The sequence below is a fragment of the Fulmarus glacialis genome, unplaced genomic scaffold, assembly GCF_000690835.1.
Source record: "Fulmarus glacialis isolate BGI_N327 unplaced genomic scaffold, ASM69083v1 scaffold17086, whole genome shotgun sequence".
Classification (NCBI taxonomy): domain Eukaryota; kingdom Metazoa; phylum Chordata; class Aves; order Procellariiformes; family Procellariidae; genus Fulmarus; species Fulmarus glacialis.
The window spans coordinates 35,461-98,801 of NW_009217675.1; the positions used below are offsets into that span (position 1 = coordinate 35,461).

Here is a 63,341-nt window from a genome sequence, read left to right on the forward strand (position 1 = left end):
AAAGATTGAATAAACTGGAGTTGTTTAGAGAAAAGGATTGAGAGGAGACTTGATAACAATCTTCAGCATGTAAGGCTGCAAAAAGAAAAGGAAAGGAACAAACTGTTTTCCAGGTCCAGTATCGACAGGATGAGAAGTAATATGCTTGATTTGCAGTACGAGAAATTCAGGGAAAAGAGTCCTCTAACAAAGAGGAAAATAAAACACTGGGTAGTTTGTCTGGAGAGGTCATTATGGGTGGTATTTAAGAACCGATCAGACAAATCTCTATGACAACTGATGTTGGTTTAACTGATCCTTCCTTAGGACAGGCAGTGGACTTCATAACCTTCCTGAGATCATAGCTTGAGAAAATTCTAAATTAGATAAACTGTGTGTCATGGTCACACTACAGACCCCGAGACATCACATGTGAATGAAGGTCAGCAAGGACTGCACCATACTGACAGGCCAAATGGATTCCTTGGCACTTCAGAGGAGGATCTTAGGTACTTATTTCAGGCCATATTGTGTGTGAAACATCATTACCTACTGACACTCACTCCCCTTTGCCATTTCCAAGTAATTTCGGCTTATCTGGGAGTTGATTCAGAGAATAGTTTTCCAGTCACTGATAGGGCCTCACTTGGCCTCCTTTCACACGAGGGAGGAAGGGGTCTGGGAGAAGAAGTCGTATCCTCTGACCAGTTGTTAGAAATCACAACTATTTCTTAGGTCAACAGAATTCTCTTATATCTGCTTCCAAATTTGGATTAGCAAGGAACCTGAGCATCTCTACAGCAAGCAGAGCCCTGGGGTGGGAAAGAGATAAAAAAGAGGACTAAAGAGACAGAGCCACATCCTACATACCTGGAATGTGCAAAAGGGCCAAGAGCCTTCTGGCCACCCCCAGCTCAGGTGAATCCTCTCCTCCAACCAGCCCAAAGACAGCAAAAAAACATTCCAGGAAGGGCCACCATCCTTTTCTTCCTGCTGGCCAGACAATGTCCTCACCCTCATTCAGCTCTGCAGGAAACACATTCTGGTGAGCGCTGCAGTTTAAGGAATGCAGGCATGTTAATTATTAGAGTTTCAAAAGATACAAGTTCCAGTGGGCTGGATTCCAAAGCTCTGAATGAAATGAAAACCTCATCTTGATCTCCCTTGGCCCGCAGTGCGGGTTGTTAGTGGAAAAAAGAAAAAAAAAAAAGAATTGAGTACACACAGAAGATGGTTTACCAGCACAAAACATTAGTACACAGTTTAGGAATATGGGATCATTTTAAAGCAAAAGCTGTTGTTGGGCAGCGTTCCTTACACAGGCTTACTCTTCACTGCTGTTAAGAAAATTCAACAGAAAGATTTCAGTGTAATGTTTACACTGCTCTCCTTTAAAACAGATGTAAGAACATCTCCCCCTTCACTACTGTTTGTTTGGAGTTCACATTTCAGTTCCTGTGACCATGGGTAATGGGTGCCACCGAGATTCTGAAGGGCATAAGCAAAAAAGGGTAATTTCAAAATATTTCAGAGCTGAGTTCCTCTATCTGTAGTTTCCCATCTTTCCCCACCGCAGTTTCTTGCTGTTTCTCCCCTTTCGCAGGAGAGTATGTAAAGCTATTATTCTGCTGCTTGCCTCCCTCTCTGACTTAGGAAGCCTGTGAGAGAAGCAAGAAAAATATCAGATGTGTTCATCCTCTGGCTGCTGAAAAGCTGTGATTCTAGGTGTTGGAGGCAGGAAGGGTAGCACAAGTATTTCTCCACTTCTAGCTACTCAGGTAAGACAGGACAATCCAGGACAGAAGTTCAGAATTTAGTCTGTCCTCCCCAGGTTCCTACTGTGATACACATGGACAAAATAAGCTTGTTTAGATCATGATTAAGCATCAGATGGCTCATGTAGTTAAACATTAGATCAGATAATACTAAAGAAATATGAGGTGTCTGCACAGAAGGAAAGGAAGGATAATTCTCTCATGAGAGCTTGAGAGGCCAGCCACCATCACAGCTGAATGCTGTAGAAAATAGTAGAATCTCATGCTATACCTGAAAAAGTATTTTTCCATTGAGTGAGAGAGAAAATCATGTGAATATTGACTCAGCCACGGAGGCATGCCTCCTCTCTAGTCCAGGCAGAGACACAAACTTCTTGCTAGCCCACTAGTGCAAGCTGTCTGAATGTCAGAAGGTGCAAATCTCCAGCTCTTTCTATTCTTTAGACACTCAGTTTGTTTTGTGAACCACAGAGGTTAAATAATTGCTATTTCTAAAGGTTAAAATCTCTACTATTCACTGCTAGCATGTGACATTTCTCCTCCTCTCATGATGGCTGCAGCATGTGTCTGAATGGATTTGGCACAATTTAAAAGTCAGAGCTCCTAACTCTAGTTCTGTTTCTTACTTGCTGGATGGTCTAGGGCAAGTCACTTCAATCCTCCATGCCTCAGTTTCCCCACATGTGAAATGGAGCTAATGATACCTCTCTAAAACCTCTGGAAATGGATGACTGAAAAGTTCTAGATACTATTATTAGCTTATTTCCCCAGCAGTTCTTCAAATTGCATGGGACCCTCTCACAAAAATACAGGTAGTTTTTAAAAAGTCAGGAAATTTCCCGCAGTTCAGACTCTAAGCAGAAGAAATAAGGTCCAAACCTAAGAATCTGTCTAGTGAGAATCTGGAGTTTCTCATTTAATTAAAATACAGACAGCTAACTCAAACTCCACTTCTTATCTCGCTGATGTGACTGATTCACAAGAGTTCCCCAGCACACAAAAAAGGCAGGGTTTGCTGTGAGAGGGCAAAAAAAAAGTTAGAGGGAGGTCTCTCTGGATATTATGCTCTCAACATGTTCTAAAAACATCAAGGATGAAAAATTGCATTTCAATATAGCCAAGAGTTCAAGTACTATAAAAGCACCATTAAAATGTACATTTGTATTGCATCACTGAGGCAGAGCATCAAAGGATACACACTAGAGTTTTACTTTGCTGACTTTAATATAGGCATTGCTATATCCTGGCTGCGCTAGGACTATCTCTTTATGGCTTTGCCTTTACTGTCCAAATATATACATGAAGTGCTAGAAGTTGTTTCAGTGGACTGCACTGAAGAACAGCATAATTATAAAAATAGTAGTGGATACTTTTTATTTGACGGGATAATTACCTACACAATTATGAATGAGTGTGCAATTGTGAAAACTAAAAAATTAGGCTTAACATTTACCAGTGCAGGGTTTATAGTAGGGCCAAAATGGAAATCCTCTGTTCCAAAGTGCAAATCTGTGCAGTCTGGATTAAACAGCATAGGTAATCAACAGCTGATGGTGATAGTTGTGTGGACTCGCCAAAAGAAAAGGACAAAAGCACCATTTTGGAAACATATTACACATCTGCTGTTGTGCACATAACATTGAAAATCAGGAAGTAAACCAAATCAAATCTGCCTTCTCTTATGGAAAAAAGTTTGAACCAGGGTTTTCAAGCACACAAAATATCTCTGATATTCACTGCAGTACTGCATCCTGAAATGCCCAAGTTATTTTCAGTAGAATTTCCTACAAAATTGCAGCCTGTATGATCGTTCTTTTTGTGTTCACCTGTGTATTCATTCCAACAATTTCTTCACGGTATTTCCAACCAGCTTCTAACACTCGTAGAATTGTGAAAGATAGCTGAATTCTTCCTCCTTTTTTTCCTGAAAACAGACAGATGGGTAGAGATGCTATCAGAATCCTGGCTCTGAGAAAACTTGCAGTTGTGAGTTCAAGATATGAGACAAGCCTCATGGGAGAAAACCCTTATATAAACACCCCAATGATGGGAAAAGCTTTGCCTGGGGCTCACATCCTCTTAGATAGCGAAAGTCAATCACCCATGAGACAAAAAACCATAGGAAACCAGGCTTCATTAGTTCTGCTGCCACAAAACTACTTGTTTAACAAAATGGCTATTCCAGGATTTTTTGAAGAAAATCACTGAAGTGTAGGCATGTGCAAGTCTGGATTTTTTTTTTTTCCTTTTTGGCTAAGTGCTTCTTTTTATTAAACTATAAATTGTGTACCCAACTCACCAAGAAACACAGTCTTACTGCCGTAAATAAGAAGACAAATAAAATAGTGACCTATGAAGCACACAACATGAGAGTTGAGCAAATGTTTGTACAACCAAACCATGACACAAATCTACTGAAAACAACAAGGAATGACAAATTTAAGCTACTTGCCTACTTTGCCAACAAGTGATTTTTAACAAGTAAATCTTTAGCAGAACATGGAGGAAAAAAAAAGCCCCAAATCAAGCTATTCAGAATTTTCTTTTCAGCAGTATATTTTGTTCTAAATTTTTAGCAGTGGTCTTGCATGCCAAAACATCTGAAACAAGATTTATTATCAGCGAGTGAATTTTGAAAACGCAGCTAAAAAAACCAAGCCTATTTTGACATCTCATAGCTGGTCAACTCAGAAATGAGGCATACAAGATCTTTAGTGATTTTATTTTAAATCATGGATTGTGTGTATACTTTTTGCTTCTTGGAGTTCTCACTCGGTTTGGGGAGGAAATTTAGTCACAAAAGTCCCTCTGTATTCTTGACAGTAGGCACTCTTCAAACACTAAAGCAAGTTACAAAACCGTCATAATCTGCCCATCAAATTCTGGATTTCACACATACACACAAAATACCCTCAGCACCCTGGACATCTTTTGCTATTGTGATTGCACCAGCATTCACAAAAACAACCTAGAGACTTTGGCTAGGGTCAAGGAATTGAATATTTTGGGTTCCCCAGTATTATCAGGCTGAAAAAGTAAGGCTCAGCAGCTTTCTTCCCTGGTGGTCTGTTAGTGTGGATTTATACTGGTTTACATTTTTCAGGTCTGCTTCAGGAAGCAGGCTACAGACTTTAAAAAAAACAACCACCCAAGTTCACCTCAAACCAAGTGGCCAACAACCATAAGCCTCACCGGGCTCTGGCTCAAAAGCCTCAGAAAACAGGGAGGGTGAAGGTGGCAGCAGTCCCATATGTGAAATATACACATTGGTACGGACAGAGATCCATCCACTGCTCTGGAGAGCAATTGCTTGAAGGATTTATTCATTCTCTCACGCCTCTCATGATTGCACTTACTCCTTTCTTACTTTTTCATCCCGTCTTTGCAAAGAAAGTATAGTTTGTAAAGGGCTGCAGTCATGCAGATATGGATCAAAACAAGTTCCTTAGTTTAGTCCCTTGTCTTTATTGCTCCCAGTTAGTAGGATGACAGGAAAACACTTCTTAGCTGTAGCCAGATTAAAACTTCTGTAGAACAATATTTTCTTTACTATTCTTAAGTCCCACTTAAATCAACTTTTTCCCTTTACTGTTTTGTTTAAATCCTCCTTTTTTACCCTGTCCCTTTCATACGTGAAGTTCCCATAACCCTTCTCTTTACACCCTAAAAGTTGATTCAGTTTGCCACCTCCTTCCTTCAATTTCTGTGACATTGGAACCATTTCCAGCTTATTCCCCTACCATGGGACCTGCTTTGTATGTCTTGTCACAACTTTTTCATATTTAATTTTCAGTTCTCTCCACCCAGTTTTATGTGACTGGAGCAACAACAGAATGCAGGAGGTAACCGAGCATCACACTGGAACGAGGAGAAACACTGATCTTGGGAAGACAATGAACATCCTCTAAAGAAAGAAATACCTGCTTATTTTTTCTAGCTTAGCATGCCATAACTATTCTCTGCCTCTCATAATGCTCTGCCCCGAGAGCAAGTTTCCATGTCCCGGGCAGAGCTGACTGGTATCACTCCAATTAAATGCAATTTTGCATTTAATTGAGATGTTTAGATAGGGGATTTTAACCTGGGCCTTTTGAATCCCAGACAATTACTGATTCTTAGATGATACATAAAGACCTGTCTTCAGTGTTTATGGATCATTCATCAAGCCATTTTGTAATTATTTTACATTCTTTCTTTTAGTATCTTTGGTGAACTTCACTGCTATGTTCCCTAATCAATTTATCTGTAACTCAGTGGTTGAGTCACCATCCCTGGAGGTATTTAAAAGACGTTCAGACGTGGCGCTTAGGGACATGGTTTAGTGGTGGACTTGGTAGTGTTAGGTTAACGATTGGGCTTGATGATCTTAAGGGTCTTTCCCAACCTAAACGATTCTGTGATTCTATGATTCTAACTGGCTAATTAACACCAGAACCCTCACCAGCTAAACTCTGTGGCACCTAAACATCATTACTGTAAGTCCCTCTGCTATTTTTTAAACCATGTTGATGCATACATTTAAGCTGATTTCAAAATTTGTATACTGCATATTCCATGGTCCCCCACTGATTTAGTCATTATGTAAAAATAACACAGTCAAATGTGATGAGGTCTGTTAATGACATATACAAGGGCTATGACTGGAATGGAAATAGCTATATGTAGGCACATGTTCATTGAGAAGAGAAATGATCTGTAAGAGTCAGGCACCCTGGGAAACACAAATTAAGGGGGTAAGTGCTCCAGTGCAGATATCTGATACTGCACATTCCAGGCTATCTGGGACCTTGATCCTCTGATTCCTGCCTCCCTGCCCCCCGCCTTGTATCTCTGTAAATAACATTTCTGAATATGAACCACCCTGCATCTGGCACAGTATTGCTCATGCCAAGCTGACTACACCCTTCCCCTGGGGCGTAAGGTCATGAATCATGATAAACACAGCAGTATAGGAATTTCACACCTTCTAAAATGATTGTTTACAAGTAATAGCAGTGATTATTCCAAAAACATTTCAGGAAAAAAAGGGGGGAAAAGTTAATTAGATACACAGACACAGTAATTAGCTTGTAGCCACTACCAGTTATCTCTTTACCCAGCAGTCTAAGTCTTCCTTTATTCTTCTTCTGCTTTTTCTCCAAGGAAGCTTAACCCCCTGCAATGCTACCGAGGGGAGAAACATAATTTAAATATCCTGACCCTGCAGCACAAAACCCTAATTCAGTTCCTTTCCTTGCTCCCCAGGGAGAAACAAGCCAAGAGGGTAACTTGTGGGGTATATTCATTTTGCTTACTAGCTTGAGACTAGTCAGACTTGGAGACTACCCAAACTATTCAGTCTCGTAGCCCTCCTTTATGCAATAGCTCCAAGCACAATCCCACAGGGAGCGGGCTGTTGGAAGACATCCAGCACTCGAGAGCCTGTGTGTCCTTTCGATGTGTGGCTTGGATGGCCAGCCATTACCCAGAGACACCATCCGGGAAGAGGAGAAGAGCAACTTCCCCAGCTTCCCTGTTCCAGCCGAGTAGAGATCAAGGGCAGATGACCTGCGGCACATGCAGCTAGCGTAGAGAAGCAGTTGCTCAGTCACACTTCCAAGAAGCTGCCACTTCTCAGCTGAGATGCAGGGACGCTGATCTAACCAAAAACCTGCTGTAGCATCCCCACACTACAGTTTGTGTTTCTTTCCACTCCAGTTTAGTTGCAAGTACCACCATACTTAAAGTCGGAAGCTTACCGTTTTCTATCCCCCCATACAGCTGTTCACCCCTGATGTGGGGTTGCAAATAACACACGCAAACTCCTTGTAGCCCTGCAAGTGTGTGTGCACCACACAGTGAAGTACAGCGATTCTCACCGTCGTCTCACCCCTCTGTACAATCAGCTGTACAACACTGAACAGGGTAGGGTCTACATGCCACAAACAAATCTCTTTACCCTCACTCTTAGTCTTTTGGCAACAAAGATTACTTATGGGCTCAGGCTTTCTACATTTAGAAGATTCTCTTTAAAGCTGAAAACTCCACACAGGGACTTTCCAGACCCTTCAGAGCTATTGGAAACAGCAACAGCATGTGTCCTCCTCCACTCTCACCAGTGAGATATTTAGGAGTTCCTTTGGGCTCATCTTAAAAAAACCCAAAGCACAAAAATAAGTCATGCCTGAAGGTCAGTTAAAATGAAATCTTCCAAATGGTGTTGAAAGTGCCCCACTAGATGCAGCTGAGAGTAGGGGCTGGGATTTATTTCCCAACACCTTTCACATAGCTCAGTCAGTACTTAAGCCGATGGCAAGGGGGAGCCAGGGAAAGATTCCAGAGGGTCAAATATTGCAGATCTCTTCCTTTCTGTGTAGGGATGTGGACAGACTGACTGAAATGGTGGCAGCGTGCCTAGCACAACAAGGTCCAACTCCACGACCAGAGATCCATAAAACACGGTTACAGAAAACAACAGCTACCCCTTCCCTTGCCATTCAGTCATAGGATGGGTCCAGCTGCTGTTGAATTTACAGGTTCTCTGCAAAGAAGGATGCTATGGCCTGGCTGCCCCACTGGTGCTGTCATCTATAACTGGAATATAGCAGATGGGGTACTGCAGGCACGCGTAAATTTCAGATTTCTATTTCTTCCTATAAATTAAACCTTTTTACAGCTATATTTCTCTAAAGATATTCTGGGCACTAGTATTTGTTCTGCGCAGCTGTGAGAGGCTTCTTTGACTTCATATAGAAGTTACATCTGCTATATTCACCATCTGCTATATTCATAGGAAAGTGTAATATATAAAAATAACATTAAGGTGGAGATAGGAGCTGCCTAAATGAAAACAGAAGATTAAAATCCTTGTTCTGGGGCAGAAGAAAGTAATTAATTTTAGTGGTTGCTGCTCACTAGCAAGTTTGATTATTTTATGGTTCCTATCTCTTTACCCTTTCCTGTTTAATTATTCTCCCTTATCAGTCATTCAGAGACTAAGAACCTTCAAGACTGGCTTAATTCAGTCTTGTCCTCTTTTATGTTTTCTTGTCAAGACTGCTGTTATCTACTTGTTCGTCCATCTATGGCTTATTTGTTCTGCCAAGGCTTCTCTTTGTCCGCTCCCCAAGATCATCTCTGGGACATCTTCCATATGTGTAACTACATCCAAAACTAATGGCTCTCAGGTCACCTGCAAAGCCCTTTGCCTTTTACAGGGCCTTACCTCACATCTCTACCTGCTCACAGAAAATCACAGTAACTTATACATAAACTGAATGTGCTAAAAACTGATGTTCTTATTTCTCTGCCTATTTGGCAGTCCTTGAGCTGTGGTTTTCCTGGAGGAGGAACTGTATTCTTCAGCTATGTCTAGACTGGTCAAACTAACAGTGTCTGAGCACAGGCCCACCACAGTCACCCATCTTGCTGAATTGGTAGCATGGCCTCTGGCATGATTTTAGCTTAGGCCAGCTAACTCTCTTCCAAGCATTACATGGGCACAGTTCAAGTTTGGACATTAGATTGGGCCAGGGACCGTTCCCAATAAACAGTTAACAGGTCCGGTGTTGTTTGGGAGAGAAGAGTGTTTAGATGTACGGACATGAACTCTGCCATGTCAGCATGGAGCCAGCTGACATCCTACATTTACTTGACTGTAAATGTCAATCCTTGCAATAGGGACTGCTTGAGACCTGTGTAGTGCCCATCCCTCTGGGGATCTCAGCCATGACTGAGATCTCAGCTTGCTGCCTGAAACTCGAGAACTAAACAACGGCTGTATTTTGCCATTTCTAAGATTTTATGAGCGCATGAGAAGATTTTTGCCTCCCCCCTGCCAATTATTTGAGTATTGCTTTCTTAAGGCACAGGGACACCTCACTTAACACTGTTAGGAGAAAAACCAGTCCCAATGTCCCTTTCATATGAGAGAAGCCAAGAGGAAGGATCAAAAGTCTCTGCACTCCCACTGACCTCCTTGAGCCATCTGAATTATCTTTGCTGACTCAAAGGTTAACAGGGAGTAGCCAAGTCCGCCAGGGTCTTCATCTCCAAACCCTGCCTGTGAACACTGGGGGTTCCTCTTTCCTCTTAAGGGACCATGCTGGGACAGTGGGAGCTGGAGAGAGCCTGACTCCAGAAGAGCTGTGCTGCAGCAGAAAGGAGGGTCCTGGGGAGGTACAGAGCCTCTCAAAGAGCATCCTGAAGACAAGGCAGCTGGAAACAAGTTGCAACAGGGAAGGGTAATGTGTGAGGTAGAGACTTAAGGCAAGGAAGAAGCAATAGAACTGGCAGCTGCAGAACTTGCACAGTTCACAGAAGGCCTTCCCCATGTTCCCTTCTCATGACTCTGGAGGGAGCAGGGTGTCAAAGACCCCCTTGGTGTGATTGCAGATAAAGCTGTTATTCCCTCCTATAAGGCCCCTCTCTGAGTCCAGAGAGAAGGAGAGATCAAGAGGAACCCGGGAGGTTGTCTTCTCTCTCTTATGGGGCATTAGAAAGGAGAATTTGGTGGCAAAAGCCACAAGTGAGAAAGCAAGAACATTTGTGCATGTCCTCTGCTGTCAACAACAGACACTTATAGCTTGATGCCATTCTCAGGCCAAGCATCAGGTGCTGGAAGGCAAAGACTGAAGCCTGGTAGAGTGGTCATCTTGTTCCTTGCATGCCTCTGACAATAGCACATGGAGGTTTTGCTGTTACTTTGTTTTAGGGGCAAGAAAAACAAATAGGGACAAGGAGAGTGCGTGCATATTCTTAACTAGATTTTGCTTTTAAATGAGGAAAAATCAGCAGAGTAATTCAAATCTCTGTTAACTGGGATTCCTAGTCAAAGCATTGCTACATCATCCTTTCCAACCCCTGGCACAGAGCTGAACTCTGAGATCTTCCAAACACCGTTTCTTAAACCCTTCCATCCCACGACTGCAATACAGTCAATATTTACCCATGCCCTCATTCTGCCACAATTAAACATCATTTCCAGAGTTGTGCTGAGATCACTGATGGTATCAAGTGCAAACAGGGCAGTAAATTATAAAGCCATGTTAGCATCATTCGCCTTTAAAAGGCACAAAAACGCACACATACATGCACTCACACATATGCAATTTTGCCAAACATTGAAGACAAAGTTATTTTTAATCTTCTGTCAAATAGATGCATGACTGCTGTGAGGATGTTTATATATTTAAAATGTCTAATATTATTTCAGATATCTTCCTCTTAAATCTCTACTTTTTATTTTTAATTATTTTTCCAAATAACTTTTTAAATATTCACAAAGGCTAAACACATTTAAGGTCTGATAACGTTATGCTCAGGTAAGTTTGAAAAGTCACTGCTCTTACTAGTGTGCTGGGATCCACCCTGATAAATCCGCACACGCATGAGTAGCTTTCCTTCACTGCATCCAACAAGAATATGCAAACAAGTCAGGCTCGCATGCAGAACAAGTTGTGAGGGCTACTGTAGGGGCCCCAAGTTTAGGAAGTATTCTTTACACTACCAGTCCTGAAGTGAGTAGAAAGGCTGTTTCACTGGGTTTCTCTGGGGAAGTTCATGGCCTCTGCATTTGACAGATCAGAATAATACTGCTGCTCCATTCCTGAAGTGCTGAGGCAATATTTTCACTAGAACTCTCGCAGAGAAAGTCCAAAGGAAAAAAATCCCTAGATTAAATTTCAGTGACAATAAATCAAAACATGAATGCTTAAAACCAGTCAAATGCAATTGCTTTTCTACATAGATACTACCTTGCCATCCCATAATACGAAACCCATTTGTTTTCACTGATGCAGAACCTTGTTGTAGAAATGTCATTACAGCAAGAAGCAGCATCAGGGGGGATATCAGGTTTTCCTTTGGATTTATGTCTTGGAAGGTGGACATATCTGCAGTGATCCAAAACACGTGCAGGCAGTGTATGACAACATATCCTAGTTGTGTTCACTGTTGTCACAGCAAGCTACCTTCGCTGCCTTTCCAATACTTTCACAAGGAAGTAGACCCATACGAAAAAAAAACATTTGCAATGTGCAAAATAATTTATAGCATGAATGTATGAGAAAATGTCCAGAAAAGATCTAAACACGCAAAGGAATAATATATATATATATATATAGTTTTAAGAAACGAACTTGTCATCTCCTTCCAAGGTTCTTTGGCCCAGCTCCCTAAGCTTCCATGTTCAGCATCAAACCGACCATTCAGCTGAAGGCACTGCCAGTGAAACAACATAGGGTTCAAATGCATTTAGAAAAAAATTGTAAACCCTCTCTTAAAAACCAACCAACCAACCAAACCAACCCACCCCACCATGGTAAGAGTGACATTCACAAAACTGGTATCTCCTTCAGTCAGTTAAACCTCATGGAAATAATAAAACCTTAAGCAGAAACTGAAATTTTGCCTCAAGCAGAATGTTCGAAAGAGCAGAAATCCAGAGATCTCATGATATCCACAAGAGACTTGATTACAGTCAGTGATGTTATGCAGCAGGTGCTCAAACACTGCAGTAACGGGTGGGAGCATTCACATGCAGGATGGATAAACCACTGAGAAACAGAGTCCCAGACATGTCACCTTGTGCAGCAGAACATCCCAGATTGCTTTGCTTTGAGGTGGAGAGAGCGCTGCTACATGCAAGAGAAGTGCGTGTGTGTATTTGTGTGTGCTTGCACACATACATGTTAGGGTGGTCTGCAACATCTGTGGTTAAGTTAGGTAGTTGGTGTCACCCAATCAAAGCACAAAACTCAGTATTATCCAAGAGAGTGAGGCACTCATAAGAATATAATAGACACAGCATGCCAGGGAACAGGATAAGCAAAGGCTTAACCTCAAGAGATTGAATCTTTCTCCAAGATGTTCAGGAAACTTGGAAAAATCCTACTGACCTCAGTGTCAATCCTCCTGATTAACAGTTTGCCAAAAGTTTGCTATAGTTCTGATTAGGAACATCTCAGAACCTGAATCGTATCTGACAACTGTTTCTGCAGTAAAACAGCACGTGCAGAGAGAAGCGAGTATCTCGCTGCCTATGCCATCTCTGAATGGTGTCACAACGCTGCGCGTTCTCAGTACGACCAGTTTCATTTCATTTTATGGACCTCACTTCTTAAATTATGTCTATAGTCCATTTGTTTTTTTTCCTTCCCCCATTAATTTATACAGGACTCAGCTTGAAGTTCTGTTGAAACCGTGTAAGTTATTCTGTATCGATTCTTTTGAACTTGCTTTGCTCACCTATCAGCTTTCTTAGAGATTACTACAGCAGTAAAAGCCCTTGTGGAGCACAGACCAAATGCAAGACATACTTCAGCTACAAAAAACCCCCTCTGCTTAGCATGACAGTAAATTAGTTTTGTAGTTACAGATTACAAAAATTATCTGGTTCCAGCAGCTTGTCAAGCTTGCGAACTACTTGCCTGTTTTTCTCTTGCAAACAGAAAATGCTGACTGACTGAGGCTGTGTTCACTATGCCTGGTTTTAGGACTGCATAGAATTTACAGTCAAATTACAAGCCTCTAAAATAGGAGGTGATAGTATTGACAACAGCAAAACCTGAACAGGGCAAGATGGACTGCTACAAATAAAACAAATCAAAAAACTGTAGGTATGGCTGGAGTGTTCCCAGACAGACACAATCACTCAGACCATATGGGCTGTTAAAAGCCCTACAGTACACTGGCATTTGTACCTACAATTTGGTTCCTTTAATTTTGGCCTATTGCCAAGCTGTGACTCACCTTTTCTTTCCAGCTGCATCTGTTACTTGTGGTTGGTCTGCCATCTCTCTCTGGCAATGTAGTAGTTTGGTTTGGTTATTTACTGCTCAACCCTCTGCTCAAGGAAAGACTTGTGCCTTCCTGCCTGATGAATAGTGCTAATCTTTTTTTTCCTTGTTTCAGCAGTTCCATGGGGACCATCATCACCGTCTCTGGGCTGCTGTTCTCCCTTTACAGTCTCAGTTTTCTGGCAAAGGCTTACGGTGCTCTTTACCCCCCTTAAACATAAAGGTACTTGTCCTTGTCTCATCTACAAGGGGCTCAGCCAAGGCAGAGGGAAAAAGGTCCTTTTCCCACCCCTTGAAGTAGCTCTCATCTCACTACAAATTACATTTTTCATGTTGTTAGCTACTCTCTACACTAATTGCAACCTTAAGGTCCTTCCTAGCATCTTTCCTACCAAGAACTCATAGAGAAACCTTAAAGAAGTGGGGAAGAGAGATTACAGGGAGTGGAGGAAGGGGCACTACTACTGGAAAGGGACAAAATGAAATTGCCACGGGGCAGAAGCATGCAAAGGACTCTAAAAATCAGGAGTGCTTTTCCAGGGACCAAAAGTCACAAAACTGGCAGAGACCTGAGAGAAGATCACATAAAGATGGGCAAGCCAACCCTGTGCCAGAGAAGCTAGAGAGAGAAACACAAAGGTGGTTTCCACAATTGCAGGATCACCATTTCAGTGAGCAGAAAGCCCCGTGGGTTTGCAGAAACTGAAAATTAAGCAGGACAAGAGGCTTGGAGGTGGATGGAATGATTGTACTTAACACGGAAAGAATATGATGCTCATTTAGAGATGACAGGGGAAAAGAGTTGAATTGTAGGGGTTAACTTCTAAATGTGACTTGCAAAATTTAGCTGCTTCCCTTCAGCAGTGGTGTCACTAGTGGGCTAACTCGCAAGTTTTGAAGATTTTCATGCTATTAATCCCGGTTTTCCATTGCATGGCTCTTGGCTGGCATTTCTTTGCCTGGTGCATTACACTGATTTTTGGCCAAGAACTGTTGTAGTTGACTCACAGGTCACTGAGGTTTAAAATAAATAGGAAAAAAAAAATGTAGAAGAAGGGATATGTGACATCACTGGTGATTAAAAGGTTCTTGGTGTGTTCTGAGAAAACATTCAGGTCAGAGTAAACTGCAAACAGAAAATTGGACTTTCATACTTATGTCAACTTGGAAAACAGTTCTATACAGAAAGTAGAGTTAATTATCACAGATTTCTGATCCCAAACCACTCTGTTCTTGCAGAGACCCAATTTAGGTTTAGATCAGTATTAGTGGATTAAATTTGTAATAGGTCTTTTATCTACCCCAGTACAGCAGGGCAGTGACTCGCTTACTTGCCTTGTCCCTACCCAGCATCCTTGTCTTGCTCAGTGAAGCCAGCCTGAATCCACAAACTTACTTTTCTTGCCTTAACAATGAAATCAAAAGTGTGAAAGAAGTGAGTGAAAGGGTAAATGCTATAAAAATAGTAAAACAAACAAACAAAAAAAGCCCAACAAGACTGCTGTTGTTCTCGGGGGTTTTTGTTTGTTTAAAGAGCAGAAACAAACCTACTTAAGATACAGTATATATTATAAGCTGCTCCTAAGAGTAAGGATGCCTCCATTTTCAGTAAGGAATTCTAACTTAACATGCTGCCAAGGGTTATCAATTTTCAACTCATTTGCTGAAAATCAAATACAGTCACTAATAATGACTAGACCTTGGTCTTCGAAGGATGTTAATAGTTAAAAAAAGAACCCTCTGCTACTACATTCAGCCTATAAAGGATTACTCTTTTATTAGTGTAGCTGAGGGATTAGTAGAAATGTTTGTCTAATGAATGCAGCTACTATATTTGAGGACATGCTTGAATAAGCTACTTGTCGATTGAAACCTATCTATTTATAAGTACTTCTGAATGGTGCAAAAACTATCTGTATTGCAGCATTGCAATGGCTTTTGCATAACAGTAAATACTTTATTGCCATTCACATTGTGAAATTCACCTCATTTGCCAGTTTTATTTCTGAAACCTATTATGTAAAATGTACAGGATGGACTTTCCTACATTTGGCCTGATTTGCTTATGACTTTTTAGTTCAAAAAAAGAAGTGTTACTGGTTTGGCAGTTCTCAACAGGGGATAGGCACATCTTTTATATGCACTTGTGTACATAAAACATCTTCAGAAATGCAAATTAAAGCACTTCTTAAAGTGCTATCCATGTCTGTATTAATTCAAGGTAACCATCAAAATTTTGTGCTAAAATAAAATAATTTCTAAAATTCCACTCTCCATTCTTCACCCCTAATACAAAGTCAATCCTATTACTATTTGAATTTAAAATGCCTCATAAATGCATGAAACCAGTTTTGTAACGGCAGACACCAATGGAAATTTCTTATGTGAATAAAAAAATGAAAACAACATATGGTAAAATATATCTGTTTACATATTTTAAACCTAACCAGTAGATCAGCAATAAAAAGCTCTCTGGAAAACAGAGTTGAAACAAAGACAGCAGGAAGTTCAGAGTTAAGGCAGAGTTAAGTGTTTAAAAGTATTTAATTATGAAAGCAAAGCTTTTTTTTCCTGAACTATAGTGAGCATTCACAAAGTCTCTAGTTATTGCCTGTTAATAGGACTTTGAAAATAGGGACTTTGCATGAGTAATGTGGGAGAGTCTGAAAGGCTCTGGCTGGTTTTCTGAGAGTGCTTAGCACATTCACTTCTAAAGTCAGGCGCCTTTAAAGGTTTCTTCAACAGTACACCCAAAATAACTAGTCATTTTTGAAAAGGAAGACTATCAACCCTGTAGTCAGCACTTAGATTAGTGGCAAGCATGTTAGAAATGCACAGATAGGAGGCTGACATATGTTCCAGTCTGTAATACACACTTTTATGAGATGTACCTTCCTGTAAATGTACCTCTATCACCTTCAGAATTAACAACTCTTTCTATAACACACACACGATTATATATAGGTATATATGTGCGTGTTTATACAAGTATACATATAGGTATACATATGTGCTTACATATATATATATCCACACACAATATAAACAAAACCAATCAAATTAATTCCTTGAAATAATTTTTGAAACACAAAGCACTTAGTTTCAGTAATCACGTTGAAAACAACTCCATACAGTTGATGGTAATTTTTTCGTCTTTAGAATAAGATTTTCCTATCAAATTCCAGTTTACTTTTAAGTTCAGAGAACCCAAGTTGTACACTATGAGCTGTTACCTTTTCCCTGTTTCGTACACACTTCTGGTACAGAGCTCTGCATGAATGCAGATGAAGAAAAGTTAAATACTTGTATATTATTTGAATTTGTATTACTCTGCAAATAGCATGAGTTTTTTTAGCTTCTTTTTATCCCCTGAAATACATTATGTCCATCTGTACTGTCATTCATACAGTCACTGATATTGAGACAGAAATACTGAACAGAAGAGCTAAATCAAAATAATTTCAAAATGACTTCATACCTTCTTGGGCAGTACTGCTCCAAAGCAGGATAAAATTAATACCTGTTTTTTTCTGCCTTATTTATTTTGAAAATAATTAGAGGTGTAGTTTTAACCTACATATGTACATATCCGAAAGCTAATCTTGTAAATGTATCCTCTGTATTTGCATATAAGCCATACACCATTTTTAGATCTGAAAAATTATTCCAAGCTTTATTTCTTTCCAAGGCACTTTTAGTACGAGAGCTGTGCGTGAATGATGGGATGAGAGCTGCCTGCCTTTCTGAATGTACCAGTCAGTGTGGTGGAAGGAACATCAAGGATGATGTGACATGGAACACAACATTTACTGGCATTTATTCGGGATGACCTGCCTGAGTCAGCATGGCCTCACCGGCCCTAAAAACATTCACTTCTGCTCGTGAGTAATGTCCCAACCCAATAAAACCTTTTAGCACCACACCCGGCTGTGTACGCATCCTCTGAGTAGACACAGCCCTCCGGGTGAATCAGGAGATCTTCCCTCGGTTCTAACCACCAGTAGCTGAAAATATATCATAGGTTGAACCATATTAAGTCAAAGACATATAAACAAACCCTCTTAGGCCATGGAAATAAATTCTTTTTCATACATCATACTTCCTTCAAGATTTACTGGCTTTATATTCATCTTCAAAACCCTGAGACAGTTGCGTTCCCTGTCTGGGTAGGCAGAAGTTGAAAAATTCTAGACTCGTCTGTTTTACCTCTACTTCACACCAAATTAGCTCTAATGGCAGACAGATGACAAAATGGGTAACCCCTAATACTTCTAAAGTCAAAAAAGAAAAAAAGATTGGAAGTACATGAACTTCTGCTGTGAACTGTAAGCCATTCCTGCGAAATATTGCTTAATTGAGACCATGCTACAATAAGTAATCTTACCATATAGCTGTATACAGAGCACTTGAAAATAACATAGATATTAGAGATGTATTTGTAGGTGTGACAACTACATCGGGAAAGGACTGTCCAGTTTTGCTAAACCCTCAAGGATTCTGCAGTTGTCATGGGAGCGATTTGAGCAAAAAACATCCCCATGTTAGAAGACAGATGCTCCCCATAAGATGGAGATCTGGAAAGTCTGCAGTCTGTTTAGGAAAGGTTCCTTCCTCTTTCCATACTAGCCTACTAGCAAGTTTTTTTGACAGCCAGAGCTTTTATAGTAACATTGTCTTCATGACAATGGTCTCCTAGAGCTATTCTGAACCAAATGCTGCTGGCTTGAGTACAGAAAATGAGTACCATACAAAACTGAGGTGGCTTTTGTGTCTGTAAAGTTTTAAAAGGCCCCTATGATGAACTCCAAAGCAGCAGTATAGGCTCACCTTGTATCTGAGGAAAATGAAAATGCCTCTAATACAAAGAAAGAGGAAGCAAGAATTTACCTGGTAAGAGATTTACATCAGGCATTCAGTCTCATGGATGAAGTGGCTGATCTGGGATGGTTATCTGTTTTGAAAAGCCAGTGTCTCCTGAACGCTGAGCCAGCTCCTGCCTCTCCATCCTCCACACCATGTATATTGTCTGTATGTATTTAAATTGTGTATTTTTAAGTCTCTGCCGACATTTCCCCTTTATTACATTAATTATGACAGGAAAATTGGTGTGCTGTCATAACAGTAGCCATCCCGCTCTTCAGGAACACAGCATCTGTGGATAGTAGGCTTTCCCTGTATTAGGTGAAAGACAAAGTTGTTTATATTCCACACATTTGCTAAGAGAGGGAAGCTCAAACGAGGGAAAAATCTGTGCTGAGAAAACACGGGAAGTACTGCAGGGGAGAGACATTGGAAGAGCAGAATGACTTTTTCATGTGACCACCTTAGGCAAAAAACCAAAAAATTATTTTCAAAAGAAAAAAAAACAAAAGGGAAAGGAAATAAAAGCCTTCTCACAGACCTCTCTAATATTCTACATGAAATGCTAACTTCCCACCCAGCGTTATTAAATGCTAGGCAGAAGCCATTACACAAAAATGAATGCGGCTTTATGTTCTGAACCTCCAAACTTCAGTTATAAAAGTGTCTCAGGTAAACTCAAAGGAAATTATTTTCTTTTAAATCAAGAGAACTGAATTCAAGTCTCATGTTTTCAAGTTAATACTGGGATATAATTCTGGTTTAAAATTTGCCATAAGATCACAAGAAAAATGGGAGATTTTTCTGCCACCAAACAATTCCACACCTAAACTCTTTCTTCCCAAGAAAATTTAGTGCTGGGAACAAAATAATAGTTTTAAAGATTTTTTTCTTTTCCTTTGTGAATAAACATAATTATAAAAGATAGTAGTGGTGGGAGTTTGTCACAAAACTCACAGCCTGTTTTTTTCAGTCAGCTGGACCCTTCACTGTACATAGAAGCAAAATGGGAGTATCTCCAGCAAATTCACTCTGCACAAACTTTAATGCCTCCTCCCTTTCTGGGCCATTTCAATGAAGGAGCCAGCTCTCCTTCACTAGCAGATAAACCCTTTTTAAGATAATAATTTTTGTGGGAACCTCATGTTAAAATACCAGCAGCAAATAATTTATTCTCCATTCTAAGAAGCTTTACAAGGATACAAAGCTTTACAAATGCATCAGGATGGTTTCCCCCTTCACACACCAAAATAACATGCTTTTACTGCTGCTTCAAATCCAATTAATTGTTTGTTTTCCTTTTACCTTCCAACTTTCTCTTCAGGGACAGTATTCTTGCCATTTAGTAACGGTATAGTTTTAATGACCATACCACAGACGGTGCGTACCCAGAATATAGATAACCACATTTTTGGAGACTGCATCATTGTCATACGGAAGAAAGAGCCAAAATCATGATGAGTGAGGAAACTATTTTGCATAGGTTTCTGGAAAACTCTGAAAAAAATCCTATTTTAAGAAGAGCTGTAGCAAAAATGCTTAAAAATGAAACAATGCAAAATAGTCTAGATGAAAGTAACTTACTCAGGTCTAGTCAGATATAACTACTTTAGACTAGATTGCAGTTTTATTGCTGCCTCAGTGGGGGGAAATCCCCATGCCTGTAAAAGGCCCAAATGAAGTGCTAGTCTATTGCCCATGGGACACAAGTTATGTGTTTTTGAATAAAATAATACTGCTTTAAGTAATAACTGTTTGTAAATCCTAATGCAGCAAACATCCTGCTACTTCGATTGTATTACAAGAATAACAAAAAAGACTAAATTCTTACTCTTGGGACTCCACTCCTACTCCCCTGTAAGCAGTTAACACCAAATGAAAATCGGAAAGAGCCAGACGACCTAGTGAGCCGCCTCAGGCCCTGGCCCTGCCTGCAGCCCCCTGGTGCCCACGGTCCTCCCTGCCATGACACCCTGCCCTCACCTCAGCTTCCCACCACTGAAGGGCCAGCCTTACAGCTCCTCTGATTGGCCAGCGGCAGACAGACGTGCCTTCCGATTGGCTGTGCGCCTCTCTGGTGAGGGTGATAGGCTGGGCCCAGCTCCTGCCTCTGCTGAGTGCTTGTCCACCTCCTCCCGCCCTGGTGCCTCTCCTGCTCCCCCGCTTGCAACGTAGGTGGGGCATCCCGCGGAGGCCTGGCGCCTGGGTGTGATGCAGCCAGGCAGAACTAATCCTCAATAATCGCCTTATAAATACAAGTAGCTCTGTTCCAGAAAATCTGGCCCTGAGGAATCAAAACATGCAACTTTGCAAGACAGCGAGAGCAGATAAGAATCTTAAAAAGCAGCCTGAACTCTGAAGAAAGCTGACCGCAAGAACAGCACTGTACAGAAAAATGTTTATTGAGAGTGTTGTTGCATTAGAATTGTTACCATTTCATCAGCAAAAGCTGTGGCAAAAGAAACATGTCATTATTGTCTTCCTGTCACGAAATCCGGTCTGTATGTCAGCACTGGTTTCTCAGCTGGTTACTCAGTTCCTGAAGTTTAGCAATCATGTTGTCCATAGTTGTCACCTCATCAGCTATCTCACTGTGAACCTCATTACTTGTTACATCCACAAAAAGCTGCTGCATGACAAAAAGAAATACATTATTTTAAAATATACATACACTTTCTCTGTTTCAGCGTAGAGACAGAATACAGAAACCTCATCACCACTATCCTGCCTTTCATATTTTTGGTACCTATGACGGTATCTCTCTTTTTAAAAAGTCCATTTTGTGGCTAATAAACAGAAGGTGTGTATGTATACACACACACACACACACACACGTATATAGACCGTGTGGTCTGTGCCACACACCTGATATTTTGCCAGAGGGGCCGAATCCTCCTGTGGATCTTGGGTTTCTGCTCTGACTTGACTGCCTACGCTGACTCCTGATCCCATCGAAAGTGAAGGACTTTACCATGAAACTCAAATTAGAAGAGCATCTCACATACTGTCACTGCAGTTTACAAACCCACCTGCTGATAAATTAGTAGTTGTGAATTTTAATGGCCATTTTTCTCAGTGTCATATTCTGTTGTGTCATTTTCTCCAAAACCCCAAATAAACATCTTTTAACATTTGGTGTCAAGACATGCGTGGGTGGAGACATAATCTGTGTGTAATTAAGTTATACAAGAGAAAAGAAAACACTACAGAGTAATAAAAATAGTTTGTTCTTAAAGACCTTAAGACATTAACAAAAACATAAAGCAGCTAACTTATGAGCAATCATGATCTTCACGTATTTACAGGGAAACCAAGGGAGAGGAATGCTAAATGACTTGTCTAAAGCCTTGAGATAGCAAGCTCTGACTGGATCTTTGTGCATACTGCACCAGAACATGTTGCTATTGCAAGGCCAGGACGTGTCATTTGACTCAAGTAATATGGAGGCTGTGTGAGGTACCACTCCACAGAAATATGGTAGTGGTGGGGGACCCAAACATATGTTTCCCCTTTATTATGTAAAGGGAGAGTGATTCACACTTCATTTGACACAAATGAAAAGCCTACATTTAGAGACAAAAACAAACCAAGAAAACAAAAGTTGCTCTGGAGTACATCTGTACATCATTATATCATCAAAACTTAATGGGACAATACAGATACGTATATAAACAAAAATGTACTTAAAAGGCCTGAACCAAGGTCTTCAATGTGCCTCAGAACAGTGTTGTCACTGAACAAAGGAACATCTTACATAAAAATAGGAACATGTTCCTGCTACAAGTACAGAAACTTTTCTGACTTTCAGCCCGAAACCCTCACACTGGGAATGTGACAGAAAAGTTTGGTTCTTTCTGGCTAAGAGCTAAATAAATCAGGATGATATAATTATTTGTTCTTTTTTTTTTCCACACAGTTAAAGAGATCTATCCAACTAGATGCAGCCTGGGGAAGTTTCACGCACCATCATTCTTTGGGCTTTGTGCCCCATGTTTCCCCACAACAGTATGCACATTTCATGCATTTACGATACAGCTCCATGACCTTTCTCCTTTTCGGAGACCCCACCTGTCAGATCCAAATGATGCATGGGGGAAAGGAGCAGGAGAGAGCCCACTGTGCTATTTGCCAGAGCATGCAACTGCCCAGAAGGCTCTGTACAGAAAGGAGCCCATTAACAACATATTTTCGAGTTGCAGCCTTCAGCAGAATGTGGATGCATCATGAGTCCAGCACAACACAGGAGCTGGAATGTCAGAGATGAAGATCCCAGGAAGGGTGAGAAGTCTGAGAAGCGACCTTGTTTCACCTGTACAAAAACTACTGATTTGTTCCAATTGCATGTCTTGACTACAAAATTTTGAAATTTTATCTTTTAAAAGTTACTTTCACTGTTCCTTTGTTCCTTTTGAAATCTTAACTATCGAGTCTGCTCTTAGCCCATTTTTTTAAGTGCTTTTCTCTGTTAAAAGAAAAAAGAAAAAAACCCCTCACATTAATATTGACTCACAAGGCAGCAAAAGGAGATGCTGCAGTCAAGCTTGGACAGGCATAAACAGTGCTAAACTGTTTGTGCATAGGATCTTACAGAAGATGACTGAGTTTTTAAACCACATCATACTTTGGAAATTCAATATGACTTCAAATTAAAAATAAGATGGCATCTTGGAAAGTATGCAAAAACAGTGATGTCACACCAATAGCTTTATCTCTAACATGTCAGATGATCTTGCATAATATAAACTACCTGTACTTGTTTTTATATAATTATGTCAAGTAGTCTTGCTTTCTCTACAGTCTTACTCAGTCTACACACTTTTTTTTTTAAAAATCATTTGTGAATCACAACAAAACATATATGTTGTGGCTTTTTTCACCACATTCTGAAGAATCATAGAATCATTAAGGATGGAAAAGACCTCTAAGATCATAGAGTCTAAAGCCTTACATATGCCGGTATCTAAAAGCACAGTTACGGAGCCAGCTTGTGTCTGCTTACACAAATTTCCTAGGCTTTTATCCTTAAAATTATAGGACTTAAAAGAGAGTGAGCCAAGTTTAGCACACTGATGATGGATAAACACTTTGTAAGACAAGCACACATGTTATAAAACTTATGCTCTGTAATTCACATTTACTAAACTCCATACACAGCCAGGAAGAATACTTCTTTAAGGCACTAAGTGTATTTTGAATGAAAACGTATTCCAGATCAGCCCTCAGCTAAACAATGGCTGTATCTCATGTTGTAAGATGAAGGGTAAAATTAGGATAATAATGGTGCAGAAACAGACTTGGCTCTTTGGGTGCCTGGCTATGGAGGCACAACTCCAAAAGCAAACATATGATTCAAACATGATGACATTTTCCAACGAATTAATATCTGAATTGGTAGGATATCCATGAAAACCTATTATAAATTAGTACTCTCTTTTAATAAGTAACTCTGTTTTTAATACACTTCAAGTGATGCAAAGTAGTCCTGACACATTTTGGTCCTTTCTGCAGGTTTACATCCATTCTTTCTGAGACTGCCCTGCTTCCCCCATGACTACTCACATAAGGAATAGGTCTTTGAAATGACTGGTTTCTTCCAAACATTCGAGTCTGCCCAATATTTTAAGTAGAATTCTAACTTAGTCTAAGAGATAGCATTGACATTTTAGAGTAGTAGGTTTATTTCAGTCAAAGCCTAGCAGGAAGAAGGGAAATAAAAGTCTACTTAAAACTGGAATCCTTAGCAGCGTAGAGGTGAATATCCATCTGATGATGCAGTGGGACAGGCAGGTATTATTTGATCTACAAAGGACTCAAAACAGAGAAATGGTTTCTGGCAATAGAACAAAGATTCCTAGCTTTCAAACAAAAATTCCTACCTTTCAAACATTCCTACCTTTGCTTTGGATGACAAGCCACGTAAGTTGAGCCGAGCTGAAGAAAGTATCTGCAAAGCTTCCTGATTATTAGTTTTGTTCTTGCTGCATTTTATAGCCACTAGAATCCAAACACAAAAGAAAAGAACCCCAAAACAAAAAAGCATTACCTCTACAGCAATAATCTTTAAACAACAACATTTAATTAAAAATCTTGATACTTTCCATAGACAATTTTTTAATGTAATATCCCCAAAAAGAAACACAAAGAAAAAGAATGCCAAGTAATTTTGAGACGGTAACTCTAAACCCAACAGGTATATGTATCCTTCTTAAACATAAGTATCACAGCACAGTGAATAGTCTTACCGAGTCAAAGGTTTGTCCACCTCCTGACTGGCACAGTCAATCAAACTTAAGTGATGATTTGAGGACTGAGATGAACTATAGATGCATTTTCACGTGCGTTATGAAATTGCTAGACCATGAAATTAATCGATTCCATGTTTACCAGTCATATGTTTACTGACTCACCCAACACAATTTCTGCCTCATTCCAAGTATATTTTTGTATGAACTATCAGGATGATGCTCTCTGTTAGAGGACTCCCAACAGTAGAAATAAATATAATGGGTAAAGTATAATATTATTTTGTTAATAAGCTTAACAAATATTTGCTACATTCTTCATGAATAATAAAAGTTCTTTTCAGGTAGAACATACCATGTGCAATCTCTATGGCTCCTTTCACCACTTTCTTAAAAGAAGAAACATCTTTCTCCCAATCACTTGATTGAATTTCACATTTATGTGCCTTAGTGAGACACTGCAGTGACTGCAAGGAGGAAAAAAATGATCAGTATGTGAGAAAACAAACTAGGAGACTGATTTAGTTTTAAGTATCTATGAAACTAATGCTCAATCCAGAAAATGAATGTATCTTTACTATGCTTGATTTCCTGTGAGTTGGAGTAGTGTCCTTCTCTGCAACTGTAAGCACCAGCTGTAACACAGATGTTCTTCACCAATATTGTATCTCAAGTATGAGAGGCATATAAAGTAACATGTGTCTAATTTTTATCTTTTAAAAATCTGTCTAGACTGATGGATGTGACCCATGTTTGCCAAGTCATCATAATTAAATGCACATGAAAAAGGGAAAAATACTTGTACTCACACTTTGAACAGCAATTTTGTACCTAAAAATTTGTAACTGAATACATCAAAGCTTTCTTTCTATATATGTATTCTTGGTGAATAATTTATTTTACAGATGCAGCTATTAGCTGCCATTCTGCTCTGGTTCTCAGTGTGAACAGGAAAAATAAATGTAAACAATATGGAAGGAGGGTCCCATTAAGAAAAAAAAAACATGAAAAATTTAAGCAGAAGAAATTAATTTTTGCTTTCGAGTTTTGTTTTCGTTCTACAGCATCAGAAATACGAAACAAATACGTGCCAGAAGTTACATGGCTTGGTTCAATGACAACTCTTCAATTATCTTTTTGAAGAGTTTAAATATCATATAAAGGAATAAAAAACTTTCAGTGCGCTACATGTACATGAGCGCAATAAAGATTTCTGATTGCTGAACAAATACAGATTAAATCTCAGGGTCGTCACCCCAGAAGCTTCTACCTTCTCTCCCACCGGAGTTCCAATCACTATGGATTGAATTGCTCACGCTGCTGTAAATTGCAGTAAAGGTGTATTAAATCAAACCAGAGGAAATTAATCTTTTTCATAATAACCTAGGTTATAATTGGTAGTAGTTCTGGCCAGCAGAGGCAAGAACTTCCAAGAGAAGGAACCACAGTTTTTACAGCAGTTTGATTTCAGTCTGCACGTGTCTGAGTCAGAGCAGCAAATTAGGGGGGTTTTGCTGACAGATGTCAGGGAGGAGAAAGAATTCAAAGTCTTGTGGGCTGTTTGTTTGCACTTCTGGAACCTGGATTTATCCTGGAAGGAAACAGTTATGAGCTGGGGAAAGTTCAAGGAACAGAAGTGTTTCATAGCCTGGGTATGTCCTCGGTGGGAAAGGGGTGGACTGGACTGCATTCAGCATAGGAAAGAATGAAGGACTGAGTGAGGTGGCAGATCGGATACATAAAAGTGTAAGAGTAAATATATGCTAAGCTAAAGAAAAAAACCCCACAAACCCAACACTTCAATAGTTTTACACACCTAACTTGTAAACCCTGTCTGACTTTGATTAACTTTACAAAGCACTGTTGTGAATTGTAACTGTAGACTCTAGCATGGCATCAGATACGGTAGCAGAGCAGAAAGGTAAAAAAACCAACAACCAACTCACCCTTTACAATAGCCAGATATACAAGGTTGTTCTTTCAAATGCAATGTTAGGAACAAAATTGGTTAAATATAATTAAATCCGCACTAAATAAGGTATTACATTATGAAATAAAGGTAAAACCCTGACACTATGATAGATCTGTTCCCATCTCTTTGTCCTATGATGCCACAATATAGTAAATAATGCCCTTTCAGAATTCTGACCTTTTGCATAATAAATGTGGGCGGAAAACTGCAACGATACATCTGGAATTTTTCTACAGATAGTTATATTCACTTAGTATCTGACTGACACATGATGGTGCTTGTAGCAGTGAAGCCAATAAATACTGTTTTTAACATTTTTACTTTATAATATGACATCAGAAAAGCTACCAGTGATTATCTAACGTATTGTAAATTAATTTTTACACTGTAAATTAATATATGTTGTGGCTGTAGGCAGTTTTGCTCTTTCGTGATCTATATCTATGGTACCGTTATACTAGGATACTTGGATACACACCTAAGCATACCTTTAGTATTTATAAACATCATTCCATTTTGCAGGGCAAGCTAGCCCGTAAACTTGTTCCATAACCAGTCTGATTAGGAAACACAGTTAAAGTCCTGTCTACTTACAAATTGAAACCATGTTTTTAACTGGGTTAGTGAAAAATACTGTGATGTAACCAGATTCTGAAATGATTACATTTATAGTATAGACAGGGCCTCTGCTACTTTGCATGTCTGAGTGAGAATTTGAGGATATATTACAGGATATTGCAGTGTCTGTATTTCTGAATTCTAAATAGGCCAAATCTCTCTTATTGTTCAGCTGTAAAGAAAAATAGGGAAGGAAAAAAGGGAGGAATTGGAGGTATAATGGACACCGGCATTTAACAGGGCATTTCACAGGGTAAAGTGTAAAGAGGAAGACAATGAGTAAGGTCCAAATAATTTTAAGTTTAACCCCACAGGCATACAATTTGTAGGCCCAACCATCTGCATAATATGCTTGACATCAAGCGACAAGCAATCCTCTAGACTGACATTTTTGTGTAGGCCAAAGGCATACCCCCATTAGGAAACACATACGAATGCTGACCTTATGTATTTTCAGCTTCAGTGAAGATCTGATAACCCATAAGTATTTTTGTAGTGTGCAAAGCTATTTGAATTTTGGAAAGTTAATACCAAATGCAAAGCACACTTCAGCATACAACAAAGTAAACACTTCTGGCAGCACAGAGTGGTTATTTTAGAAATGCAATCAACTCGATTACCTGGGAAGTGATAGGAACAAGAGATGGAAGTTAATGTAGCAAAACCAGAGACGGGTAAAGAGAAACCAATGGTTCAACAGATTAAGAATTAAATAGCATTATTTAATTCCATTTTAAGCTAAGTAAGGACAAAGCACTTCTACTCTGGGAACTCGAACTGTGGTATGGACGATCTTAAATGCATTTTCCCTTAGTGATTGCAAAGAATATAGATGGCTTGTGATGCGACTGGATCATGCCATTAAGATCCACTTTTTTCCAGAAGCTGCAATATCTTGTCTTCAGAATCAAAGATTCCAATTTAAAAAAAACCCACCACCATTAGATTACTGACAAGAAAAGTTTCAGAACACAAATCCCAGACAATGCACATATGCTGTGATAAGATGTTTTAAAATGAAATACTGATAAAAGAGATTTTTTTAAAAATCCACAAAAACTGATGTTAAACATCTTGCTCCTGTTAGATAATAAAAATGTGTGCTGTAGGAACATGAAAAGCACAAAATAAGCTTATAGAAACACTAAAGCAAAACACATCTGGAACCAAAGCATGTCTTACTATAGCACTATAGTTTGTTAGAGAACAGAAGGTTTGTACCAGAAGTGCGTATCCCTAAAAACATATACCTCACAACACATTTACCTTTTCAATATCTTCACCACTATCATTCTGTCCATTTCCATAAAGTCGGGCATAAAGTCTCCAGATCTCCCCATCATTTGTCACTCGTGAAGTCACTCTGCCCAAGAGCTCTTGCAATTTCCCCTTCAATCCACTCGCTACCTCTCCAGTGCGATCTGCCATACCATCCACTACCACACTGACCAGAATAGCCAGCACCTTAAAAAAGCAGCAGGAAAGAGGTTTTATTTCAACTCAAATCAACATCAGTATATATAATGATATATGTAATTTTTGGTCTCTATTAATGATTCAGTAAAATACAAATATAATACCATACGACAAGTATAGAATTTAAGAAGAAAGACATTATTAGGGGAGTAATTCAACTAATTTAAACCTCATCTATAAGATTCTATGTTTGGTGAAGATAAAGAGGCCAAAGAGCTAAGATAGAAATTTGGGTTACCAGGACAGGCTAGTGTGAAAGAGAATGGTATAGGAAATTGTGACAGTATCCTAAAGGTATTTTCACCTTACAATACCATTATAAAAAGATCAGTAAACAAGCTGAACCAGATTAATTGAAGTAACGGAAGACACTTTTGTTTACAGGACCTCTATTTAACTACCTGCAGAAACTGAAAGATGGATAGTAGATGAGATGGAAACTGGAAGGCAACTGAATGCTACCTTGGGAAATTCTATGTTTAATGCACTTCTGATGAATTACTAGTCAAGTCAGTTCAATCAAACATTTTACAAGTACTCATTTAAAGGCTGTACTTTCTGAGCCACTGGCTTGAGAATGTGGGATCTGACCTGCAGAAATGCTGAGCACGTGCAGCTGCTGGCAAACTCAATGGGAGCTGGGCTTTGCATGTATGAAATGCTACATAATACCAAGTATTCCAGAAAAAACCATGAGCCTTTGCGTCCCAAACTGGATGCTGAAAATTAGAAAACAGTTTTGCTGTGCCTCAGTTCCTTCTCAATAAAACGAGAAACAGCAAATGTAAATTAAGACATTGGATCATATGGTGAATTAGAAGACAATAAAGCTCAGAAAAGCTGTGGCTTATTAAGTTGGAACTATCTGTTCTGTGTAATGCATGAGACACAGACTGGGGAAGAAATAATGACAAAAACAAAATGGAAGTCTCATAAGGCTTGCATTCAAGATAGGCCGGTAAAGACATACAAACACGTTCATGCTGGTACTTCCTAACTTGTGAGGCTATCATTTGGCAACTTTAATGCTTCAACATTTTTGTCCATGTGATATTAATATTTACAATGAAATCGCATTAATAGCAATATTAATATCAAAACAGTAATAAAACCGATTTCAAAGATGATCTGTGAATAGCCCCAAACCACACAAATGTACCACTACTCTAGTAAAAGCAGGACATAGGTGCATCCTCACAAACCAAGACATAGTTCACTGGCACAAAGTAATGCAAAAATTATGACAGTATCAAAGTATATTACACTTAAAATAAAAACATATGCAGTTTAGTATTTGTGATATGTCATTTTCCTAAAACAACTTTTCTTCTATAGAATGACTCAATTAACATGCATCCCAAGAATTAATTACTGAGTTTTATCAAATATAGGAAATCTTTGGCAAAAAAACCCAAATAAATCAAAATGGCTGATGATGTTATGAAATAAATCTATGTAACAGAAAAAGTGAAAAAAAATTATACGTCTCCCTGGTATCTTTTCAGAATCAATATGAAATCGTAATAGCATTTGAACATCAGATAAACAGCTCCCGCCTCCTCCCCTCCAAACCGTAACAGTATAGTCCTTATAAAATGATATGACAAACTGGCTGTTCTTTCTTTTCTTTTCTGTTAAAGAGCTCAGATTTTCACTTAAGATAATAAAAAATATGATCAACTATTAATAGTCAAAAAGTTCTGAAATTCATATTGCATTCATGATTTGGAATCTAAGGGACTAAAACCCAGCATTAAATGAATCAGGTCTTCTATAATGATTTGCTAGAAAAACACCAGTAAGTATTGATATTTCCATTACTACAGCATTGTAATAAAAAACATAAAAGAGGTGTAAGAAGAAACATTAACCTATGTTGTGTTTTGAAAAGGAACTAGAACTGGTCCTGAGGATTCATACACACATGTATGACTTCTCAATCAATTTCTCAGTTTAACAAAACTATTACTCAAAGTCCAAGAAGTTAGTTCACATGAATATCATGTATAGTTATCAAGAGTTTCAAAGCCAATGATACTTTGTTTGCACATGAAAAAAAAAAACAGTTTCCTCCGTCAGTAGGATTTAGCAACTGGAAATTACCCATATTCCCATAGACTTCAGGCTTTGCTTACACTTTCATCACAATAATCTATCTCCCTTTTTGTAATTCATCACATAAGCTTTAGCACTACAGCAGTTAAAATAAACTTAGTGTAAAAGCCCAGATTAAAGGGTCCATTAAACAGTAATTAACAAATAAGAAATAATAATAAATAATAAACAGAAATAATAATAATAAATAATAAAAAGAATCATTAACGCAACTTGGCTGTGCCCAGTTGTTAAATAAAGCTATTTCAAATTGCAAGTGAATTGTGCTAATCAAAACGTATTAGCAGTGTAACAGAGTTTTCCATTTTAGACGGTTCTCTTAAGTGTTAAATTTTGGTTTATATCTTTGAGAGATTTTAAACTGCCATACATACTAAATGAGTAAAGCAATGCTCTGTTGCCCAGGATGCCACACAAGCAGTAGATTTTTTTTTTTTTTTTTAATGCTCCTTTTAACGAACTGGGCTCCATATAACCACTGTGTAGACAGTTTGTGTTTAGTATGACATCACATGCTCTGCATTCCTCCTTCTCCTTTGCTTTTGTGAATAATGTGTGTTTACTAAAAACTGAACAAAAATCACCATTGGACAAAACCTTAGAAACAAACCCAATCATTTTTAAATGCTGTGATTGCTATCTGTTAATCTCATTCCACAACTGTTTTCCAAACAGCTCCTTTCATACAAAAATTCACTTTGGTCAAACCATTTTTAGAAGCTTCACTAATACTAATCAAACTTGACAGTGCTCAAGAAGACAACCCTCAGATACCAGATCCAAAATGACAAATCTGCAGTCTATGAGCTCTCCCTATGCCCCTCCCAAATTAAAGCTTTATAATAAAGACAAATGTCATTAGTAAGCTACTAAAAAGAAACAGAGCTCCAGAAATTATTAATTCCTACCCTCGCTCCTCAAAATCCCCTTGGAACATGCTCTTGCAGCCTTTTATGGGAAACAGTCTGGCAATACAAACTGCTGAAATGAGGATGATATTTTATGGAACGGGTAACAGAAAAACCTTGCTAGATTCTCAAGAACACAGAATTGCAGAGAGGAACCATTTGTCCATACTCCTGAATTCATATTCTTTGACAGCACAGGATGAAGATCTGGTTTCTGAAAGCAATGTAGCAAAACAGCTTTTCCACCCACAAAATAACTTTGTTATTCACAGAACTGCAACTTTCCAAGTAAAAAAGACAGCTTGCCTCCACAAACATGCACGTGGTGCAAAGTAGCGTGATTAGCAGTTGCAGAAATCTTTCAAGTATATTTACGACCTCAGACTAATAATTCAGAGGCTAAATTGATGATTGCAACAGGTAAGGCTTTCTCCTAAGATCCTTTTTAGCGACTGATCTACTAGCTGAAACTACAGATAATTCAGTGAGCCTCTATCTTTTATTACATAATGTCTATATTAAAGGTTTTCAAGGTATATTTCTTAGTAGGCTCATGAACATTAAAAGGAATATGGAAGTTTGAAGAATTTTAAGAACCAGGAAGGAAGGAAGGTAAGAATCATGGAATCATTAAGGTTGGAAAAGACCTCTAAGATCATCAAGTCCAGCTGTCAAGAAAGCATGCTTATAACCTTTAAGGGGAATACTAGGAAACGGAGACTTTCGAAAGTATGTCCTTTGCTGTAATCTTTTATTGCATTGCTGCTCATTTATAAAGAGCCGTTCAGCTCTTCCTTGTTCAATTCTGACTGCAGAATCTGTACATACATATCTTCAAGCCTCATGATATCCTGATCTCGGAACTTTTGCCACAAGGATGACATCGTTAAATAACTAGAATAGCTTAGAAGCAAAATTTCCCAAAGCTGCATTCTGTACTCAGAAGTCTGGCACAAAAAGACAGCAATGGCCTAACAGAAATCACAGATGAAGATATGAATGCCTTACTGTTATTAGAAGAAACTAGTGATTTACGAATATGACTTCATACTATGCTGAAATAAAAGAAAAAAATCTGATGTAACTACACAAACCAAAGACATTTCAAATTAAGTATTCAATTGCACATTCTTAGTTGACGTGTTTCACATCTCTACCCAGTCTCACAAGGGGTATTCTGCAACAACGATTATGCTAAAAGTGATTGGTGACTGGCTTTCTGTTTTCACAAAGAACTGGAATCAATGACTCAACTTGTTTCTTCCAGTCCCGTGCATATTTATTTTTCTGGATTTTTAAATTCCTACCTTCTTTCTCACCACTATATTATCTAGCTTAGTAGTCTATCAATTAAAATCTACAACGACTACAAATACCTGAGAGAAGATCATACTATGTTGCATGGAAATAGAGGTGTATGCTTCCACTTACTCATGTTCATGATTTTACTTTGTTAAAATACAATTGCACGAGAGGGTTATAGAGCATCTCTATTTAAAACAGGCCAGTTGGCAAATGGGAGAGGCTCAGAAATTAATGGTGAGCTTTGTAAACAATCTCAGCAGAAGCTTTTAGTTTTATGTGGGTTTTTTTTGTTTTGCTATGGGAATACTCTTCTCTTCCTTGTAAGATTATTGATTAAAGCCTTTCTGAAATTCTTTAATCAGGCTCTGAGGTTTTTCTTGGCCAACTAGTAAAATCCTCCTAATTGAGGAAACTGTATTAGAAGCTATGATGAAACCCATAAAGCACTTTACATATCAAAGGCCAAAGTTAAAATTAGGATGCAAAAAAAAATTTAGGATACATAGCATATATATACTTCTGTAAAAATAATAAAAGTTGTATAAGAACAAGATGAAGAAAAGAGTTATACAACAAAAATAGAAATCTAGTGCAAGCAATATCCCCAAATATTTTAATAAAATATCCTACACAAAATTTGACAAAACACATTAACAGGAGTCTGTATCATCTCAAAATATCTAAAATGGACAAATACATGTAGAAAGTTCTATTCCTGGTCAGCTGTCAATGTGACTAAAATAATACAGTAGGTCACCCCTAAAAAAGTTATTTAAATTAACAATTGAGAAAAAAATTCATTAAAAAAAGCCAACCATCTACAAGATGTTCCATGAATAAACACACAGGCCCCACCAGTACCACAATACTGTAGCTGCCAAACACACTAATCTTTACCATATATAACACTATTTTCCATAGATACTTGTTAGTCCAAAGAGCGTTTGAGACCTTTTAATGTTCAGCCATATCAAATCCTAAACATTTTATTCATACAGAATGTTATCCTGTATGGTTGGCTTTATAGTAGTAAGTATTGTACTCATGTACAATTTGTTATTAAAAAGTAATCTGAAAAAAGTTTTTAACATCCCTGCCCCCCATGAACAAATAAGATGTTTCCACAACCATAATTAATTCTATCTGTTTTCTCACCTCATCACTGGACTCAAACCCCGAAGATCCAGGAAAGCTACTTTTAATCATTTTATGGGATAAGAAAAGAAACATACTCCTGGGATCAATGACCAGCAGCAGCTGGGTCCTTTTACCCTGGTACTACACACAAACTTCCTAAGAGCTCATAAGCTGTTCAACCAGACCCATTAATTTTGCAAAGTCTTTTGGAGGTGTTTCACTACTCTGCTTAAGGGATTCTTTGGCTTGCCTTTCAGATTCACCTTGCTATTTTCACTGAGTATACAGAACCCTGCTTGGATCAGGACCTGGTTTTAGGCAAGGTAACATCCCAGCTGAAGCTGTTGAAGTAAGCTCTCTGGATTTTATCCAGAGCATATATTTACAAACACAGAAGTTAACTGAACTTAACAGAACTACAGTGAATGATGAGCAAAATACCTCCTTTATTTTTCTTTGTTCCGATTATTAAGAATCACTGTTCTGATTGTAATGCATTCAATCTATGAAGCATAATTCACTTTCAAAGGCTCACTTGTGGAATTTTCAAACACATGGGAAAAGCTTACCTTTCTTTAAATCATTTATATTATTTCTGATACTAAGATATGCAAGAACAATGTGGAAAGATGGGGTTATACATTGTGTTTTATTTAGGAATAGATCTTAAAACTGCAAGGCTCATATTTGTCCTTCCACAAAGTCTGAGGCAATCTGGATGCCAAAGGTTTACTTTTTGTCCATTTCTGTTTTAAATACTTAGTCTTACAGTCCAGATCTCAAAAAAATTAAACGGCTTGCCTACATAACTTCACTGGTATGTGTACTATCATTACTGATACCATTTCAGCAGAAATCTCTCTCTGTCTCACAAGAAAAATTAATAAACATATAGGATGACTTAACATGAAAACTTCCCCACCTGTGTATCCTTGTACTTTTCTCTCAAGTCCATGAGCCGGTGATAAGCTTTAATTGCTTCTGAAAACTCTCCAACATCTGTACTGGTGAGAAGATAGTTCTCCCATATTTGCCAGTGCTCATAGTTGCACTTGAGAGCTTCTTGGAGGGTTCGAAATGCTTTGACTCTAATCGATAATAAAAAAGAAGAATAGAAAAGAAGAATCTGTATTAGAGCTTTAATATAGAAGATTTCTATATTAAAATGAGTTGGCATTGTATCAACTAAAAAGCTGCGTATTTAAAAAATCAGGTTTAGAAAACAGTGCAAAATAAAAGTTATTTTTCATAATTTACAATACTGATAATTCCTTAATCTCTCTTGCCAATTACTTTCTATCAGTTCACTCCACAGTACACTCTGTAGAGTCTGAACTAGGTAATTTCTACGTTAGCTCTCATAATTACATTTTGACAAAAATTCATCATAATTGTGCCATCTATGTCAGTATTTTCTTTTCTGCATTTTTAACTGGAACCATGAGAAAACAATGCTGCAGTTGTAACACACATTCAAAAATTAAAAATTACTGAGTTCATGGCAGATGCAGAATGATATTGACTCATTGCATCACACAAAGGAAGGTTACTTAACAATATCAGCTTTCTGTGATTTGTTTTAAACATTTGCACGTGGTAAATGTGCATACTCATTGCACAGAAGCCCAGCATTTTGAACCATTTTTTTTCTTATGTCAGCTGGAAGCTTTACTTACACTCTCTGTTCTCTGATGCTACGCTGCTCAGTACAAATGTGTCAGAGTGGCCCCAAACTCTGTTAGGGTCCTTCACCAAAGGTGCTGGAACCACCAAAGTGAACCATCTCATAATGGCAGAAGAAAGTGTTGCGGAATAAAGGTGGACAGAATAATTCCTATAAAGTCACTGTCAAGTCAGGACATTATTTTTTCATATGGATCCACCGCAGGCAACTCTACCATTCCCTTACTCAAGGAGAAAAGTAATGGCATTCTCTGGTAAGGAACATAAGACAGTTTGGCCAAATCCAGAATATGGGCTGAAAGCAGCTGACCTACAGTTGAGGTATGACCTCCTGCACAACATGCAACCAATGCTGCCTGAGAGGAGGCAGAAGGAGTAAGAAGTCTTAATGTAATCTGAAGCATATGTTGGTAAGGTCTGGGTGCCTACTGTTTAAAGCTTTAAATGTACTACCAAAAGTTTCAATAAATTTGAAACTTTAAAAAAAGCTTTGCTAGAGAATCAGAATGATATGGTCCTTAGGACTTTAAGAGACTGAAGCTTACTCTCAGCTGGACAGTCATGACATGTAGAAAAAACACAAAAGAATAAATTCCTTTAAATGAAAACTTGAAACAGAGTTTTCCCAGGCTGGTAAAAATCTTCTTTGGGGAGGTATGACAATAAATCTCTTCTTAATAAAGATCATATAAAGATGGCTTGTTATCAAAATTCGCAGTTCACTTGCTCTGTTGCTTGAGTAAGTTGCTAAAAGTTCTGTCTCTAAAGACAGACAGCTCAAAGAAATTGTTGGTTGAGTTTCAAAAAGAGGGTCCAGGAGAGTGTAAATATCCCAGCCAGGAAACGGGAATATCTAACTAGTGGATCATTAAAAGTTTGGAATGGCTGGGTCAGGGAAAAATGTAAATAACTGCCAATCTAAGCCCATAGTACTAAAAGAGTTACCAAATACACGCAAAGAGAGCTGACTGATAGAGCAAAATTACTGAAGGAAAACAGGTCATTTGGCACAGCTACGGCAGAACAGTCCACAGGCAGGATTTTCCCATGTTCACTCCCTTTTTCTCTCTCTTCTGATACATGTGATGCTGCCGAGTAAATGTACTAACAGTACATCTCCTCCATTGTTAACAGTCCTAATAAGGGATTTCAGAGCCCAGTTTTGATAGATTATGTTAGAAAAGAACAGAGACCTGCTCCTTCCTCTATGGATTTTGCTACAATGGAAGCTGGGATTTGCCACAGCTCTCTGACAGGCTGGAAGATGTCTGGCTAACTGATGCACCCCAATCACCTTGAGAAACTGTTTCTGAAACTGCTCTTCAACATCTGCAGGATTAGCCTGTATGATATCCCGCATCTTCTCAAAAAAAGTTAGTATGTTATCAGGAGGGCAGATGCCAATCAGATCGAACTGTGAAATGGAGACAAGGTACCAGAGGGATGGGATGGAAATCATATTCCTCAAATCATCACTCTTGCTATGCTAATAAAGTCCTCTAGGTTGTCAAAACAAATCCCCTATGTATTTAATAAGTCATGTAATGATGGAGTATCCTCAACCAGGGCAACAGTTAAACCAATTCATATCCAAACAGGAAACAGTAGGCAGTACCAGTGCATCATCCTGTTTTGGAAACCAGGAACCTTTCACCCAAAGGACAGAGGGCCAGTCCCAGTTTGTTCTGAGAAATATGAGATCTAGATTTCAAAGGCCTCCTGGCACCCAGAGAAGTTTTTCTGGTAACCAAAGAGTAGAATCTGTTTTCATCACAATTAATTTTTCTGGAGAAAATTCAGAATACACAAAACTTGTGGACTCTTAAAAAACAAACAAACCCCCAAAAAACCAAAACCCCTTTCATTTGGGTGTCAGCAAGTTGTTTACATACACTTTTCAAAAAGACTTACACATTTTGTATTTGTCTGTTGTATGAGACTTCGCTAAGCCTTACTCAAATGCGCAATCCTTGGATGGGACTGATTTAAGAGCCTGGACTAAAGCTTGATTTTGATGAGGGAGCAAAAGAAAACAATTAACTTAAAATATTTTATTTTTGTTTTCCTTTTTCCAATCCTTTCCCCAGTTTTTTGTTTGTTTGGTTGGTTGGTTGGTTTTTTTGCTAGCAGGCTTGAAAAATAAGGATTTACACTTTCACTACCGCTCGGCCCCCCAGAATAAATTATACTGAAGTGTACTACTACAGATATCCTCTGTTCTGAGAGTGGGTTAAAGTAACTCACACAGAGTCTTGATCTGTAAGTGACTGCACAAATAATCAAAGAAGTTGCTATTCCACAGCAAATACAGGCCACACTCAGATATCAGCATGTAATACTGACTTAAGATTTCCTGTACACATATTCCTCTCCCACATGATTCCTGTGGGAAAAAAGCTCAGAAACATGCACCCCTTTACTGCTTAAGATACAATATCAAAAAAAAAATAGGTTACAAATTTTGTATGTGTTTAGCGTGTTAAATCACAAGAGTAGATTAACAATAATAAAATTAAATCAATAAAGTGAAACTAATCACTCAGTAGTTTCTCAGCCTTGTAGTAGATCGACAGAAAAATTATTTTGATTAAATACACTTTTATAAAACAAGCATAAACCAGTACACTGAGCATCTGACATACCCTTTTGAACTTTATGCAAAAAAAGGAGCAATCTACCACACACGGTCTAAGACAATACATTGGGCATTCTCAAGGCACTGCTGAAGATGAAAGGAACTACTGAAAAGTTAAAAGCAGCTCTTGATTTCTATTACTTTTTAGACTTGAATAGTTATTCTAACCTTCACTTCCTCTTCCATCCTGCTCCCATTAGCATATTAAACCATCTCTTGAATTCATTTCTATTACTTCCCACATTTCCTTCGTATGTTTTTTTGTAAATTTTTATGTAAATTTACTATTCTTTTTCTCTTTTTCATTTTGCTTCCTGATTGCATAACCATATAAATTGATGTCAGATTTTGAGTAAGGTTTTTAAAAATTTATCTTATTCTTTTGTTTCATTCTTTGGGGACAAGTTATAATGTGAAAATTCTTCTTAAATATTAAGTTCTTTCAGGTATTCTGTGTCTACAAGTAACTTTTATTACATTAAGTTGAAATACAGAACAAAAAAGGCAGTCCGTTTAAGTCAAAGCTGCTTGTACTAGTGGTTAATTTGGAGGAAAAAGAACAAGCGAGCTATTACGTATGTAGATCTCCATCTGCTTTCGTAATATAAAAAATAAACTGCTTCTTTTTCCCTTAAATCTACTGAGATTTGTAGTATGAATTGACATAGGTCTGAATATATAGTTTGCTTGAAATTGACATTTCTTTTTAACTTCGTAGTCAAATTAGTTTCCAACTTTAATATGAATCTGTTGCACTGGTGGTACTTACTACATCATAAATACTTTCAACAAGAAAAAAGTGTAGGGTGAGAGGTTGTTACTTTTATAAAGCTTACGAAACTATTTCCTGCAAAATGAAATAAGTTATCAATGATCCAACCTGGGAGAGAGAACTGAAGGGATAAGAATTACAAAATATGAGGTAACCACATTATAAGAATAAAAACTTCAATGTCAAAAAAAGGAAATCCCAATTATTTATTTTGGAAGCAGTATCTTCTAATCCTTTTGAAGTACTTACTTCTGTTTTAATCTGATATAAGCAGTTGATAAATTGTTCCAGGCCTCAGCATTCTGTAATGATAACAGAAGAAGTACCAAAAAAAATTATTCACTTATATTATGCTTACTTCATAAAAATATGTAAATAAAACTACTGTGAATATCATCGATTTTGCTAATCATGCATATTAACACATACTTTCTACAAGGCGGTCAAAATATTACATTGAAATAGAAAATATTATATTAAAATAGAAATACATAAATAAATATTACTGACTACAGCAACAATCAAGTATATAGATATCAATTAACTGCCTTCTGGTTGGAATACACTAAGTCAGCTCTTGCCTTCAGTTTAAATTGTAAACAGGCATCCTCTTCTGGATCTAGCTGGGATGGCTGGAGAGGTCAGTGCTCCCAGCAGCGCATCACTTCTCACTAGCTAGAAGCTACTTACCTGCACTGCTCTGTTAGTGGAAAAAACTATCTGAATGTCCCCTAATGCACCTCAGGCAAAACTAACAGGGTTAGTTCCAACAGTGTTTATTGACTGTTTTAGCTAAAAAGGATTACGGAGTGCTCAGACAATCTTTCCTCTGGTAAAACCAGCAGAGCCATGTACAGAGATGATTCTTGCCCATTGCCTTACGCTGCTGTAAATGTGAAGCCACACCACTGAATTCAGCAAAGTGACAACTAGTATAAATTTGAAGAACAGAACCTGGGTACTGCAATGAAATGCGTTCTGATACTGAAGGCTATCCTCAGGCTAAAGGAGCATTTAAATCATGTTGGGAAACCTTTTTGAGGCTTAATTCATGAAAACGGTCATTACATTGCAGCAGATCATTGTATGAAGATATGTTTCACCTCCATAACTAAGAGCCAGCCCAGCATCCTTTACTCACAAAAGAAATACCACTTAACCCACTTAGAAGTCAGTTGGTTTGTTCATATGAATACAATCAAGTGCAGGCCCCAGACAGATATGTAAAAATTTTAGTATTTACTTGGAAGTAAATCTACTGTACTGAAACAAAAAATATATATCAATATATAAAGTAAAAATTCCAGTTAAATACAGGGCTGTCTGTATGTACATTTTTTTTTTTCAAGTTAGTTATTTAATTTTATTAATAAAGAAAAAAGAATACTCTGTCACCTTTCATTGCTCTCTCATTCTTTTCCCCAAGAGAAAAGAATGAATAATGGTTTCTATCGAGTAGGTGGCACTAACTCTAAGCGAGCAACATGCTGGCAGTCAGGCCTTCTGACAAAAGTATCGCCAGCACATTCCCAAGAGGTAATCCAGCTGACGCCTCTGCTATCTCAATGCACAGTCACATTCAAATGGCAATATTGTACACATGCTTGCCCTGAGCATCCTGAAAAACTGGCTAACAAGCTCCACTCTCCCTGTGCTCATGAACTATATAGTTACAAATTTACCTGTCATACAACCACTTACTTGATTTTTTTTCAGGAGAATTCGATTACTTAGAGGACTAAGTATTTTAATTAAATTTTTTTGTTTTATCTCTCTTTTAGCACTCCTCACAGTCTACTCATTCCCTTTTCTCTGTTTTAGCAATGTATGCAAGCACAAAGGAATTTCTGCTCCAACATATTTTAACATTCACACACACATACTTGGACGAAGTTAAGTATTGGGCAAGTATTTTTATGATGCCTCATGACAAAAATATATCCTTCATGCACAAGTTTAATTTATTCAAAGGGCTAAGGTTTAAACAAGTTTTTCATTATTGCTTTGCTTGTTTATAATGAAAACATCCTTGTTGCTTTTAGATAAACTATCTGAATTGCTTGTTGAAAGTACATACATCTGGTTCCAATGTCACACAGCGCTGAAATGCTTTGGCAGCACCTTCGTAGCCTTCTAAAGCAATGTATGCACAGCCCAAGGAAAACCATACACCTAGCTGGAGAGAAAAAATGGATGATTACATATATACACATACATATTTCTGCACAAAAGAAATAATTTTGCCTGGATGCTCAAACAGATGCTACTCTTGTTGATTTTACCTGATTTTCAGTTATCATAATAGTACTGCATTAGAATAAATAATATCTTGTATGCAGAATATAAGAAAACTTTAGGTTCAAAGTTTTAATAAATATGGATAAACAAAGGTGTTGACTATATAAAGACCACCTAACCGTATGTGAAGTGCTCTTTAATAGCGCATCTTCATTTAGAGAAGAAAGTGATAGCTATTTAGAGGTTTGCATATTTTGCTTTAACTTGTGAAAAATCCACATTCACTTTATAGTATTACAATTAGGTCAAATGGTAAATACTAGGAAACGTATTTCAAAGAAATCACATTTTACAAGAAACATTTCTAATGACTGAACATGAACACCTCAAAATTATAGCTCTTTCTACTTGTCAGAATATCAATCTTCTCTAGTTTATAATGCAATGTTTAGAGATAGAAATGTACTTAAATAATGCCTTGCATAGAGAACAGAACTTTACCAGTTCAATAATCTTGCATTGTAAGTCTTTAACTATTACAACCAAATACCTCTCATCCATACAGATTCAAATAGTATCAGATATAGGCATAAATTACAGCAAATTAAATATGTATGCTCATAGCTCTTCAATAGCAAGTTCCTGACTTGCCACACAGTTAATTCTCAAAGAGCTGCAAGTTAAGCAGTACTACCTTTTAGAAAAGCTCTGTAATTCAGAAAAGTATTAAATCCCAAGTACAGAACATTTTCTGACATCATTATGTTGCTTAAATGTATGCAGTCAAAATCAAACAGAACATTTTATAACGTGCTGCAAAATCATTCCAGGTAGTACTACCTACTGCAATAAGCTCAGCCATTTCTCTATTCTAAATGCCAAGGTAAGAAACATAAATGGGTTTTCTTGGAAAATTTTTTGAGAGATGGAAAAAGGTTGGAAGAGGAAGGTGAAAAAACAGGTTATGTTAACTCTAATTTATATTGCATAACAACATACTGCTTTTCAGGATGTCTGATTAATCTTTATATCCTCTTGTGTTTTAAAGCAAGTAATTCTGATAACTCAGGTTCTTTGTAGGAAACCATAATGGCTATTTAAACACAGAAATGTTATCTTTAGAAACATTTGCAAATCAGGGATTTTACAGGGTTGAGGTTGGTTCATATGCTGTTGGTTCATATGCTAGGAGCTTCTATCTCTACTGATTAATTGCAAACTCTGTAGCAGATATTTTTGCAGTTCTCTCCAGATCAGACTCATTTTTCTGTCTCTGAGACCCAACTTAAAATCAGTAGCAAGATGTCTGCTACAACTGGACTAACCTCACTTACCTGCTATAGAGTTCATAGTTAATCTGCTTCAAAACTTAGATCCCTGCATACAAATGTATGACATTCATCCCTGTCAGATCTGGTACTCTGGTGGGCAGTCTTCGTGACATCACGAAAAGAACTGAAAAGCTTGGCAATAAAGATATCCTTTTGCATTTGGGTGTGTATGTGGGACGGCTGATCTTCAGAGCATTCGGATGTATTAATAGGTGAAGACAGAACTGCCAATTACATCCAGCCTGGGCAAACATGAAAATCTACTTTTCAGCATTGTCAGCCTGTCACCTTTCATGATCTTTAAACTCATCGTTCAAAGAAGAAACTGCGCACAAGGAAAAAACAATGTTTCCCAAATCTCAGAGGGCAAAATTAATAGGAAATAAACATTTAGTCAATCTCATTTGTTAAGCCTCTCTTATCCATCAAGTTTCCAGAAGTCCAGCATTCCCATATGGCTGCTACCTCGTTAACTCCCCTTTCTCTTCTTTCTAGATCAATAACTTTCTGGACGTGAAAAGCAGGGGTAGAGACAGGGACCGATCAAGTATGAAAGTGAAGGCTAGCTCCAACTCTATAGCTCAGGATACAAGTTAAACAGTGCTTCTGTAAAGGGTTAAGAGAAAAAGAATCATTGCATTTTTCATAATTCTGAGTAACAGCAGCACAGTCTCATTTCTGAGCTTCTGCTTCCAGAATCTGATTTGACTAAAATTTCCACCATCTTAGTTTTTTGAGGCTGATGGTGAGCAGCTACATCTCTCAGGAACTAGTTTACCAATGCTTAAGCTTAACTCCTTTCTCAAGGAAAAGTTACAGCACAAGGAGAAAGTAAAATGATTCTTTACTTCTGTGGAGAAAAGCTATATGAGCAGGTATCTAGTAAAAATCATACAGTAATTGCAAAGAATGGTAAATATAATTTGAAAACAAAATATTTTGCCTAGCAGTAACTATATATGAGGCTTTCAACTGAACAGAAAAAAATGTGAGAAGTGGACATGATGGAGAAGGTTGGGAAAGGTGTCCAAAAGGGATCCTTTAGCAGACAAGAAGAATGAGATTAAAAGTCTCTGGGGTGGGAATTAAGTCAAGGAGCTGAGATGCCACGATATGGAGGCAAAAAGTATATAGAAAATGGAATAGGTCATGCAAATGGAAGAATGTTGCTATATGTTAAAGAAAACTTCAGCGTCAATCATAAAGAAAATAACTGTATAAATGATCAACAGAACTGGTATGGATTAAAATTTCAGGCCTCAGTAAAAAAGCAGTATAAAGACTGTATCTCAGAATACTTTACTAAAACGGAGAAGGTAACATACTGGGAGATAGCAGAAGGCTGTGAAAGTAGAAATCCCGGAAAATACGGGGAGATTTCAATTATTCAACACAGTTTAGTAAATACCATAATGGATGCAATTCCAAGGCTAAATTTTTTAGGTATAAAGAAGCTAGTCAGAAGACAGTACTTACCTTGATCCTGACCAGTGTGAATGATCAGGTTCAAAATGTTACCATATAAAAGATACTTTGTAATGTACCTAGATTCACCAGTCTTTCAAGAACAAAGGCAACTCATTTAGTAGAGAGGATGTTAAATTTAAGAACTACTTAAAATGGAAAAGCTATGTTAAAAACTAAAAGGGGCAGCTAAAAGACTAAAGGTCTGCGGAAGACTCGAAACATTTAAAGACAAGGCACTTCAAGGCTTGGAGCAACTGCATATTGTCTTTCAAAAAGGCTCTAAAAAGACTAGACAATCGTAACAGTTAAAAGCAAAATAAAGCAGATTATTAAGAATAAGAGGACATACTTTAAAAGCTGGTGTGCTGGACAAATGAGAAAGCTACAGAAGAACAAGTCTGACAGGTTAAATGGAAAAACGTGGTGCTGTGTAAAAAAAACCCCAAAACCGAACCCAAACAAACAAAAAACCAAGGTTCATTGCCTTTGATCTACTATAGCAATGAAATGGTATTTTATCATCCTTTAGATATCTGGAATGGGAGCATGAATTTCTTCCACAATATAAGAAGGACAGTGACTCTTTAATAATATGTTTAGGATACAGTTTAAGAATGGACTAAAGCTATTTTGTGTGGAAAGAATGGTAAGAATTCCCTTTTTATTGGGGAGGGCACGAAATCTGCTGATCCCACTGGCTGATGTAACAACTGCTCTGAGGAAAGTGACTCACTGAAACGTAACATAAGGAAAACTTTGTCCAAAGTTCAAAAAAGACTTTTGTCAAAGCTTATGGAACTAGGTTAAAGTTCTTTTTAGGAAATAAAAAAAAGTGTGTTGGCTAGAGGTTCAAATGTTGCTACTGATTGGAAAAACACATGAAAATGAGCTGTAAATTTTTATCCTTTTTAAAACTGAAGACAGTGACCAGCAAAGGAAGATAATTTAGGCTTGGACTCTTTGTTAAAACTTGCCATCAGGAATTTCCAGGCAAGTCTTTAATAAGTCTAAATGATTATGAAATGCTTTAAGAAAGTCTAAACAATTCTTTCACATTAGTGGGAATATGGTTCCAAAATAACCTAATTACAGCTGAATACTTAAAAAGAAAAAACCCAAATCATATATCTGAAGAAACTTTTTTGCATTTTTAAAGCAATTTCTACTATTTGCATATGGCAAATACAGACAGATTTTTTTCTCCCAAAATCCAGTAAACTCTTCAGTACAATGCTCTTAGGAGTACAGCAGTGTTAGTTTAGAAACAATCTATACCCTGCAGAGCAAAACTAGTCTTTGGAGTTAGTAATTACAATAAAATTTTAAGAGCTCTAGTAGAGTGAAATCCTAGCTGAGTACCTTCTAATTACTCATTTTTTGGCATCATTTATCTCCCTTAAAATTCAGTTTCTTTCGAACACACCACACTGACAGAACTTACTATAGTTTTAAGTAAGTAGAGAGACTTTTATCATCTTTTCCAATGAGAGACTCTAGCTCAACTCTTGTTTAAGTTACTTCTACTATTACAAGATGAATGAGAAGTGTTGAGAATAAGGCTCTCATTGCATTGTCCAGAACTTTAAATTCCAGATGTAGTTGATGGCAAGCTGACTTCTAAAGTGTGACTGTTTTCCCAAATTGGAGAGAGATCACTTGTCTTGCTTCACACCTAAGAAAATTAGCCTGAGTAGCTATGAGCCAAATAGTCTAGCACAAAAGAGGATTATTCCTTTCTTGCAGTCTGACATGGTGGAGAACGGTGTGGGCACAAAAAAGGTGCTATGAACACTCTATTTCTGGAAAACTCAAATATGAAGTGACTGGATATAGAGAATCATACACTGTTCAGCACAAGAACTAACAAATCTGTAATTTAACAAGACCTAAGTTTTGTTACGCAGACTTTCACTGCTGGAGAACTGACTGCATGACCTCTTTGATCTCTGGAATTGTCTCAGTCCAGCCTTGCCAGATGTTTGCAGTGAAAGTGCAAGAGAAATGCATCTTTCATCCACTAGGCATGTACTAGAACAAATAATTCTGTGATCAGCAGAGCTAATGAAGACGAGTCTCATATATATTTGAATTGTAACACTTTCATTCCTCTGTGGATTCTCCAAAGTCTAATATGGTGGTTGGCTCATACTGTGAAGACCTACCCTCAGAGATCTCAACCAGATTTGACCAGTTGGCCAAAGAGTACACAAGATTAAAGGAGGGTTGAGAGAATGCTCTTATCCATTAGATATTTTGGGGAATCACTTGCTGCAGTCTTAAAAATCCCTTCCTCCAAAAAGGTTTCTGATAACCACAAAAAAATAAGAATTTCTTTGTAATAGGGAGTCCTTGTTTACCTGATAAATTATTCAGAATTCTGGGAACAATTTGTTACTAAATATTTTCCTTGTATTAAAGTCCTTGCATCTAGAACCACCTTCCTCTCTGCTCTTTGTCCACAAGACATCCTGGACTAGGAAACAATTCATTTCTGTAGTGACAGAATACAGATAGACTTTAGAAGACAGTGATATGTCAATCCACACTATCCACTTGCTCAATCTATTTGTTTGAAACAACTCATCTGAATCTTAAATAGAGCTTCCTGAGCAACAAGAGGAGGAAATGTTCACTTTCTTATATGGACTGGCCTATTTTTCTTGGATTGCCTTTCATTTTAAGCTTCCTTTGGATAGGACACAAAATAAAAAAGCATTTCTGCGGAGTATTTCTCAGTTTAGAGCTCTGTAGGCCATCTCCTGCAGCCCTTTATTATCCAGGAGTCCTCTTGATTTCAGTAAGGCTCCTATCTGAGTAATATATATTTTGTTGGCATTTCCTGAGTCAGTAAGAGAACTGAAAGACATGGGAAGCATTTTTGTCCATTTTGCTTTCCATTCTAAAGGTGTTTATATGTTATGTGGAGTTCACTTGAATAAGACTCTGATTCACTAGAATAAAATACGTCATTGAAATACAAAGAAGTTTCAGGATATAAGATTTGAAAGGCTGGAGACCTTTAAAATTTTTCTACACAGAAGTCCAGCTAGTTATGTGGAACTCAAAACAGCAGTTTCAGCACTATTCTTTGGAGGGCAAGAAGAAATACCCTACTTTCGCACGGATCTGGAAATGGCTACGAAGAGCACAATTTATATACATAAAAAATCACAAAGCTGTTTTAAATTCTCATGACCTTTCACAGGGTGGACCTTATTGGTTTGGGATATAGTAGCTGAGAAACTGAAACAAGATTATAAAAATTGTCTGCAGAAGAGCTTGCAAAGGATCTGTCAAAATACCCGGCTTCATCAACAGAACTCTTTTGACTGTGGTTTCAGTTTTGATGCATTACTGTAATAAAAGCTACTGTCATCACAAGTGTAACACAATGCTTCTCAGTGATTCCAGAGCAGGACAGACCAGAATACTCACAGAAAAAAATTCTGTGAAATTCGGAGATCAGAGTTTGTAACTCAAAGCCAACAGACAAAGCAAAAGGATAATTTCATTAAAATCTGTACAGCATTCTTTTTATGAGTATTTTGCTTGACACTTGCTCATTATTTATTTGATGATAATTATTAATTTTCAATGGCTTGATCTCTTTGAAATAGAAGAGCTGTACAGGCAGAGGTAGCTGCATGCAAGGACCTGAATGCAACAGGATGTCTTCATTTCATTATGCTACTGTTTTTAGCCAGACTTCCAAGTACGTGGTAAAAAATTTGCTAAGAATAGTAATAAGCTGTTACTTTTACATTTGTGCACAGAATTGCCTTTTAAAAAAGTGTGTCGTTATTCAAAACTGAACACATCAACTGAAACAAAGCCATATGTGTATCATTTCCCAACCTGCATAGGGTTGATCTGCACGGAACGTTCAAAGCACTCCACGCATTCCCTGAATTCCCGGTTGCGCAGATGGAGGAGGCCTTTGGAGCGTTGGGCACGGGCACTGCGGTGCCTGGAGAGCTCCCAGGCCTTGTCATAGTACTGGTGGTCTTTAAGAACATCACCAAGCAAACAATATAATCCCGGTGTTTCCTTTTTCTCCAGCTCCCGCCTGAGTATTTCTTCCGCCTGTTAAAGAACAAAGAGAAATCAATACATAATGGGACAATGTATTTTCAGTTAACCGCCTACCTGAACAAATACCACTTTAGCACCTTGCAATCAGCAGTCAAAGACTAAGAAGTAGGGATAGTAAGGAAACGGTATCTCGATCCAACACAGCATCAAAGATAAAGTCTAGAGTGAATCTGGTTCCAAACTGTTTTTTAAAAAAAACACACTTCAACATCAACATAATATGGTGGCTTTTGATTTAATGCACCAAGGAAAATGTACCCATTAAAACAAGAAACAGCTTGCTCCTCATTTTATATCTTAGGTGTGTATTCTGTCCCAAGAACAAATATCAGTCCTGGACATCAAACCTACACCTACCTCAGAGCAATGCAGTATCAGCACCATTAAGTACGTGCAATCCTAATAGTTTATCATCTGTGTTTTTTATAAATCCTAGTAAGTACTCTTGCAATGACTGTCATTCCTTTTTCTCTAATTGCTCTTTTCTGAAAATAGCTACTTCCATTCTGTTATGTCTGAAGACACATCCACTTTCATACTGTTGGTTTTGGAAATGCTACTTTTTTATATAAAATGCAGAAGTTATAAATTTATCTAAACGTTTGAGATAAAATATATTCAGAATATATACAGCATTATGGAATAGAAGACACAAGGTGGGTCTCCCAGACATGTGTTATGGACTGTAACCAACTTTCAAAAGCTCTTTATCTCAGGGTCACTATCTCGCTCTAACAATAAAATTATTGTTTCTCTTTTAAACAAGAGATAGTCTGCTTTCTGTGGCTTTTTGAAAAGATAAATACACTGGACAGATGATCTGTTGTTCAGACCAAACTCTTACCTCAGTCCCCTGCTGCAAAAATGTAACATACATAATTCAGCTCAGTATAATTTTTCTATTAGAAAAGATCTATTTGAAGCATCTGAACCAAGAAAGATTTGACGCAGCCTGCCACAGAACTGAAGTTTGACCTTGTAACACTAGTCATTCTTCTATCATAGCTAGTTTATCTAAAAGGAAAGCTGAGTTCCATCTCTGCATTTAAATTATTACTGCTCTTCTTGTTTCTGTAAGAACTGTTTTCTTTGCCCTTCAGATGATCTCTATAAAATCAGTCTCCTACTCCTCTTCCTCCAATCAGTAAAATTCATTGATCCTGTCTGAAAATCATCTTTAGAAAAATGACTTTGTTTTACTTTGTTTTAAAATGTTTAATGTATAGTAATTTTAATACTTCATTCTTACTACCATTTTTGTTAAATAAAGTAGCAGTAAAAGTCTACAAATATTTGAAGTGCACAAATGTGAAGAAGGGATATATTGTTTGGATTTCTAAAAGGATCTTAAACTAGCAAAAATGGAATCCCATTAAGAAGAAAATTAGTGGCTGAATATTAGGAAGATAACTTAATGGCAAGTGGTTTTAAGTGCCTATAGAACAGATCTCCAAAGAATGCCAAAGAAACTACTACTTAAAATTTAGAATTAGCCTAGTCAAAGCACTAGAAAACCTCACCCAACAAGAAGATTGCACTTGCAGAGGGCTTGGTTAAAGGGCAATTTACTTCCCCTTCCCTGCCTTCGTTAGTTTCTATGACAAGATTAAAGGAACACTTAAAGAACTTTAAGATGATTTTTTCTAGAGCAGAGAGAACTGGGTGCTTTATTACTGCAGTAATTACATTAGGCACCAAAAGGTAAGGGTTTTTTTTCCCTTCAGATGAAGAAAAAAGACTGAAGTTTTGCTGTGTGAACAGCAGCTATGAGTGACTGAAAAGTGCATTGCATGCTGCTTCTTTACCTCTTCCTCTGCAGGGCACTCCCAAGCTCAGATTGCTATTCTGTGGCAGTGCCTAGTACTAATCATACACTAGACTAGAAAGCCAACCATTCACTAATTGCATTTCACATTTAAGAGCATAAAAACATCATGTTCTAAGCTTACAAGAATTCATTGCCAACATAAGTATTTCAGCACACAGATAAAACAGAGAATTAAATAAGCAGAAATCTGACTTTTTCTCCATCTGATTAGCTATCTGATCATCTCTCTGGCATGTTACAAACTTTTTTATTACTTAAATCTCTAAAGGCTAATACAAAGGGAATCATAACTACAAACTAAAAAAAAAATTGTATTCTCAAAACATTTGTCATTTGTCTTCTACAAAACCAGATAAAACTTTAAAACAGGACTTCTCATATTACCTATTTTTTTGTGAAGAAAAATATTCCTTTCTCCTAACTTTGTAGTAAACTATTTTCAAAAATGCACATTTAATCTTTGATAAGAACTCTGCTTCTTCAAAAAGCAAATCTTCTCTTAACAACAAAAAATATTATCAAGAAACATTTTCCACACAGCTCACGCAATGTACATAAAAGAAATATAATCACTAGAGATTTATTCTTACCCATTAAACAGATATTAATGATTAATTCGCACACTTTATAACTAAAAATTGTACCTAAATTAAATAAGCTTTGATAGGAAAATTATCAATTAAAAGTTACCCAAAAAGAAAAAAATGAAGCTGTATAACCCTTGCTGACTGAAACAGATTTAATTATAACAACACTGCTTTTCACAGAATAGTCTGCACCAAAATGGATGGAATTCAATACTCAGTTCAAAAGTCAGTTGATCTAAACATGAGAAAGATTTAGGCTGTTATCTTGCTTTCTGGACTATTACAGTTGGTACGGGAATGAAACAGGCAACGCTTCACAAAAATCCACAATCAGTAAAGAGGATTCTGTTTTAAATAAAAGGTGGTGCCTTTTTATTACTCACTACAGAGACTCCTGGAAACCAAGTTCAAGATTCATCCTGCGTTTGGCTTCCCAACCCTAAACTTCCACTTGCTGTCCCATCCACGTGTTCCCATACTTTTATTTCATTTCTTTCCTAAAAGACCGTATTAGCTTCACTCTTCACAGATCTACCAGCTCTATTATTTGACAATTCATTCCTTTGCTAACTCAAAGAGGTTCCTAAAATGCTTTCATCTTTTCTGCTTGCACGTTATTTGCTAGGCTACCAGAGAAGTAGCATGAAGAAGCAGAACAGATGAGCATGGAAAGAAGTAGTGAAAGACAAGGAGAGCTCTTCAGTTTTCATTTCATCTTCCCTGTAACGTCATGCATGACCTTGGGCAAGCCATTTACTCCTCTTTCTCAATTTTGTAGCTACACGTAGGAGTGCTTTCCTGCCTTCTACAACTGTTATGATATGTAGTGGAAATCAATCAAGTTCTTGAAAGATCTCATGCACTAATCGGTATAGTACTACTTGACTTTGCATCTGGGAAGCATTTCCTGAATTTAAAAGGTGAGCTTCTGAGATCTTACCATGATTGTGTTTCCTTGCTCAAATGTTTTAGAGATATCTGTGTCACGTCACGACAAGAAAAATAACTCTGTAGAACTTGGATTGCTGGGCATGTTGGTCTAAAACCAGACTGTGTACCATGCTGTTTACTCTGAGGAGACGATGGAACAGGGAGAGGGCTGAAAATAGGGTTGTAAGATGGAATACCAGGCTAATGCTAAAAGGTAGATCTCATGAATTTATCAAAGGTCAGCAGCTACCATGCTCTAGAGCTCCTGCCAGGGAGAAAGGTCTCACTTCAACTGGAAGAACTGAAAACTCACACCTCCAGTTTATCCCTTCTTTTTTCTTTAGCAGGGAAATAGAACCATTGAGGTTGGAGAGACCTCTTACACCTTTACGGAATAAAGTTGTCCGATGTAAATAATACTCTCGAGATCTCTGGGTCCTCCTCACAGTTAAAAGAAGGGAGAAGGACACTTTTCAACACCAGTTCTCACTACGCACATGGAGATTAGTGTCTGCTTTTGCAACACGTCTGTTAAAGGAATACAATGAGTGAAGGACTGGAATGAGAAAGCCACAGCAACTATCAACATACCATGCATTCAGATTTTATAATACTTTTTTTTTGTTCTGTGCCCTGTTTTGCTCATTGCTTGGCACTCTGTTACTCTGCTGTTGACTCATGTTATGATATCAGTTTCTACTAATTTTGTTCGGATTAGGAAACGAGTATAGAGCCATATCTAGTAACAGTAAAAGATCCACAAAAGAGTTTGCTAAATGTTAGTGACATCTTACTCTGCAAAATTTGTACTGCTACATGACCCTCTTATAACTACGTGAATTATGTATTTCCCAAGTGCATAATGGGGAGCTTCACATAGCCTTATCTACATGCTCTGTTTCTTTGTCAGTGCATAATTCAAAAGGAATTATGGAAGGAATGTATTACTTCGATGCATAAGTACTCATCAAACACACTGATACTGCTGATATCTGTTTTATTAGATTTTTCAGTATTTAAATTCAGGTTTTCTCTATAAAAGCATTTGTGAGAGAAAAATATGCAGAATTTTATTAAATAGAGTTTGTTCTTTTAGGCACATATATGCTAAGCTCTTTAATGACATGAACATCCACTGAACAACATATTGCTCTAGTAGATTCTCGTGCATTTCTAAAAGAATAACTACTATGTTCAAAAACATAAAAACATTTTTGAAAAAAACAAACAGTTCACACACTGAAAGTGTTCTGATAAGGAGCACAAATAGTCACTCCCCTTGGTGCACAGCTAAATGTTTCTAATCTTCTGGCTTTTTTGATCTGAAGCTAGCTTTTTTCCCAGCACTACTGTTACTTAGTACTTACATAGCATTTTCTGTTTTTCAAAGCACAGAACAAACCCTCATTCTGAAAGCATTTCTAAGCAGTTTCCTGTGTCAGATATCCTGTCCTATTCTCCGAGTGCCATTTTCATAACTCCCTAAGGGCAGTTCGTGAATGTAAGTAGGACAGAATGCATTTCCAGGAAATGGAAAATATTGACCTCTATTTCTCCACTGTACTGAAAAGATTGGGATATTAGCATACTATCCCCAAGGCATGCATAATGGGTCACAGAATTTGTCAGCAAAACATATCTGTCTGTTTATAATGATGAAAATCTAGGCATTGGTGCACGATAATTAGAAAGAACATGTAAGTATGAGAAATTCTGCATTTTTTCGATTAATTAAAGTTATAAATCTCTATTCTGTAAGCTTAAATTAGTTTAAGCATAGTCTTTGTGATTTTGTCTTCAGAAAGGCACACATACATTCATGTATTTAATGCTACCATATAAGAAACAGAGGGAGAGAACAGAGAAGGAAAGAAAAAACATATTTTTGTCTGAAAGTTAGTATTTCTGAAAGCTATATAAATTCTGAAAACAATTCTTGATAGCATAAGTTCCTGTTACAGTCTTCATGTGTGAGAGATTGCACCAAAAAGAGAACACAGCTAAAGTTACACACCAATAGGCATTGCTTTCAGGTATCATTTTCTAAAATCTTGCTACCGTTGCTCTAATAGTAACACCAAAAAAATCAACAATAGGAGGCTGCTACAGCCTGCTACCAGTATTTTTAAACAATTCTGTCACGGATACATAGAGTTAGGTGATGGCTTCAAATTATCTTTGTCTGGAGCTGATCACATGTAGCTGCAGCAATGTTAAAGAAATGATGGAGAAGTTCAGGAAAACATCAACATGGACTTAACAAAATAAAGCCTTTTAATCTTACGCCACTTCTTGTCTCAAATGTTTGATTCTGTAATTTGAATATGTTAACATTAGGTAATAAAATACATGAAGCACTGGTGTTGTTCTATTTAAAGTGTTTTAAAAACTACAGTTAATAGTTTGAAAGCAAGTGGGAAAGAAAACTAACACCCCCTCCAGACAAAGCTCCAAGACCCCATCATGAATGACTGCTACAGCCTTCTTAAAATGTCCACATCACACCTTGCTGTGCATCCACAGTTGTTAATTTTCCTTGAATATTTTCAAGAATCACTATCACAATCTTCTTGCTTCCTGTTATTTCTCATTTACTAACTTCTGTTTTCATGTGGTCATTACCCCAAATCTTTTTTTTTTTTTTTAGCATTCACAGGTTGTGACAGACTCGTATGTCGTGTGTCCTTTTTCCCTCATGATACCCCTGTAGAAGTGAGCATCATTAGTGAATTGACAGCTCAAGCCAGGCAGTCTTTCATACTTCAGATCCTATTTCAAGACAGGATGTCAGCTGTAAAAATCATTTTTCTTACCCTTCCATGCTGTCCTGCTCTTTCATAGCAGATCACTGCATCTTCCCACATTTCCAGCTCCTCAAATATCTGTAAGGCAGAGCTCGTGCATCCCAGCTCAAAGAGTAAGCTTGCAAGCTGACGCTGGAAAGATAAGAAATTCCAGGTAACTGAAAATAGGTAGGTAAATACTATTTACATTTTTAAAAGAGTTAGAGGCATTTCTGACATCAACAAGAAGCAGACAGAGAATATGGAATTATTCTCTTGAAACTTCAAGCTGGAGCCTCAATGTATATACCTCCAAAAAAAAAAAAAAAATCAATAGAACAATAATTGTTTTGATTTTATTTTTGTTCATGTCAGTAGCTTAATTACTTTGAACTGATTTATAATATAATGCAAAAATGGAAACAGACATGGCAAGGATAAATTGACAGAGCTGAACTTCCACCCCTTAAATGAGGCACATGGCCCATGCAGTGGAGAGCAGCTGCAGCAGGATGTTGGGAATGCTAAGAGTAGGAAACAGAGGCTGAAGGAGGGCATTAAAGCCTCTTCTAGCAATCCTTTGCCATAGTAATCTGTACCTGTGCAAACCAGATAGAGAGAAAGGCTCTGATACAATTTGTCAGGTACTCGCGAGAAATCACTGTCCCAAACAGCCACTGCCAAAGGGTGTTAGTTTTTAGTCAAATCAATATTGGATTTGAGTTCAGGTTCAACTCTCTAGTTGAGTTTTCCTCACAGATAATTCAGCCTCTTTGTTATTTCAAATTCAGCTATTATTATTTTATTATTTATATACTTATGAAAATAAATGAGTAATCTTTTCAATTTAAAAATAAACAAGGTATGTTTTCATGACTTTGAAAAGTTGCCTTTGGTCTTTTTTTTATTTTTTAAGAGGAGATTAAAATTGCGTATAGGTTTTCATCTTTGAAGGAAGGATAACTTATTTACTATGTGTGACATATACAATTTGGTTTGCAAAAACAAATGGGAGCATTCTTTATAAGGACACCTAACTATGCTACGAGATACCACACAGTGAACTTCTGCAGTGTTTTTGGTGATCCTGAATGGATTCCTTGAAGTTCTCTGCAGATGTCACAGATCTCTATAGGCTTGGGTTCAGTATCTGCTACAAATCCAAGGAGTCACCATACGGAAATAGACTGGTAGTCTATTAAGAATTAAGAACTGGCTACAGTTCTTTGACATAAATACATAACAAACTGAAAATCTGTAACAAAGTAATTACTTGTTAGCTTGATATTAATTGCTTAGGAAAAAACCTACATTTGTCTGGAACTAAATCTTATTTATGTTTTATTAAGTTTACTCAGAGTTAAAATTTGTATAGGCAATGCCTCTTCATTACTATGACTAGAAGACTGCAGCCATCTTCCATTATAATTCCCTATTTTAGTATTTCTATCTTTGGCTTGGAAAATTGGCTTGGATTGAAAAGTGCCACTCTGACAACTGGAAATGAAAACCACATTTGCTGATTTTATTGCAAGTGCCTGTTGAAAGGTTGTATGGAATAATTTGAGAATGCTAGGAGAAGATATGATTGGTTAAAGCAACGTGTATTGAGGTTAGAAATCAAAAAGGAATAAAACACCGTTAAAAGTAAACAACATGAACACCTTTGGAGGTATGTGATGCAAACAGTTTTCTTAAGTTTGTTAAACACAGCATCATCAGATAAGAGTGTAATGTGTGGATTTTCTATTCTAGAAAGAGTTATTGTGAAGATAAACAGCATAATTTTGAAAAAAAAAATATTCTGTCAGCAATAGTAAAAGGGGCATGTCTTGAAAATAAAAACTTTCTCAGCTTGAGGAGTTCTTCAGTGTTTTTTTGACTCCTAATTTGGCTGCTTTGACCATGATCCACTTCCTGAAAACAACCTAAAGTGAGTGATCATTAAAAGATGAGAAAGATGCAAGTAACAGTAGCATAAGTAAAACAGTAATAAATAGTAAGACTGATTATTTTTACAGGAGATATGTTGGAAGTTTGAAAGTTTTGGTCCATTTTTTACTGAAGGAAAAAGGAAAGTAAAGAAGAATTGCACTACAAGCAATTACTTCTGTGCATGACAAGACATCTGAAAGCAAAACACCGTAGAACTTGATTTCTTTCCAGAAAAACCTGGTGTGCTGTTAGTTACATCTTTATTTCTACAGTGTTTCAACTCAAGATCGTATCGCACTCTCTTGACTTTGGAGTCATGCAGTATCAAAGATTATAAGAACCACAGACTTTTAAGTAAAGCTTCAAATGGGATTGTTTCACACCTGTATGGCCCAATGTGGAGGCACCTGACAACAGTAGAAAATCTTCATGCGTTCAGATACCGACGTATTTGCATCTTCAAATTGGTCTGCAAGTGCCTGTAAATGCAAAGTATGTCCTGATTTAGTATTTATTTAGACTTAATCAACCTAAAAAAAAAAAATTCAAAGCACGTGTAGATGAGGCGCTTAGGGACATGGTTTAGTGGGCATGGCGGTGTTGGGTTAACGGTTGGACCTGATGATCTTAGAGGTCTTTGCCAACCTTAATGATTCTATGATTCTATGATTCAGGATTTTAGGCATTCTTGACACAATGAAGAAATGATATTAAAGAGAACACTAAATGCCAGTAAGCTTACACCAAAACATGCTACAAGTCTTTTTATTACCCCATGTAAGAAAATGTAATAAACATTTATGTAAAAACTCTTTATTATGGCTAATAATAAATAAAAAAGCTTTGAAGAGATTCAACTTTCAAAGTGCATGTAACAGGAATAAGAATCAAATTTACAATCCCAAACAAATACTTGCAGAGTAAAACTGTGTAAAATATTAAAATGACATTGCCTAATGCATTTCAATCCTTTAGCTAGTTTTTCCCTGTCTAAGATAGTACTGATGTGCTTTAGGCATGAAATTTCTTATTAAAAAGAGAAAGACACAAGCATATTATAGTGAACCATGCTTTTGGAAACACTTCTAATATAGAATAAATTATTGTGACTTGGAGTACAATTCAATTCAGGCTTTTTTTTTCTTTTGGTGGAGCTTTGGATTGTTGAAACGTTTTCTTCTCAAACCCTTTGAAAGAGAATGGTAACTTTTGCATAGCAAAAGTGCAGCAGCTTCAGCACTAACTTTTTCTCTGAAAATCCACTATGAAGTTATTTAAATCAAAATTCAATAGCAAGAAAAATAAAATATTAAAGGTAGCTATAGCCAGAAAGTTGGTTAGAAATTTTAAGATAAGGGAGAAACTCTTCAAATGCCAGTCATCACTAAACTAGCAAATTTAAGGCCATAGGTATAAATAAGGGAATATTAAATTACTTGCCTTCACATGATTCATCTATCCAAGTCTCACATATAACTTAGTCCAAGATTTATGGAAGGAGCTAGACAGGTTCTCAGAATTTTCTCAGCATGGAAAATGAATGCAAAGATTCCCAGACAAAAGGAAAAATTGGATAGGATCGCTTCTTTCTCTCTTTTTCTAAATCCAACTGTTGGCTACCCAACCTATATCAATAATGCAAATAATAGTTGTATAAAATTAAAACAATCAATTATGTGATTTAAACTGCTAAGCATCTTGTAACTGCTATTGATGTTAACGGGATTTATTAGGTGGCTTCATTCTTTTAATAAGAAAAAATCACAACAGGCAGCAATAATTTAGGCTTTAAATCCACACTTAACCTCCTAATTTTAAATACTAATATTTAAATATTCAATCTTATTCACATTCTCTCTCACAAAATTATCTCCAGAGACCTGTTCTTGAGATTATCCAGAAACCTACCCCAAGAAAATGGCTGAGGTATATTTGTAGTAAGGAAAGGGACAGACTAATAAAATCACATTCCTTTACATAGTTCCAAGCAATCCAAAAGGAGTCAGATTCAAATAAAACCCTGAAAGTAATATTATTTAATTACAGAGTTTACTTGACTACGAACTATCACAAATCATATTTTGCAGTTTTAGTTCTGCTGAAATGTTCTAATACTATGCAGAATTACATTTTTCTATACCCTGTTGCAACAAAAAACTGAAAAATTGTCCAATTCCTTGGGTAATCATTTTGCAAGACCAGACAAAGTAGTAAACTACAGTTGGAAAATTTAAAAATAATAATCACTCTAAGCCTGAGCAAAGCCAGGAAATCCTAAATATGTCCTGCAAAATAATTTTTTGAGGAGAACAGGAGACGGAAGGCAGAAAATGTTTTAAGTCAATCAAAATGTTTTAGCTTTTTTTTTTTTTTTAATTTCTATTGTTCCAAAAGAAAAACTGGAATTCAGAGAAAAACAGTTTTTCAAAAGCAACATATTTTATTGGAAAATTTGTGGCCATATTTTTTCTACACTTCCTAAGCAGAAAAGCCTAATGTAAATGACATGTTGTAGGAGACTATGACTATTAGCAAGTAGAATTCTCTCCATTCCCAAAACAAATACTGTACTCTGTTCAGAGTTCCAACAAAAACTGAAAGGGTAGGTAGAACATATGAATATTACACATTCCCTAAAGAAGTATAAATGCTAATGAACTTAAAAGTTATTAAAATCCATGGTTTATACACTCTCTTATATGTTGAAAAAATAAACTTTGATAGTTCTGCCTACTAGTGAAGTACAGAAGATAAGTTACTCAAAAATTGCTGAATTCTATGTGTCTGAATTATGCTTGAAGAAATAAAATTTGGGTTGTATAGCGGTGAGAAAATGAGAATCCTAACCTTATTGCACAGCTAATATCCAATCACAGAACAATAAGTCAATAAAATGAGCAAGACAGCACTGCCGAGAAAGCATTCTTTCTCATTAATAATCTTCACGATAAACATTGTGTAAAAAAAAAAAATCATCTATGTAAGTATATATTTGCAACACAGTCAAAAGACGTAAGACTTGGTGCCTTAGTTTAACCCAAGCCTCACATTCCTGCCTTGAAAATTGTTAAATAGAACTACAGCAGAAACCAATGAAAATTCACAACTCTAAATGATACACAAGTTCCTCCATATGCAACATTCAAAAACATTAAGCTTAACAGATCACACCCCCCCACCATGTAACACACCCTCTCCCCAAGGCTTTAGCTGCCCTAGATAACCAATTTTGAAGTCAAAAAACACAGTACAGAGAGATACACTAATCCAGTCTGGAAACAACAAAAACGTAGGTGGTTTTGATGGAATTTTATATCATGAACAAAGACTACATTATTACCACATGAAAGCAGGAAAAGACAGCTCTAGAAACTACAATTCATTCTCCCCATCTCATACTTAAATCTTTGATAAGAGATTGAGAAGTACAATAAGTAGCTTGTGTTTGGGATAAGCATACCATGTTAATTTGAAATGATCACATTAGAGCTTTTATCACTTTACTAATCAACCTCAGTCTAATCACTTTACTAATCAAACTCAGCCGGCAATTAGCCATGACTTGAGTTCATGAAGTTTGTAAAGGATTTTTTCCACCTTGGAAATAATTTCCATACATTCATTCCCATTGCACATCCTTCCTTTGCCTCTATGTTCAACATACGTATAACATCACTATGGTCCTGATGATAAAATATCAGCTTTGATTTTGAGCCTTCCTAAATTTCAATCTCTTCATCCTCCCCACATTTTTTAATGTCCTTTTCTTCTATGGCTGACAGAGTTAATAGCTTTTTCTTTCTAGCCAGACCCTATCTTTGTACTTAATCTCTGGAAATAATACTACACCCTTATGGTTTCTGGTCACTGAGATGTCATTTTCTTGTGATGTAATGCTATTTGATTTGTCAACCTACTTACTGGTCTGGGCAGCGGAGGGGGAGGTGCTGACCTCCTCTCTCTGCTGACCAGCAACAGGACACGAGGAAATGGAATGAAGCTGCGTCAGGGGAAGTTCAGACTGGACATTAGAATCATAGAATCATTTAGGTTGGAAAAGACCTTTAAGATCATTGAGTCCAACTGATAGGAAAAGGCTCTTCACTGAAAGGGTGGTCAGTCACTGGAACAGACTCCCCAGGGAAGGGGTCACAGCACCAAGCCTGTCAAAGTTCTTAGTCATATGGTGTAGTTTTAGGTATTCCTGCGAGGCACAGGGAGCTGGACTCGGTGATCCTTATGGGTGCCTTTCATCTTGAGATAGTCTATGATTCTAAGTCCTTCCATCAAAGTTTCATCCCTTTTGTTAAAATATAATCTTCAGGTACCTTTTTGCATCTGAGGTAAATAAATGGCAGACCTTCACATCCTTCTTTCTATTCTTAACCTCTTTATTCCAGATGAAATCGTTTACTTACTTTTCAAAAAAAAGCCCCTTACTATGTAAAACTGTATCTATACGCAAACATTTTTTCCTTCCATTTCATCTGAAGGATCTCCTGGTCCAAGGTTATTTAGGGAAAAAAATCCCTCCCCCGCAAACAAAAAAGCCTCAAACCATGTCTTTTGAAAATAGCAAAATACTCATTACTTATCAAAAACATCTTGAAAACAGCAACACGCTTTTGTTTGTGCAGCAGCTATTTAATTCCATCTGGATCCCCCTCCCCAACAACACCGAAGATCGGCCTGTCCATATCCAAACCTAACATTGCTGGCCCCAATAAAACATCGCCCTCAAAACAGTCTTGACCCATAGACAGCATTTTATCCATGCTATTTCATCTCACTTCTTCCCAGGTTTTGTATCGGTAATAGACAATGTGACTGCACCACTTTTCCCTTTACCTATCTTTTCTGGCAAGAGCATTTCCAGTTTTAGTGTTCCAGTCACAATTGTTCCACCGTATTTCTTTCATCTGCGCAAAAGCTTGTTTCACAGGCTGCGCCAATAATTGTAGCTTGTTTATTTTGTTTTCCTGCCCTCTCCCCCTGCTAACCAGGCATCCAGCTGTTTCCCACTGACCACACCCTATTTAAAACATTAGTTTTTACTACTTTAGTACCTGCTTATTTGCTATGCACTTAATCAGTACCACCATCTCTACCCTTATTAGCATCTTATATACCCTCATACCCTTTGATTTATCCTGGTACACTTGATGTTCCTCTTTATGATTTTGTAGGCAGGAAGCTTACACAAGTTTTTTCTAGTCTTCTCCTGCTTCTCAGTCTAGAGATCTTGTCGGTCTGCCAGAATCAATCCCTGGTTAATACCTCTGAGACTCCAGTGGCGACCGTTCACCCAAGAGTCCTTTCTACCTAAATGCTACCAACAGCCATAAACCACAGTGGTCCTCTATCACCTACCCCCGACCAACATGTTGATTGTGGCATTATCTTGCCTTGCTTTTGCCCTCCTTCTCTAACAACTCTAAGATGTCCCACTTCTTACAGGTTTTTACCATATTTAACATGGGTTTAGCTTGATTTATGCCAAAGGAAACTGATACTGTCATACGTTCCGTTTTCCCACTATGGCCATGGTCCAGCACGTACTACCCAACCAGTACCTTAACTCCAGGCAGACAGAAGAGGATGAATGGAAAAGTACCTTTCAGTCTTTCCTAACACGGAAACTCCAGACACACAACATTTTCATGATGTTCTTGTGATTCTCAGGTCCTTATTCTTCAATTTCTCCCAAGTCTGAAGACTCCTCCTGAAAAGCCCACACATCAGCCTGACCACTCCACACTCTGCCTACCTACCTATTTCCATTTTCCTTGCCCTTCTTCTATTTCTGTCCATTACCTCTATATGTTTTATAATCAGCAAGTTGATGTCACAACTCTACCACTCTTGTGTTCTAGCTGCTCCCTTAGCTCCATGCTCCTTCCAGTTATTCTCCTGCCAGCTGTGTGCTCTGTGAGTAGGTTTATTTAGCAAAAGTCAACTAATCTTTAGCAAACTATGCAGCCTCCTTAATGTTTTCCTCCTTCATATCATAAAAACACCAAGCTTCAGCATCTGCATCTATGACTGCTGGTTACAGTTCATTCATAAAGCTTGCCAAATGATACTTGATGCAAATTAATTTTAATGTACTCAAAGATGATGAAAATACCACCATTTCTGTATCCATCTATATTTTCCCCTGCTTTATCCCACTTCCAGTGCTACTCCCCAGCACTAACACTATCTTCTATCCTTTACAGGAAAAAAAAAGAAGATTAATTCTCCACTCATTTAACCCATCTTCTGCTTCTTTTGGTCACCATCTGCTCAGCTTTTCAGCCTCTTGCTTAGGCCACTCTTGACCCACGTTTAGGTTTAGTAAGTATATACCAGCATATACCATGAACAGGAAGCTTTCCCTTCAGATGTCAAAACTAACATAAATTTCCCTCTTTTTGCTCTGCTTGCTGAGCTTTTGAAAATTACAAACTACATGTTTGTACACGCTACATGTAGCAGTGAAACCTATTGTTGTATTTGCTGAACACCTACCATCCTAGCCCCCCATTTGACAAAAGTATACTAGGAGTACATCAAAAATTAAGTACACCCTCAAGAAAGAAAGGGAGAAAGAAGGCCTTGCAAAAGACCGCACAATTCTGAAACAACAAATTAGCACATTAATCTTGGATTAAAAATTAAACAGATAATGTAGATTTTACAAATGGCCAACTGTGGGCATCTGCCTTTACTTATACAACCTATATACCTTTCTAAGTTCCAAAGCTTGGACACCAGTTTTGGGACTGCCTGGGTGGGTCTTGGCTTATGGGTCAGGCACCGAAGTGCCTGATGGTGCCAAGACACAGCTGGAATTGTTCAGCTGCTTGGAATAAAGGTGTCTGGAGACAAAGGGGGTAAGAAATAAAAACGCATCT

General features: G+C 37.5%; 1 protein-coding gene across 1 annotated transcript; it reads right to left on the minus strand.

Annotated features, from left to right (window-relative positions):
- Nucleotides 1-20,775: 20,775 nt before the first annotated feature.
- On the minus strand, nt 20,776-56,928 carry TTC27 (tetratricopeptide repeat domain 27). The gene is made up of 10 exons (XM_009579767.1): nt 56,829-56,928; nt 54,541-54,663; nt 48,146-48,373; nt 41,332-41,430; nt 39,504-39,556; nt 35,087-35,252; nt 28,490-28,687; nt 24,989-25,100; nt 24,285-24,385; nt 20,776-21,020 (listed from the first exon to the last, which is right to left on the minus strand). The coding sequence occupies exons 1-10, from the start codon at nt 56,874-56,876 to the stop codon at nt 20,898-20,900; spliced, it is 1,251 nt and encodes a 416-aa protein (XP_009578062.1). The 5' UTR covers nt 56,877-56,928; the 3' UTR covers nt 20,776-20,897.
- Between the last annotated feature and the right edge of the window lie 6,413 nt (nt 56,929-63,341).

Coding starts and splice junctions, on each gene's coding strand:
- TTC27 (XM_009579767.1), bottom strand. CDS start 56,876: ATGAAGATTTTCTACTGTTGTCAGGTGCCTCCACATTGGGCCATACAG. Junction 35,253..39,503: donor TATATCAGATTAAAACAGAA/GTAAGTACTTCA, acceptor ATTATCGATTAG/AGTCAAAGCATTTCGAACCC. Junction 28,688..35,086: donor AAAAGTACAAGGATACACAG/GTGGGGAAGTTT, acceptor TGCTTTTTTAAG/GTGCTGGCTATTCTGGTCAG.